The following is a 61,812-nucleotide window of genomic DNA, read 5'->3' as shown; positions in this document are numbered from 1 at the left end:
CCTTTTCATAAGGCAATGGAAAAATTCGCTCTCTCCCTATATCTCACAAGGTTAGTAATTTCTCCCTACAAATATTCACTTACTCTTTTTTAAGATATCCAAATAAGCCGGCCACTTCTCAACTTCAACTGCTATTTCGTAGAGGCCCGGATTGGGGTGCATAGCATGCATGTTGTGTATGATTCGAGCTGTCGGATCGTGCACCCAGCGGCTCGAATCTCATCATAGTAATGGTTGACCGAGAGCCGTTCATTTGCCGAGATGAAATTCGAGCCGTCAGATGCATGATCCGACGGCTCGAATCATGCACAATGCGCATGCTGTGCGCAAGTGCACAACGGGCTCCCCCAATTACCTTTTGATGTGGTCTCAAGAAGCATAATAGTGTAAATTAATTTAGCGTAAATGAAATCATGACATTCTTTTAACTTTTTCCCTCTCACAAACTCTTTTAAACTAAAAAAGTTACTGTGTTTTCATAGTTTGTAGGTATTATTCCTCAATTTCTTGGATGTGTGCACCATAAATATATATGCAGTAAATTTTTGGCCTCTATATGCAGTCAATAATTTTTTTTTTAGCTTCGGAAGGCATATGAAATATTCACATTGTGTCATTCCTTTCTTGGATTTTACTATGGGAGTCGATTTGTCCACTACACTTCTACTTGATAAAATTGGCCAATTACGGGTGTTTTTTTTTTCCGTCACCGATAATAGATCATGATATTATAACTCCAACCAAAGAGTACATCAAGATGAAAACTTGTCATTAGACAAAGGATCAAGTAACCATGGCGGCAGGGATTCATCCCACAGACTATACCCCAAACCAATTAAACCTTTTCCTGTAGAAACAAGAAACAATCCAAAACAACCCAATTGAGAGAAACTCAGTCGGGAGAAAAACTCACGGCAAGAAACCGGAGAGAAAACCCCCCTAAAAGGGAGAAGAGGATCGCAAACCAACAAGAAAATGAAAAAAAAAACCTTGTCATCATCATCCACCAACATAGATCTCCAACTCCGGCGACCCAATCATGCACAATAACTTCGCACCCACAATCGCATATTTGAACCACACCACCAGAGACGAGTCCCTGGCGAGCGGAGAATATGATGAGTCAACGGCCAATTACGGGTGTTTAGCATGTCGTAAAAGTAAAAAATAAATTAAGTTTTTCATTTTACTCAACAACTGAGATAAAAAAGGGTTAGCAACTAGGTATTTTAAGTGAATTTTTAGAGAGCTCAAATGCTGTGTAATTTTTTTTTTTACAATTGGGAACCTCATAATGACAATCTTAGTAGCCAAGTTTCAGGGACGCGGGGGCTCTGCTGCCCGGGGGCGCAGCAGCCCCTACCCACTCTCTTTAAACGGCACCCGTTTTATTAAATAAAAAATCTCAACCACCGATTTGCAATCCTATACAGCAGAAACGTGATTATGAGAGTTTTAGAGACAAAATTTGATTATGTCTTTTTAGAATAATATGATCAGAATAGTAAGATCTTCACACCCGTTCAAACAAATTAAAAATTGGACCACTTAATTTTTTAACCATATTTTTTAATATATAAACGGTCTAAAAAAATTATTGCTCAAATTTTCATTCCGATTGAATCGGTACAAAGATCTTGTTATTCTTATCATATTATTCTAAAGGGTCGTAATTCATTTTTATCTTTAGGGCTCTCATATTAAGTATATATTCTTTATTAGGATCCTATGGAGCATAAGTGTGATTATGAAAGCCTTAGAGATAAAAATAAATTATGATCCTTTACAATAATATGACAAGAATAACAAGATCTTTGTTTCTAATATGACAAGAATAACAAGATCTTTGTACCGATTCAATCGGAGTGAAAATTTGAGCAATAATTTTTTTAGACCGTTTATATATTAAAAAATATGGTTAAAAAATTAAGTGGTCCAATTTTTAATTTGTTTGAACGGGTGTGAAGATCTTACTATTCTGATCATATTATTCTAAAGAGACATAATCAAATTTTGTCTCTAAAGCTCTCATAATCACGTTTCTGCTCCATAGGATTGCAAATTGGTGGTTGAGATTTTTTATTTAATAAAAACGGTGCCGTTTAAAGAAAGTGGGTAGGGGCTGCTGCGCCCCCCGGGCAGCAGAGCCCCTGCGTCCAAGTTTCAGAGACATTTGTCTAATTGAGTGTTATTTGATTTTTGATAAATGTGGTGAATGATCTATGAAATTTGACAATTTAAATTAATAAGCAGAATTATTTTGATAAGAATTTATATTAACCGGGTATACTTGGAATCGCCTCGTGCATAGCACGGGTTTTATGCTAGTTTGACATATGTCAGGAAGTTAGTAAGTTAGTAGACGCAAAAGTCTTGAATTCAAGATCTTGGTGAACTTGGAACAAACACCCAACTAACTGGGCCAGCTTTCAAATTCAACTGCTGATCATTTATTTGACTCGTCAATTTTGTTATGCCTGCAAAAAAAATCATCTTTTTATCGGATAATAGTAGTGATCATTTGATTGGAGCATATTTATATTGAAACTTATAATTCTCAAAATCATAATAGCAGTTAAACTTTTTCAAGGTCACTATAATTTTGTATAAATGCCCAAAGTAGATAAGCCGAACAAAATAGACAATAGACAATTCGAGTCATTTGTTAACCTAAGATGGGACCCATACTTGAAAATAAACAGAGCTTGCCATTGGTGTGCTTTTTGTCTCGGGGCGTACAGCAAGGCCACAGGTCAAGTTGGTGGCAAAGAGGTATGAAGAAACCAGACTCCGCACACAGAGTTGGTGGCATCAAATTTTTTTTTTAAACACGAAAGGGTAAGAGAGTAATTTCACTGAACAACATCAACTTACAGTAATACTAGTCACTCCGCTTGGTTTAATTTTTTGAGAGTAACTTTTAACTCTCGACATAGTTTCTAATAAATTTCTCTCTATCTCTTTTCACTTATTACCACTCAACTCTCAAAAATAACTTTCTAAAATGTAAACTAAACAAAATGAGATATGTTCATTTTTTGGTGAAAGCGTCCAGGTTCTATTAATGGTGAATAGTAATACCAATATACTACTATATAATCATTGTTACCCTTTCTCTCTCATCAACAGGCCTCGTCCTGGGCATAGGGGCCCATTAGGCGAACGCCTTGGGACATCCAATTTGTAGTCCAATAAGACGGCCTCTAAATATAAAATTATAATAAATACAATGTATGCCAAATATTTTTCAAATAGGTCATGATGTAGCATAGCGGTAACATTTGCGGTTTCTTCAAGTTTTGACGTGAACACCTTCGGCTTTGGTAAAAAAAAGGGTAGCGAATTGACGCCCCTAAGATTTGGACTCGCGAGCAACGGTACCAATGAGGTGTAACAAGCAGATTACCATTGAACTACACGGTTATTTTCCTACTCATGTCAAAACACTAGCTTTCGGAATATGCTCTATACTGGCTATCTCAATATTCGCATAGAATAATGGAATAATATCCCTTTGCCGCGGATCAAAAAAAAATATCCCTTTGCCCTTGCTAATTTGGAGGCCCAAGAGTTGGTCCCACGCCCTTTGGATAAACCCCAAATCAAGCTGCATATCAACATCAGTGTATGTCTCTACTCATAATGTGCCCGAGGCTCAAACAAAATAAGAGAGAAATTAATGCCTGGGCCAATGTTTTGTTGTAGGCATCTATGAGCAGCTTAATCCTTTTTTTTTTTAGAGAGGTCGTAGCAGTATATAATGCGTATCCAGTAAAACTGAAAAGGAAATCCGACATAAAGATGGCCATTAAGGTTGCTGTTTCGAAAACTCACTCAGATGCCTTTGTCTTTCACTCGCTATCCATCACTTAACGTCCTTCCTCTTTAAAATCGATCATCGATCCGCACTCATCAGTATCGAAACTTTGCTACTTCCTTCCAAATTGAATTTAATCAAACCAAACCAAGTTTATTAGAAGTGGTTGGATCTTGGACAATTGCATAAAACTCCACGCTATTAATTATTGTGTTGTGTACATGGTCCCCACAAAAGCTTGAGGATAAGTCTTGGTGATTTCCTCTTTCTAGTAATGTTTTTAATGTGCTCGATTGCATCAACTGGGCAATAAAGTAATACTAACCAATAATGAATAGATTAGAATATCCGTGTGCATATCCAAAAAAAAAAAAAAATTGAAATATAATCCTACAGAACTCAAATGGTTGGCCAAGCTGACATGGAATCCAGCTATGCACTTCACCATTAATTTTTAAAAGAAAAAGAAGAAGAAGGAAGGAAGGATCGAGTTTGGAAAAAAGAGCATATTGAAATATGATTTTAAAACTCTAAATTTTTATAAACTCATTTTAAAAATTGCATTTTAGTGCTTCAAATTATACAGAATAACATAAAAGACAACGTTTGGAGTGCACTTATAAAAGGTGGAATGCAAAAATCATTATCTCCTTAGAAAATTTTCATATAATGAGATTCTCAACTCATGTACATCTCGTGAGTTGTAATACATTTTTATCTATTTATAGCCGCTTGTTGCATATGCCAACATATTTTTTACTCCCAACCTTCGTTCCAAATTGCTCGTCCCTTATACTATTTTGGGATGTTCCAAATTGTTAGTCCTCTTTGAAAAGTCAAAACAAAATGTGTTCAATCTTCCAAAATAGTTCATTTTCCGATAACAATGATTTCATTCAAAAATTGAAATATAAGGGCATTGTTGAAAATCAATGTATCTTTTAAAATGCAAACGCATTTATTACACGTTTCCTTAAAAAGTTAGAATCCCCGTAAAGGACTTACATAATTACTAGTCACAATCATGCTTCAAATAAAGGATTAGGTAGGACTAACAACCAATTATATTACTAGTAGTATGCCCGTGGAGCCCCCTTACAAGTATGAAGTCATTGTGCTAAATCTGTGTCACTGGAGTTTTTTAATTTGGAGGACCGATCGACTACCTACTTTCTATTTTCTCCACAAAAGAGAAAACGTGTTAAATATTTCTCTGACACCTCCTGAGATTTTTTTTAATGAAAACGTATCTCCTCCATGTCTGATAAATGACTATAAATTCCCATGTGATTTTAATGATTAATTATTTTATTGACACCCAACCAATAACCGTTTGACAGAAAACGTGATAGAATTAACCAAAAGTGATTTATATTAATTGGCCAATTCAACATTTTTGGTAATGTAATAAATACTAGAAAGCCCTCAGTTCTCAATTTTTTTGACCAAAAAGGAAAATTTGTCATTTCTAAACAAAATGGTTCTTTTACTAGTAAAAAAATAAAGAGCTATTAATTAATTTTATAATTTTTTATCAAAACAATTATCTCAATGGACAAAGAAAATATAATTTTGATCAACACAAGTGAGAGTTCATTGTGTTTTTTTTAAAAATTTATTTTTATGATCAGAAAAGGTGAATTTTTTTGTTGCAATTCACTTTTGGCTCAGCATCCGTCATTAGAGAAAACCTCAAGGGGTGTCCATGAATTTTTTCCAAAAGAAAAACTAGCCGTTTAAAAAAATTTAAGGTGAAAAAAACCCCACGTTTTCTAAACAATAACGTGCCAGGCAGGCTAAAAGAGAGAAATGAACGTGCGCGGCGAGTGGTTCGTCCACCTAGGACATGTGGGTCCCAACCTTCTATCCCAAATCTCACTCTATAAAAGCCTTTAATATCTCCGACTCATACATTACAGCAAAAACAACTTGGCCAAAAAATAAAAATATATAATAGTAAAAGAAACACTCTATGGCCGAAGCAGCCGCCAAAACTCCGATCAGTGGCCGGAACTCGGGCGAGGTCGATAAGTATTCGGGCGAGTCCGAGAGCGTGGCTCTGATGATCTTCGGATTCCTGGAGGAAACCGAATGGTCGCCGGAAAGCTCGTGCAACTCCGGAGATAGCTTTAACGGCGGGGACTTTGTTGAGGAGCTGGAAGAGGAGGAAGTGGATGAGAGTTCTTGCAATGTTGAAGAAAACAAGGCCTTTTGGGAGTCTCAGGAGCAGCTTGTTCAGGTGATTGGACAAGGCTAATTTTGGTATATAGGGTAATTATTATTATTTTCCCTCGACAAACAAAACGTTTTGTAAAACTCGAAAGGGATGCATCGAGGGAAAAATCAGTAAAGCATACAAGTGCTTAGCTGCACAAAATGGAAACAGAACAAACATCCGACCGACCAACAGTTGGATAAAAATACACCTCGATGCTATGTTTGTTTTTTTTGGTAACTACCTCAATGTTATGTTATACTTAATTTCAACTTCCGAATACCATCTGAATAGCCCTTAAAGTCATCCACTATGTAGATCTTAATATCAAACTTCGCTTTCATCCAAACAGGGAAATTGTTACTCAATGCCATTCCATTTTCTTTGGCTTTTTTCGCAGGGAACTTTGCGGAGGAGTAGCTCTGTAGAAACCAAAATTAGGCATGCTGTGAAGGATGCTCTAAAGGAGATAAATTCGGAGGGAATAGGTTGTGATTGCCTGGGACAGGTGGCCGAAGGTTGCCGGAACTGTAGACAGAGAGAGATTTCCGATCGCCTTCGAAATGCGGGTTATAGTTGTAACATCTGCAAGTCCAAGTGGAGGAGCTCAACAGATATTCCATCAGGTAATTAACCAAAATATTTCTTGAAATTGTTTTGTTGACACTTATAGTAGAGTATTTTAAGATGACCAAACTACCCCTTCATTTGTCTTATAGAACTCTGCTTTTGTTGTTCTTTTTTTTTTTTTTTCCTTCCAGGGGAGCACACCTATTTGGAAGCAGTAGACAGTACAAGTTCAAAGAGAGGAGAAACAATCAGGGTCGTAATTGAGCTCAACTTCCGAGCTGAATTCGAGATGGCAAGAGCTGGTGAAGAGTACAACAGCCTGATCCGACGATTACCAGAAGCGTTCGTCGGAAAAGCTGAAAAACTGAGAACCCTGATCAAGATACTGTGCTCGGCAACTAAAAAGTGCATCAAGGACAAGAAGATGCACATGCCTCCATGGAGGAAGCACAAGTATATGCAAGCTAAATGGCTAGGTAAATGCGAGCAAAATTCGTCATCAGTGAATTTTTCGGCGAAGAATTTGGATCAGCAGGCGCCGCGGAAGCACAGGGCTTCCTTGCTTGCCTTCGATTTCCTGGAAAACATGCCGAGTTTGCATTGTAGTACTGCTATTAGAGTTGTTTGATGGTGAAGAAATTTTGAAGTTCTGTCAACTACCTAGTTTTGTGATATGTCCCTCGGATTACGCTAGAGTAATTTTGTGAGTTGTTGCTCGGATTTCCCTGTTGTAATATTTTATATCTCATAATTATAATTATAGTCTAGCTCTTTGTTTGGAGATGTAATGTCCCTAAATACATGTCCACTTTGAATAGTCAAAGGGATTTTTCAATTTTTTTATTTTTATTTTAAAGGAGTGTCCTTCTTAAGTGGGCCGGTATAAGCAGTTTTTTTTCATCAAAGTTTAGAGGAGCTTTCATCCGTACGAAAACCATCTATCGAGAATGGGTAGTCATCGATATAAGAGCATCCCCGTCGTAATAAGTAAACTGGTATGGATAAATAAATTTAACAACAATACTAAAAAAACATCCCACGTTGTAATAAGCAAAGTTACGAGTCTTTTAGCAAATAACCAAATTCCACCAATTTTATAACCAAACTTAACAACTTTTACCCATAACCAAAACTCAATAACCAAACTCAACACCCAAACTCAAAACTCAATAACTCAAAAACACCCCACATTGAAATCGTCTCATCGAGACGAAAAATTTGGTGTGGTCGGGTGTGTGATTAGAACTCGTTTGCGATTGGACATATGTGCATTGTGTATTGTGTATTGTGGGATTTTTTTTGGTTAGGTATGCAAAAATAATCAATGTGAAGGTAGAAATTGTTAAGTTTGATTATAGACTAAAGAGATAATTAAACACTAACGTGTAGGCTTTTGAGTAGGCTTAAAGTGCTCTAAGTAGTTTGAAAGGGTCGAATAGTGATGCAAAATGAATATATTATATATTATTTAAAAAAAAGAATATAAAGTTTCTTATTTTTGTTTTTATTTATTTTGTTAGGAATCTTGCAATTATAGAAATAAGTGTTTACATTATTTAGTTTTTCAAGTTAGTTTATTTAGTTTCCTTTTAAGAATTATTTGATTACGAAGACTCAATTCTAGCTTTGGTAGTTTCCTTTTTCTTTATTTCCTAGTGTGTAGGGTTTCTCCTACTATAAATTAAGTTGTAAGCCTTAGGGCTATTCAGTTTTTGATGATTAATGAAATTATAAAGAGTGTTCTCTTTTATGCCAAATTCTTTGGTATTCTACGGAATCAACAAAGTGTTTGATGCCTTTATTCCTGGGTATTCTTTGACTAAACAGGTTTAGAGAAGGATTTCGATTTTCGGGTATTCGTTACGAATCAACGGATTTCGGACTCGATTTAGTAGTTCCGTTCTTCATTAGCTTCCGCTGCATCAGTTGGTATATTATTTAAAAAAAAGAATATAAAGTTTCTTATTTTTGTTTTTATTTATTTTGTTAGGAATCTTGCAATTATAGAAATAAGTGTTTACATTATTTAGTTTTTCAAGTTAGTTTATTTAGTTTCCTTTTAAGAATTATTTGATTACGAAGACTCAATTCTAGCTTTGGTAGTTTCCTTTTTCTTTATTTCCTAGTGTGTAGGGTTTCTCCTACTATAAATTAAGTTGTAAGCCTTAGGGCTATTCAGTTTTTGATGATTAATGAAATTATAAAGAGTGTTCTCTTTTATGCCAAATTCTTTGGTATTCTACGGAATCAACAAAGTGTTTGATGCCTTTATTCCTGGGTATTCTTTGACTAAACAGGTTTAGAGAAGGATTTCGATTTTCGGGTATTCGTTACGAATCAACGGATTTCGGACTCGATTTAGTAGTTCCGTTCTTCATTAGCTTCCGCTGCATCAAATAGACAGACAATTTCAGAAGTGATTCTAATGAGGTAGCTTTTGAGTAGGCTTAAAGTGCATTAAATGTATATTTCCTTAAAAGCTGGAATTTAAAGAAGAGACTTAAATAATAAAATTATGGGACGCAAAAGGAGTTAGTATCATAGTTATCTAAAAAAACATAAGATTATATAGGATTTGAAAACAATTCCGAACGCGCTAATTTGGACCTAAATTTACTCACAATGACTAATTCAAACAAGGGACTATTTCAGTTGGCAAGGATTCTTATATCTCACTAGGTCAGAAGTTCGAATTCTCCTATCTGCGTGTGGGTGTTCTTTACTTAGTGGGACACATTTTTTCTTTAATTATTTGTTTTTTCCCTGTGATGAGTAAGGGTCATCATTTAACTTGAAGGCCCACGACCCGTCTGAAGCCAGCTCGGCCTGAGCCCGTCCAACAGGCGGGCTAGCCTAGCCCGAAGTTTCTATGAGCCGGCTTGGACCTATGAATTTTTACTCAGTCCGCCCGTCGGCCAGGCACATGAGCCTACCCGCGACACCCACCAGCAAGACCTATCTGATAGCCCAAAAATCAGTGGCCTTGGGTGCATACCCATTCCTTCCTTATGTGTTGAAGACTAAGCATATGCAACTTTACTGCATGTCATTCTCATCCAAATGTTCCAAGGCAAAAAAGAAAAGAAAAGAAGAAGAATGTTTGAATGTTTTTTTATTTATTATTTAATCATTGTCCTTTTCTGCTCGGGGACAACAATTGTGCGGCCCGGCCCGTTGATAAGCCGTGAATAGTGTAAATTGATAGGCTTATCCCCCTCCTTTTTGTCACTCTTGCATGCATGCATATTCGTCCGTTTTTGTTTGAGATTACGCGCAAGGGTGTTTTTGTTGTTCGACAGATAATTGGTGTAATTATGGGTTTTTCCGCGGCTTCCAATAATCCCCGGAGGAGTCCGGATGTGCTAGATGTTCTTGAGGAGCCTCAAGAGGTCATTTCGAGTTCCAAACAAAGTGTCCAAGGCAATGGAGGAAGACTTGGAGCAGCCCGTGGACCAAAAACATGCAGCAGAGCAGTTGCCAAGTCCAGAGAGCACCGGGATCGATCCCCCTCTGACCAGGGATCGATCCCCCAATCCAGCAGCCAAATCCAGTGCCTCAGGGATCGATCCCCCTCTTGTCAGGGATCGATCCCTCACTCCTGCGCGGGCATTTTAATGGCATTTTTGTAAATTTTTTGTAAAGGGGATATATATACCAACCTTAGTCCGAATGCAGGGCACTTTTACTTTTTGCACTTTCTCTCTCTACCTCCATTAATGGAGCTCCAACCTCTCATCTCATTCATGTCTTAAGGAGTGATTTTAAGTACGATTCGTTCAATTTCAAAGCATTTTGCCTTCATTAAAGTTGTAAGGAATCCTCTCCTCTTCAAGGATCTTGTATTTATTTCAAGTTTAATCAATGTTTAGTATTTCCTTTATGTTTACCCTTGTTCATTTCCTTTCTCCTTTGAATATGAGTGAGTAGTGTAGTGGGGCTAGGTTGTGGGATGGTTAACATCCCGTAACTGAGGGTGTGGCTGATTCTTCTCTTATAAAATTTTATTTTCTAGTTTAAACATGACCAAGGACCAATTTTATGTATCAAAACTTAGAGGTGTTAATCTCCTTGATCAAATGTAGGCAAGGGCTAAGCTATTTGCCACATTTGATGCTTTGAGCTATGTCCCTCTTCGTGTTTGTCAAGCTGGACCAAAAGAGTCTTAGCCATGTTTAACTCCTTTGTTCAAAAGAGAAGAATCGAGCTTATCCTTGCGTTATGGGTGTTAGTTATCCCTAAATCTAGCCTTTAGTTTAGCCTCCAGTTAAAAAGTCGTAGTTAGGTTAAGTAGCCAGTTAACTAAATTTCTCAGTTGGCCGTTTCAACGCCGAAATTTGGTTGGCGGTCCTAGCGCTAAAACATCTACGCAAGCTAATCTCTAAAACAAAGTATGGATGCGCTCCCTATGGATTTGATCCCGGAATTCCGGGTATTATCATGCTTTCAACCGACCTGGCCCTACGCTTGGGGCGTTCTTATTCTAACACACATTATGGTTGCAAGCACCCGTGAGCCCGCCCGAACTTTGGCCCTCTAGCCCGGAAATTGGGCTAGCCCGTGGATGGGCTTGGGCTTCAACTTAAGAAACATAGCCCGGCCCGCAAAAAGAAAAAAGCCCGCTTAGCCCAGCCCGCGAGCGGGCTTGGGTGGTGACTTGGCAGGCTGGGCTGGGCTGGCTCGATGATGACCCTTAGTGATGAGCTTGTTTATTGTATTCGTTTAATTTTTGGACTTGATTATCTCATGGACTGTCACAACTAATATAGTGACCCGAGATTTGTACTTTCTAATTCATACATACATGATGTAAATGAATATCTCTCCTATCGATTGACAAAATAAAAAAATAAAAAAAACTTCTAATCAGCTCATGTCATTTTCCAATTTTGATTGTTGCCCAACTCATTCTTCTACCATTATCCATCTTATATAGGAGTACATTAATAACTAGTCCCAAATCCTCCTTGTTTTTGAGATATTAATCCTAGTTCTCATTGCCCCTAACGTTGCAATTCCCATGGCTTAGACGCGGTTATTATATGTACATGTTAGACACACTAGATGTACCTAAGAGATTAGTTGGTCCGAAGCCCTCAAGAATCCTACTACTAAGAAAACTCATAGGAAATTTTCTCACAAAATATTAATTGTCAGTTTTGTAGCAACTACGAAAAAACCGCCACATTGTTCTGGATGAATTTTTGTTGTTACATAGTAAATGATTCGCAAATGCACTTTTGGGGAAGGAGGGAGAAAAAGGTAAAAAGAGGGCGAACTTTGGGGTTTCAGTGGTGAATATTATAAAATCATAATGCATGGAATTGACATAAAGTTGAAATTGTAACCTTTAGTTATCTAAACTTCGCCGCATGGAAATCCAGTGTGTCGTGCATTAACTTTTTCATGGAAAATGCAAAAAATATTTATGGACTATATATAATCATTAGTTTAATTAAATTCACTTACTATAACTATAGGGTCACCGGATCTTTAAGAGATCATCTCCAGCAAATTCCTCAATAATCTATCTAAATTTGTTCTCTGTATCTTGCTAACAATATAGACATATATGATTATCTATAAAAATTTGGACTCTGACTTATGCCAATAACATCAACAAAAAATACTGATCTGTTCAAATCTATTTTTTGTATCTTGCCAACAACATAGACAAATATGGTTAATTATAAAAATTTAGAGTCTATGTTATGCCAATAACATCAACAGATAATGCTATCTGTTGAACTTCATTTATTTATTTTTACTACATAGTCAACATCTTCTTCCCCATCTCCGGTCACCATGGTTGGCACCGGCGACCAACTCCAGCAGTGGCGGCGCCGGCGAATTTTTTCAGCCAACTTTTTGGCAGCGGCAATTTTTTGGCAAACTTTCGGGCATAGACAATTGTTCTGGCATAACTTCCTGTGATAATCTGGTAGGATAATTTTATGTGAGGATATTTTTGTCCTATTACAAATTAATAAGGAGTAGAGTCTAGACCTCACTTTAGAGATTATCAGATAATGGACCCTAACCCTTGCTAAAAAAGTTAGTGGACTAGGCATTGATCTAAACATCTATAGTGAACCTTATTAGACTAATTTTTTTATTTAATCTAACTTTTAGCGCATCCGTTAAATTCAGTTTGACCCCTATAGGTATATCGAACTAAAACAAGCTGTCAAACTTCTTTCATTCTTTAAGGCAACGCCAAGGGTTAGTTCCCAATTTCCTCTTGTTGATTTTTACACTAGAAAACAAGAAATTCAGGAAATGTTAGTATTAATTACCACTTGAATTTAATTGGTGAAAAAAATTCTCCTCAAATTTCGTTCAACGTGACAATGACCTGGAGTCAAACTCGTCATTCCCTTGGAGTTGGGGCTATCCATAGAGCAATATTGCCGCACACACAATTTAAAATACAATTTCAAACGTAACTGTATCCGGACTGTTGGATTCATATGAATCCAACATGCGTAGAACGGTGTCAGATACATTTGTTTTCGAAAATTTATTTAAAAGTGGTGTGAATAGTCTCTCTGCCATCCAAATAAGTATAGCCAAAATTAGTTCAGAAATGTAAGCCAAAATTAGTTCAGAAATGTGACAGCTATGAATCAGGTCCGAGTCATTGTATGGTTGTCATTCAAACTCATACCTAAATTATGTAGCTAGAAAATTTTAAATCAGTCCAATAAGTTGGCAATAGTAAGTGTGTAAATGTGTATTAAATGGTATAAAAAATACATAAGAATACTTGTTTTCCTTATTTTCTAATATGCTTATTGTCAGTCCAGAAAGACAGAATTAAGCTCACAATAGGACCTGATATAAGTCGAGATACGTTTAAAATGACCCGAACACAAAATTATAACAAATACTATATAACAAGGATCATGTGGCAAACAAGGACAACGATGGTCACAAAATCAGCCCGAAATTAGTTCAGAAATGTGATTGCTATGAATTAGGTTCGAGTCATTGTATAGTTGTCATTCAAACTCATCACTAAATTATGTAGCTAGAAAATTTTAAAATCAGTCCAATGGACTGATGATAGTAAGTGTGTAAATATGTATTAAAGGGTATAAAAAATACACAAGAATACGTGTTTTTCTTGTTTTCTAGTATGCTTATTGTCAGCCTAGTGGGCTAACAATAGAAAGACCGAATTAAGCTCACAATAGGACCCGATATAAGTCGAGATACGTTTAAAGTGACCCGAACACAGAATTATAACAAATATATAACAAAATCATGTGGCAAACAAGGACAATGATGGACACACACACACACTCTCTCTAACCGTAAAAAAGTCGATGCCCCCATCTCCCTCCTTCCCCTCCCTCCCAGGGTTTTATGCCCGAATGGGTGACAGGAGGGGAGGGATTTCTCCCCCTCGTGGGGGGTTTCTCTCCTTCCCTCTTCATCCCCATCCTCCTCCTCTCCAAACCACCATCCGCCACCCCTCATCCGCCTTTTCCGCCGTGTAGTTCGATGACTTTTGGAGGTAGTGTCTTGTAGATCGTGGTCGCCGAAGGTGTCCTCCTCTGTTGTAGTGAGAGATCTAGGTTGGTGGATGAAATCTGCTCCGGTACGGCAGACTCCGTCCGGTTCCGTTATTGATTTTTTTTTTCTTTTTTTTCCTGGTTATGTTCTTCGGTGTCCCCTGTGTGGGATTTCTCCTAGTTTGTGGGGCTTCTATCACTCCTGTGTGAGTGTTTTGGTTTTCTGCAGTGCTTCGTCTGTTTAGAACGGTGGGTTTAATTGGAGTTGGGTGTCTTTGGATTGAGTCCCCTCCTATTTGGTTTCTAGGTCCATTGTTTAGGGATGAAGTTTCTTCTTGATATACTGTTTCTTGGATTTATAATATAGTCCTGCTACACACACAACAGATCTGTGCATAGATTTCGTTGTGGGGCCCACCCTGGGTCTCACACAAATCATTTGAGCCGTTCATTAAATGTAAAATATTTTTTTAAGGGTGCCCGTAAAAAATAACCTCAATCCGATTCCTATAGATGCTTCATCCAACCATCTAACTTTTCATTCAGATTTCCAGATAATGAAAAGTTATATGGTTAGATCGAGCACTTATAGATATCGGATTGAGCTTATTTTTTATGGGGACCCTTGAAAAAATATTTTACATTTAATGAACGACTCGGATGATTTGTGTGGGACCCATGGTGGACCCCACAATAAAATCTGTACACAATCTGTGCACAGATTTGCTGTGTGTGTAGACTTTCTGTTTATAATATCACCTGTTATCGTTTTGGAAAAAAATAAAACAAAATCGTGCTCAATGTGTCGCTGTATTGCATTAGCAGAGAAACGATACAGGGATATGATCCTCTCAATTTTAGTCCAGTTTTACTAATTTTGGATTCATTTCGGCCTACTTTAACAATATTGGGAAGTTCATCTACTCAGAGAGAAAATCAATCATGACAAACATCAGAACGATCGGATAAGAATAAATTTGATTTTGGAAAGTATTTTTCTTTGAAAAAGGAATGGAACACTGCATTGGCATCATTTATTTTAAGAATATATGTGGTCCAATTATTTATTGATTGATGTTGAATTAATGAGATTTCTTCTATTGTTCTGCTTCTCGACGAAATCTATAAAATGAACAATTTTTAACCATCAAATTGGATTCGGAATGGACCCAAAACATATTGCTAAAATTGGATCAGTCCATCTTTTTTTTAACTAGAGAGGAGATAAACCCTTTCGATTAATTTGATGACACAAATGCTCCAAGCTGGGTAATTAATTTTTTTTATCCAATTTGATATCAAAGTTAGACAATTGAATCAAAAACTTATCATTGTACGTGTGAGAGTACCGAGGCCGGAATGGATCAACAAATTATTTTAAAATTAATAAACGTCTCATATTATTTTTGCAGAAATTCTAATTGAAAGGAAGATTTGTAAAGAATCATGCAAAAAAAAATTGCGTTTGGGCCCATTCCGGGTTCCACAAAAATCTAAAAAAATATCCATAAATTTTTGAATATTATTTTATGAGGCTCTGTAAAAAATCAGTTCCAACAGATATCTGTGAGCAGTTTCACCCCTACGAATCTAAAAGTACTAATACTTACCGATATCCGTTGGAGCTGATTTTTTTACAAAACCCCATAAAATAATATTCAAAATTTATGAATATTTTTCTAAATTTTTGTGGGATCTAGAATGAGCCAAACACATTTTTTCTTGCGTAATTTTCTTCAAATATTCCTTGTGAATAGCAGGGGCTGTCGGTACACATAACCATAGTCTAGCCACCCACCCTCCAACCTTCAGGATTAGAATAGGGACTAGCTCTTCTACATACACCATATCTCTCCGTATCTTTCCAAACATTCACTGTGCGAGTTCAAAATGAATCCGAAATTATAATCCGGACCGTTCATCTCATAGAACATATAGAGACGAGTATGCTTACAAAAGAATCGAGCTGATGGAATGTTATTACATATATTGAACAACTTGTAATTTATTCTGTAAAATAGACTAATTATATTCTACAGTACTAAACAATCCATTCAACCATATACTGATCCAATTGATTTCCCGTGGCCTTGTTTTCCTTACGTGTTCTACAATTTGAACGATTGATATGACAATCATGGACAAACCAAGAATAGGCCCCACACAATGAGAGCTCGAATGATTATAGAGGATAGATAAATGGCACTAATGCTAACTACACAGATATGGAGTACATACTTCATGCACAGATCGTTTTAGGACACATTTTGGATCTCACAAACATGATCGGAGCCATTTATTTTGTTTAAAATATTTTGTTTAAGGTCTCTGTAAAAAATAGGTTTTACCGGATATCGGTATGGGCCTTTACGAAATATCCAACTTTGTTCGAGAATTTGAGGCCAAAATTTGGGACAAAGTTGGATGGTTTGTAAAGGCACTTACCGGTATCTGGTAGAACTTATTTTTTACAGGGACCTTAAAAAAATATTTTAAACAAAATGAACGGCTCCGATTATGTTTATGGAACCCAAAACGGGTCCCAAAATGATCTGTGCATGGAGTATGTACTCCATTGTCTGTGCAGCTATCACAACTCGAGAAATAGGGTACGTAGATGAGCTAATGAGATTAGGATAAGCCTAACTCTCAATCATTACAGCCCTATTTTATTAATGCAATTAAATTAATTAATTAATTTAAGACCAACAAACATGTTTTTTTTATTAAATCACTTAAATACAACGGATATTCGAGTATATCCATAACTATTTCTTGGGGCAGATTTGATCGGGTATGCTGACTCGGAACCTACCTGTCCGTCCAGCATCTTCCAAACCAAAAAAATTCGATCTCCTTATCCAATAAGCAAGTGCCACGTAAGCAAAAAGCCTTCCATGTGCGCGGCAAATCGTTCGGCCAATCCCTCCTATAAATACCATAATTAAAAAACAACATTAACACATCCAAAAAGGAAAGGGAAAAAAAGAGAGGTGAAAAATCAATAGTTGTGGATCAAGATTAATAAGAAGAGGGTCCAACTAGAATGGCCGGAGCAACGGTGAAGAATCCGATCCAACGCAGGAATTCAAATGAAATCGGGAAATGTTCCGGTGGGCCGGAAAGTATGGCGGTGTTGATTTTCGGGTTTTTGGAAGAATGGGAGGAGTCGTCCGAAAGTTTATGCAATTCGGGGGAGAGTAGCGATTACGGCGGCATAAAGGATATGGACGTGGACGACGATGAATTGGTGGACGAGGGTAATGTCAACAATATTGTTGAGGTAGACAAGGCATTCTGGGAATCAAATGAACAAAATCTCAAGGTAATTTTTTGTGTTTTGAGGAAGGGTATTTTGGGTATGAAACTTACATTTCAATTTCTGTCAATTTTTTAAATGATATTTTTCAGATGGTTGTTCAAGTCAGCATACGCAAATTCGTTGATTAAATTGACCAATGTCGCAAATTGGTTTTTTGCAGGCGACGATGTGTAGGAGCAGTTCAATTGAAACGAAGATTAGGCATGCCACAAAAGAAGCTCTGAGGGAATTAAGATTGGCCGGAAATGAGTGTGGTTGCCGGAGACCGGTGGCTGCCGACGGTTGCCGGAATTGTTTGCAAAGAGGGATTTCAGATCGCCTCCGATTGGCTGGTTACAATTGTGGCATTTGTAAATCCAAGTGGAGGAGCTCACCGGATATCCCCTCAGGTACATATACACATTGATCTCACCTAAATAACCGGTTGTACATCAAAATACATTTATTCTAAGGAAAATAAACCGATACACCGACTCAAAACCCATTAATTTGTCCAATCAATGTGCTTTTTTACTGTAACTGAATGTCTCAACGAGCTCTACAAAACGAACAGCTCCTATCATTAAAAATGGGTCGGAAAAAGTCCGGAAAAGCCTTATGATTTCACTAATTAAGGTTTCTTGTTGTATTTATTTTCAGGGGAGCACAGTTATTTGGAAGTGATGGACAACTCAAACCCCAAGAAAGGGGAAGTGAAAGTGGTTATCGAATTGAATTTCAGGGCGGAATTCGAGATTGCAAGAGCTAATGAAGATTACAACCGATTAATTAGCAAATTGCCCGAATTATTCGTTGGTAAAGCAGAGAGGTTAAAAGCCGTAATTAAGATTCTGTGTTCGGGAACCAAGAAGTGCATGAAAGACCGAAAGATGCACATGGGTCCGTGGAGGAAGCACAAGTACGTGCAGGCCAAGTGGTTCGGGACGTGTGAGAGGTTGACCTTGCCTGCGACCCAACCCGTCGGGATCTCCGGGCAGCAACCCAAGCCAAGGGCTTCCTTGTTGACCTTTGATTTGGGGGAGACTTTGCCTGTTTTGCATTGTACAGCAGTTAATTAAAATTATGTATATATCTTTTTGAATAAATTTCGGAATATGACAAAAACATAAATAAATTTTGGAATGTTTGGACCGCCTTATGCGCACCTCGACTGATCTTTGATGACCAATTCGACTGTGATGAATCCTACTGCCATGCCACTAGCAGAGGTGCCCATTTGTGTGTATATATCACTGTAAATAAAAGAAGTTTAGTACGACTACTTAAATACCCAATATTGTTCAAAGTACTTCTGTGAACAAAAATGTTTTGATCACATAGATCCGAATTTGAGTCCTAACATCTGTGTCAGTAGTATTACTCTGTTTTGAAGATAAATTAGAATTGAATTTATCATGGAGATGTCCAGATGGAATGGAAAATAAAGATTTGGTTTGAAATAAAAAGACCATAAAAGGCCACATTCTTTTGGCTCGACAAAAAAGAACACCTCATTTTCTAAGAAAATTTCACACGCACATATGGATATAAATTTATCTTCGTATCTTGACAAGATATACGAGTGTATGAAGTAGCGGCGTTAAAAAATTGGCAGACCATTTGAAGTGAATATAGTGGCCATTTTGTTGGTGTTTTTATATTAGAAATCTCATACCACCACACCATGCTAATTAATTTTGATGGGTATGGATGGTAATGTTCACCCTCTTTAAAAGAGGGTGAACAAAATCACCACTAGCTAACTCTTTTAAGGTTTTTTTCTTATTTTTTCCTCTCAACAAAGTAATAGTCTTTTTTGGTCCTTTATTTTAGGGAAAAAACCCGAAATGGTCCTGTAGTTAAATGTTTGTGTCGACTTGGTCCCTGTAGTTGTAATTGGCTCGATTTATACTATGTACTTTCCATTTTGTTCCAATTTGGTCCAATTGCTAACTACCGTTAGTCCGCTGTTAGTCCTTTTAAATAAAGACAAAAATAAGTCAATAAAGACAAAACTAAACCAATAAGCCAATTTTTTCGTCTTTATTCAAAAAAATTGGATTTCGATGGTAATTTTTTACTTTTTAAGTTCCTCTCGTCATGACGAAGCAATAATCCCGAAAAAATTGACAAAAAAACTAACAAATGCAAAAAAAATTGAATAAGGGCAAAAAAATAAGCCACTTGGCTTATTTAGCAGAACAACCCCTGAGTTTATGTAATATTCTGACTTTTGGATCTATATCTTGTTATGACTCTTGGACATGGTTCTATATATATTTTCAGTACTATGCAAAAAAATAAGGCATCTCAGTATTTGTCCACAAGTTGAATAGGTAGACAATACCAGTGGTTATGTTGCCTCATGATTGATCATGAAAATGCTAAATTAGAGGGCAACTTTTTGCAGAAAACTATAACCAAATTTCATCTCAGGTGCCTCCTTATCAATGGAGAATGGAAGAATTAATGAGCTGTGTTTTGGTTCAGAGGTATATTAGGTAGGCCTGTGCAAAAAACCCGTCCACCCGCGGACCCGACCCGAAGGGTCTCAGGTGGATCGAACATGTGCTTTGGATGGGTACGGGCTCAATTTTTGTTAAAAATCAGATTTTGGTTCGGGGTCCCGATTGGTGCGTTTCTTACCCGATCCGACCAATTCATAAAGATTAATTCGGTTTTTGGTCAGACCCAACCCAACGTAAAGAATCGGGCTTGCGGACGGTTCTTACCCCTTTTCGGTTCGGTTTACGGGGCCTAAAACATTTGTTACCCGCCATGTCGGGTCGGGGTCAAGTTCGGGGGTCAAACTCGACCGCGTGACCCTTGCACACCCCTAATATTAGGGCAACAGGGAAATGAGAGAATTACTGTTTTAACCCCGAAAAAATGGGCCATTTGATTTTGCTGTTAAAAGGACTAACGGCAGTTAGTAATTGGACCAAGTTGGAACAAAATGGAAAGTACAAAGTGTAAATCGAGCCAATTACAACTACAGGCTAGGGACTAAGTTGACACAAACACTTAACTATAGGGACCATTTAAATTTTTTCCCCTTTATTTTATTTCCAACCAAATGATCCACCATTTTTGAATGCCACGACATATCATTTTGGATGTGTGGAAGGACGCAAAACAGAGCAAAAAGATATGAATATGAAGCAAGTATATAAAAGAATGAAATTAATAAGAAGCAAGTGGAAGTATTCCAATTAAAATGGGTGTTTTGGACAATATGTAAACGAGAGTCGTAAATCGGTATTGTAATTGTACTACTACTATTTTGAAAGTTCAACAATGCAAAAGAAAGCAGGTTAAGCAACACGACTTTACCCACAAACTAAGGTATCAGATTTGAAATATCTCAAGTGTTAGTAAACTCCTTTGTGGCGGTTAGTTCATACAAAACTTTGCTCTGATGTTAATTTTTATTAGTTCATGGGTAAGTCTGAATAGCCCTATATATATACTTGTGAGATCGAGCACTTCTAGTCCTCAATATGTTTCTATATCTCACCTCACCCCATATCATTTGGTGAGATTACTCCAAGTAGTTAACCATGTACACAATGAAAAACCAACCAGGTTGAGATTACTCTAAGTGGTTGGAAGTGGTTAGGAATTAAAACCAACTTCTTAACTACGCATACGCTATCATAAGTTTGTTGGTAGAGATTAATTGATAAAAGATATAGCAGTATAAAGAAAGAAATTCTATCAAATTGTGATCTCATGTAGGCCACAACTAATAATGTCCAACAACTGATTCTTATTGTTCAAACATTTCTCCCAGTTACATACTCTTGTGTAACTTTTTGCGTATAAAAATGCAGTGAGAAACTTATTCTTTTTTGAGAAAATGGGGAGGGGGGGAACGTTAGTCGAAATCAAGGGCGGCCAAAGCACTAGTCTATTAAAGTGAACCCTTAGGGCCTCAATCCTTCCATGACATTGATTAGTGTTTCATATTTCCCATTTATATGTAAAAATATATATATAATTGTAGATGGTAGAGATTAGGTATTCTTCAAGAATAACTTACATCTAAAAAGCAAGGAATATAAGCTAAATTTCCTTTTTGGCGAAAGTTAGTTAATGAGATTTGAACCACTGTAAAAAACGCGAAAATACATAATGCCTACCATCTACTTGTGAGGCCCATTAATAGGTAATCTCTTAAAAGCCTCACACTAAGATTGTGTTAGCCATCCCATGAGGTTGGACCGCCCTTAAAATTGAAGATGATATATTCGTACCTACTTTTTTTTGGGTAAAGAAAATTAGTACCTACTTTGATACTCTACAGAATTACTAAAAGAAAGTGAGATTAAGGTTTGTTACTCAGTTGATTGTTTCTTTCACCGAGTAATTTTGGTAATTAACATGGAAGCAGGTAAATCTCACGCCTGCACTCTCTTACGTACAGTATTTCTTTATTCTCAGTTCGGCCTTTTAAGCTTCGATTACGGGCAGCAAAACAAACCAAGTTATTCGAGCTCAGACTCGTGTTCTCTACTACTCCCAACGAACATGAGTGATCATTGCGTGAAAAAAAAAAAAACCCTATGATACAGAACATTGTGGAACTTGTTAATTTTTAGAAGTAGCTATGCAATGTTACAAAAACCAAGCTACACGAACTCAATTCATTGAGATGGTGTTTTGAAAATTTTTGAGTTTGGTTTTTGGGTAATGAGTGGAGAGAGATAGAAAGAGAAATGAGAATAATGATTGGAGAAAGGAGAAAGGAGAAATAAATGAGAGTAATGATTGAAAATATGGGTAATGAATGGTTTTTGAGTTAAATTTTTTTTTTCCCCTTCAAATTACCATCCAAAGAAGGCATAAGTTTCTTGGACAATAGTACTATGCATTATAGTTCGTAATTATTTTTAAAGATTGTTATTAGTACTAACTTTTAAGTGCACTGCCTCAGTCCCAAATCCCAATTAGTATTAGTCTTTACAAAAAATTTCAACTTAAAAGAGAGACATTATATCATTATACTGTGCATATTCTCACTTTCCCTTATTAGAGCATCCACACTAAGCTCACTACTTGTCTCTTTAAACTAAACTAACGAGTAAAATCAATAAAAACACCACAAAACACCCCTTTATCAGGCTCTCTTCCTCCCTCACTACTTTGATTTTTTTTAAAAAATTGTTACAGTTACTCGTTATCTTTGCCTGATTACTGTTCACTCACTACTACTTATTTAATTAGTATTTCTGATGGAGCGTGATTCGTATATACACGCATATATGTAATTATGTATATAGGCGTCTAATATGAGAGAGAGAGAGAGAGAGAGAGAGAGAGAGAGAGAGAGATTCAATAGCCGCTTGAAATCAAACTGGAAGGGGAAGAGATGGATCCAATAGGTTGGGTGAAGGTCTAGAGAGAGATGAGAGAAGGTCGCTTTTGGAAGGCGTAGCGGAGGAAGTGGTTTTGGTCCAGAAAGTGGTTTTGGTCTAAAACCAGAGAGGGATGAGAGTGAGACTTAAATATTTAATTGGGGGTGGGTTTGAATATTTAATTGAGTAGAAAGTGAGAATAAAGATCTTGATTTTGTGTAATTTTGAAAAAGTGACTAGTTAAAATAGAAAAGTGGTTTTTGAGAATTAATTTGATCCAAAATTTGGTGAGGTTGATGCAGATGCTCTTATCCTTAGAAAATGAATGAGGCATAATCATGAGGTTGTTTGATAAATGTTTTGAGGGGAATTTTTGGGAATTGGAGGGGCTGTAGTGCATCCGCTGCACTATACCGTGTAGTGTGTCCAATCCGACCGTTAATTTCGGAGCGAACGGCTTGGATTTAATCAGAGCTCTTACAAATCTTAGCCGTCCATTGTTCGGATGAAAATCCTAGCCGTTTAATGCCGAAATGGGCGGCCGAATTGACCGCACTACACATTATATGTGTTGTGTAGCGCAGAGGTGTACTACAACACCCCGGATCTGAATTTTTGGGGTTGGGGGATCCTGTAGTGCGTTATTGCACTACAGGCTTTATTGCACTACAGGCTTGTTGTGCAAAACAACTATACGCTGTTTAAGCTCTTGTTCAGGCAGCAAAGAAGCCAACCAAGGGAAAATTATAAGGCTGTACAAAAACTTAGTGCTATTCACACATATTTTGCACATATGACTTTTTGTAGGGTCCGTTTTGGGTTTCACAAAAATTATTTAAACCGCTCATTTTTCTCAAAATATTTTTTGTGGGTCCTTGTAAAAAATCAACTTTATAGGATATCGATAAAAGCTTTTTTATAGTACTCCAATTCGTAGGGCTTTTTTAGTTTCGCCCTAGAAATTCAAAAAAAGCCCTTTTCGATATTCAAAATATAGTGGTGTTGCTTAAAACAAATAAAGTGTAAGCAAGATTCAACTTAACATACTCCCTCTGTGCCATTTTGACAACCCCCTAAGAAAAGACTTTTAATTTTTGTAAAAATAAATGAAGCACATTCGTTCATATTTTTTGATGTGGCCCGCCTCGGATTCCAAAAGATTATCCAAATCACTCAATCTTCATAAAATACTTTCTTATGAAAAAATCAGCTCAATTGAATATCGGTTAAAGCCTTTTCAGAGTTTCTAGGTGAAACTGAGTAGTCCTCCTACGAATTCTAAAAAAGTCCTTATTGGTATCCTATGAAGTTTATTTTACAAAGACCCACGTAAAATATTTTGAGAAAAATGAACTATAAGTACGGATGATTTTTGTGGAAAATGAGACGGGCCCTACAAAAAAAATCATATGTGCAACATATGTGTGAATAGGCCTGTCAATAGACCGGATCTAATCCGGATCCGATCCGAAAAATCCGATCCGGATCCGGATCCGATAAAGTCGATCCGATAATCCGAATCTGGTAATTCAATACGGATCCGGATCGGATTAAATCCGTTATCAATCCGAATCTGAACTTTATTTTTTAAAATTTTTAAAATTTTTTTTAAAAAATAGTAATTTTTTTTTTGAAAAAAAAATGTTTAAGAAGTTGTATTTTTATTTTTATTTTTATTTTTTAATTTTTTTCGGAAAATATTTTTTTTTGAAAAAAAAAATTGTATTTTTTTGAAAATTATATTATTTTTTTTGCTAAAATTTTTGAAGTAAAAAAAGTTTCCGGATCGGATCCGGATTTTTCGGATTCAGATCCGGATTACCACTATCGGATTTGAGTCTTATCGGATCCGGATCTGTTGGATTCGGATCGGATCCGGTCCATTGATAGGCCTATGTGTGAATAGCATTAAGTTTTTCTACAGCCTTATAATTTTCCATTGGTTGGTTTCTTGGCTGCCTGAACAAGAGCTAAAACGGCTTGCACTACAAGCCTGTAGTTGTAGTTAGGCCCCGTTCCAACTAACCTTCTTTTTTGAAAACTTCTTTTTCTTCAATTTTCAAACTCAAATATAATGAAAATGAAAAACAATTTTTTGATTTTTCTTGCACCGTATAAAAGATCTCAATAAAATCTATCAAACAAGATCCATATTGGTAGGAAAATTATTTGCATAAACATATAATTTTTGAGCTTGAAATTACTTTCTTTTTTCCAAAACCTTCTTTTTTTAGAGTTGGAACACCCCCTTAATTCATCGTCATGTTCATATTGTACTAGATGCTTTGCCGTGATGAACGATTCTGATCATTAAAACGAACCCGAAAAATAGACTTCAAAAATTTGTCGACCGTCCAGTCTCTTTCAAGGACCGGGGTTCCTTTGACAAATTTGTCCCTACTCACGGAGACAGATATACATTGGGGCCCCGCGTTGTTTAGGAGTTTTGTTTTTTTAATTTAAGTATTAATATTAATTGTTTTTTTCTTGTTAATAACACTTAGATATTGTATTTTGCATTGAGTGTTATATATTTAGATATTTAAATGCTTTAAAAATGTGTTCGTTTTGGGTATCGAAACCTAATTTCTCCCTTTGCATACGGTCTCCCATTAGTTCTTACTTCAATTATTAATCTCATTTTTCTTTCTATCTCTCTCTCTTCATTACCCAAAAAAACTCATTCAAAATGTAAACCAAACAAATTATTAAAATTTCAAAATCTTGTTGTTCATAATTCGGCCTCTAAGTGTACAAAATCCTAGTTCCATCCCTGTCTATTCACACGTTAGTATAACTTTTTGAGCATGCCAATTAATATTCATATTCCATACCAACCACCGCCCAATAATTTTGAAAGGGTGTGTCTCACTAGTGGTGGTGCATGCACCTTTCTCTTCCAAGTGACCTTTTCCTTTCTGCTGCATTCTCTTGGATTTAACTTAAATTTAACTTAAATTTGAAAGTTTTATTCTTATTTAAATTTTTTTCGCATTTATCAGTTTTACACTAAATTTTTTTGGGCTATTGATTTGTCTCGACGAGAGAAATCGGAAAAGTAATTTTTTTTTACTTTGTCATTTTTGCGCTAAAAAATGGTTGTTTCTTAAAATTCTTGGATAAAAGTGCTAAAATTTTACTTTTTCGATTCATCTCATCGAGACGAATTAATAACTCATAAAATTTGACACAAAATTAATAAACGCAAAAATAATTTAAATAAAGATAAAATTTTCAGACTTAAATTAAATAAAGATAAAATTTTCAGACTTAAATTAAGGCCAAGAGAATGCAGCCTAAAGCTAAACCCATCTCTATTTTCCCCATGAAATAACTGGTTGATCATGTCGGTACGGCCTAGTGCATTGATTGGTTGCTCGGTGGGTTCCGAGTCTACGGTCACGGTCTTCGTCAATAGCCAAGCACCACCCGAGAAGCCACGTCCAGCCGAAATTCGTACAGTGAATCGGCTCGTGCCCGTCAAACACTATAGACCGGACAGACGCCCATTCATTTCTTTAGTGACCCACTAATCCGACACAAAAGGAAAAAGGAAAAGAAAAAGGAGAGAGGATAAGCCGATGGGGGTGGGGGAAACCTGTTTTATTTTTCCTTTTTTTGGGGCAGGTGGGGAAACCTTAATTAGGCCACCTTTGGCTAAATTTACTCGAGGGTTTGGTACGGTCTTTTTTATAATTATTTTTTCTTAATTTTTAATAGATTTGGATCAAATTTTTGTATCATGTCATGGTCTTGTCGTGTATAAAAACATTGAAAAAAGTTGAAAAAAAGTTCATATATGGCTGCAAATAAATCCACAGAGATACTACATGAAAATGACTGACTTTTGAAATCTTTTTCGTGGCCTTATATGAATTTTTTTTTAATTTATATATATTTTCATATTTTTTCAGTTTCTCTTCTGACGCCGAATGATGTGATGTGAAAATTATAGCCCAATTTAATAAAAATTAATAATAAAAACAAGTAAAATTACCGTGTCAAAAGGTTTATGTCATGTTAGGCAAATGGTTGAAATGAAGTGAACTGAAATTGCTAGGAACTAACATCAAGACGTACACTTTTACCCACTGTCTCGTTAATGTGAGAAGTCAAATGATAAATACTACTTTAATCACCGTTACCACCGTCCTTGATATTACACTCTATAAAGCAAAAAACATTTATAAAAAAAAAAAAAAAAGAGTTGCGAACATATTTCATAGAGCATAACATCTTTTTACAAATACTCCATCATGCATTTTTACGTATAGCAATGCTAGGGACACTTGCAAGTCTGTATTTGTTCTTACATCATGCATCTTTCACAAGTGATAATTAATAGAACTCTTACGCCACGGCACTATTTGAAAAATTCTACCATCATTTTTTTTTTCATGGTGATACAGGGGGTCCGGGTGTCATCATTTCTCGTGAAAAGTGAATGCAAATTTGAATGTGAGCCTAGCATATTTTTTTGTTTTGGCATAATATCCACGTACGGTTGGCGGTTAGTATTTATTAATTTCCTACTGGCCATGGTTTTAATCTTTGTAAATTTTACCACCTACGGGACTATACAAAAAGAAACTGGTAATTGGTCAAAAGTAGGGCGGAAAGTAAAAGAAATATCAGAATTCATCGAACTTGGAAATTTTTTTTGGGCGCCTAAAGCAAAAGGTTTACTTCCCTCCTAAGGATTTCCTACGTGTTAAGCTCTCGGGTTCGATTCGCCTAACTAGCAATTCTGGTGGCACCTCAACTTCATGCATAAGCGTATAATAAGGCATACCTTTGATTACAAAAAACAAAAATAAAAATTCATAAGTTTGTCTTTTGGTGAATTTTTGGAATTTAGTCAAACAATAAAAATTGAAAGCACCGGATACTCCAAACAGAGACGATTTGAAGCTAAATTGGAATTAGTCAAACAATAAAATTGAAAGCACCGGATACTCCAAAAAGAGACGATTTGAAGATTTTAGCTCAGCGATGAGAAAAATGTATTAAAAAAAATTCTACACGAGAAAACACAACATAGTATTATAATATTAATTTTGGTTGAAAACTTACCGGGCCTGGTACGGTTAGTTTGTTTTATTGACTTATGTGATCATTCTCTTACAAGCTAAGTTTAAACTAAACTTTCATTCACGCTTGACTTTGACGAATAATCCAGTTCTTCAGAATATATTAAATAATCAAATTATATTCCTAACACGTAAAATTTCAGTTTATTTTTTTGGAAAAAGGGGCGGCCGCCGGTTCCACTTACAAAAAGATAGTGGCCTACCCGTGGACGGTGGATAACAACCAACACTAAAATCAGCACATCCGTCCGAGAAATTTTTGGGCGACGAGCGGGTACCATGTGGTGGTACCTGTCGGCTGTCCAAACCATCTAAATGTGTTTTGAACGACTCAGATTTATTCTCTCTCTCCCTCCTCACCCGACCACTCTCTCTCTCTCTCTCTCCACTTTTTCTCTCTCTACAATCCGGACCGTCTAAAAGACATTTGGACTGTTGGAATCGTCGACAGGTGCTTAGCACCACAACCTCGCCTTCAAATAAGGTTGAGAAACACCCCAGGCGTAGGGCTAGGTCGTCGGTAGCATAATAAACCAGTAAGACCGGGATCGTACCACAGGGAATTCGCAAAATAGCTTAATCGGATTGTAGGTTTTAAATGGTAGAATGCAGCGTTCAAGACGGCCAACTTGGTTTTGCTTTAAACGGTGAAAATTGCCAAGGCAAAAGACTAGAAAAAACGCTTAATTAACTTAAATGAAGCAAGTTTAAGGATCTTCTAACTCTTGACAAAGGATGTTACCGGTTCTCAATATAACTCAGGCGAGAGTCACGACTGCGCGCTCACGCCTGGAGAATTTAGCTTTAATGACTTCGTTTAACGAAAGATGTGATTAATCGGAGCTAAACCAACCTATTTTTGCTAATGTATCTAACACGTAGGAGGCCACGAGCCCTCAATATGTTGCTTGCCAAGACCGCTTGACTAAACGACATACTAAGGAGTTAACACCCCTTGTTTAGACCAAAATGGCTAGGTTAATGAAATTCCGAAAATCATGATTTTAGGCCCAAAGGTTCGAGAACCGAATAACAACCTAAGTCCTCGGGAAAGATTATCCCGAGACTTAGCCAACCGACTACTCACACATACTTAAAGCGTAAATCAAAGCATAAAAATGAGACATAGGTTTTAACCGACAACAACGAAAATAAACTTGATTTTATAAAGGATCTAGTCCGTAGGAACAACTTTAATAAACGAGGAATTAACAAATGAGAATTACTTACTTGAGTTCTAAGAGATTACACTATGAAAAGCTTCAAGAACATTAATGGAGAAAAAACCTAAGTATGTAATGAGCTAGCTCTCCAAGGTGAGAGATGGCACCTCTATTTATACAAAATGAGTTTCTCTCTCATCAAATATATGAAAAGTAGACTACTAAAGGCAACTATTCCATAAGTGAAAAGTCCAAAAAGCAACAAATATCTGGCTGAATGCTCTCAGTATCGATACAAAATAATCAAAGTATCGATACCACACTATTAAGTTGAAAAGGGCCATTTCCACGTAGCTTCCCCGTATCGATACGGATTAAGGCCGTATCGATACGCAACACTCTGCCTTGCCACGAAGCTAATGCGTATCGATACAAAGTAAGACTGTATCGATACGCGTAGCTTATCTCCAATTCTTCAAGCCAGCCTCCCAGTTTGGCACCCGACGTCTCCCTGCCTTGCCCAATGCCTCACGCCTTCACTCTTAGGCCTCTCGGGCAGAAGTTCTACTGGGCGTGGATACATGAACTAACTTGGGGTTGGTCTTACAATCAAAACACGTCCCTTTAAAGACGTTTAACCTGAAACACTGAACAAACTACTTTACGAGTAAAATTGCATAAAAACGACGACATTAATTAAAAACACCACAAGCTAGGAGACTTTTAGCACCACGATCTTACAATCTTAGGTGCTAATCAACAGGATACCACGTATGCGGTACCCGCCCGGCACCCAAAAACTTCTCCATTCGTCAAGATGATCGAATCATTATGACGCCGAGACTTTTTCTTTTCGGAAACACTAATGAGGAGTATGTTCTCTGATTAATTAAATATTCAACCTAATCAGTTATACTATGTATGTTTTCATCGCGCTCATTTTTTGGGCTTATGTTTTTCTCTTTTTAGTATGTAAATTACCTTTCTTACCCTTCTACTATGATAAGAAGTTTTGTTTGGGCGCACGCGCATCTATTGTTTTCCTAATTTAGAGGGATTGAATGTATCCTTAAATTAATCACAATAAATTAAAGGGATTGGATGTATTGTTTTCCTAATTTAGAGAGATTGGTTCTTCTTTTCCAGAACTTCTTATATTTTGTGTTTCTGCTATTACAGTACGAAATCAAGGGTTAGGGTTTCTGTTATTCGTACGGAACGAGAGAGAGATAGAGAGAGAGACACTACAAGAAAAATGAAAATTGGTGACGAAAAAGTGGCGACGAAATTTAATTTTGTCACTAAATGAGTATATTTGGCGACGAAAAAATAAATTCGTCACCGTTTTGACAACTTTCGTGACGAAATAATTTTGTCACCAATTATACCTGTTTAGCGACGAAAATAATATTTTCGTCACCAAAAGTATCCATTTGGCGACGAAATACATTTTTCGTCACCAAAAGCTTAAAAAAGGTGATGAAATTATTTTTTGTCGCCAAAGATAATCATTTGGTGACAAAAAATATATTTCGTCGCTAAATGAGACCAATTTAGTAACGAAATATTTTTTTCGTTACCAAATGCTTAACTTTGGTGACGAAAAATAATTTCGTCACCATTTTAACGCTTTCAGGGACAAAAAATATATTTCGTCATCAAATGGGTACCTTTCGTGACGAAATTTATTAATTGCGCTTTGTCACTAAATGTATTTCGGACATAACTCTTTACTAAAAACTCCGATTGAGATAATTTAAATTGTGTTTGAACAATAACTCAATTGCCTACAACTTTCATGTTTATCAAAATTACTAATTTTAATGTTTAAAGGTTCAAAATTGCATTCAAAATATATTTTAATGTTAAACATATATGTTATATATTAGATATTTCAAATATTTACTGAAAAGTGTGTGTGGTGCAGTTGGTTAGAGCTTGCGCGAAAAACTTAAGAGACTCGGATTCGAAACCTAGCAGGAGCAAGAAAGAAGGATTTTTTTCCCATATGAAAACGTCTTTTGCAACGAAAATTTTCGTCACCGATGAGACTCATCAGTGACGAATTTTTTCGTCGCCAAAAGGAATAATTTATGACAAAAAATTTTGTCATCAAAAAGCACAATAAGCGAGGAAAAAAATTTCGTTACCAATTATTCACTTTTTGATGACGAAGTATTTTGTCATCAAAAGACACTATAGGTGACGAAAAATAGATTTCGTCACCATGTAAGAATCCTCGACAACCTTTAGTCGACAAATTTTTTTTCGTCACTTATATTATTTGTGACAAAAACAAGCAATTTGTGACGATTTTCATTTGTCACCTAATGCAATTTTTCTTTTAGTGAGATCGGACCTTGTTCTTCTTCTCTAGATATTCTTCTTCTCGTTCGACCGTCTTCCCTCTCTCTCTGTTTTCCTCAGGCGTGAAATGAAAGGAAGAAGAGTGATTTGTTTTGTGTGACCCGTAACCCGCATACTTTTTTGCCCGGATCCACCCCCTTTTTTACCCGTGAGATCCCTTTAATTTCCCGGACGGCTTATAAGCAAGTTGCGGATTTTGGGGATAATCCGGAATAAAGGATAGGAAAACTAGTGTGTGTGTGACAGTGGGAGGAGTTCCAAAAGTTAAAAATTTGAAATATTCAAATCCAACTGATTTTGTTTCCATTTTTTACAGATTGAATCTTAAACTCAAACAAAGTCATGGTAAATTGAATCAAACAAGTGGACATGATAAATTAATGTAACATTCATGATAAATTTCAAATTGAGTGGAACCATCAATCATGATAAACTAATCAAAGTGGGCATGATAAATTAACCACAGTCATGATAAATTTCAAATTGAACCATTAATTGTGATACATAATACAATTAATCACATTAATTTTTTTATAGGGCAAAGTTCATTTTGACCTCCTGTGGTTTAGGTCATGTGTGGATACCCCTTTATGGTTCAAAAGTGTGCACATAACCCCCTGTAGTTTGGAAAATGTGCGGATAGACCTCCCTGTTGTCATGTTTTCAATCCAAATTAACGAAGGTGCATGTATCTCACGCGCCTTTAGAATCTAATCTGAGTTGTTCATAATTTATTAAATAAAGAATAGAGCATCTCTGTAAAAAAAATTATATTGATTAGGCATCAATAACCTAGTGATCTAATTCTTGTTAAATCCAAATTTGAAATTTTAATTTCACAATAAATTTGATTCGACCATGAGGTTTTTATTTTTTAATCGACTTGGATTTGGCATAGATGTAGTACTCGTCAAACTCTACAATATCAACGGTTCGGATCCAATTTTTGGTATAGGGGATGAATTGGTTAGATTCAAGGAAGAAGAAGAATCAAGGGAGATGATAAGGACAAATCGGTCTTTTATGATTGTGTCCGTTAATATGGATGGAAAAGATGGCGGCAAGGGGTCTATCCGCACATTTTCAAAATCACAAGAGGTCATGTGCATACTTTTGAATCATAGAGGGTGTATCTGCACATGACTCAAATCACATGGAGTCAAAGTGTACTTTGCCATTTTTTTTAATTCGCAAAAGAAGTTTTATTGGAAACTCGACACAGGTACATGAGGGGAGAAAAAAGAGAAACATCCAAGAAAGAGTTGTCACAAACGCTGACTGCTAGCACCCCACATAGCAACCACAAATCAAACTAAAATCGAAGCCCCCATAGCAAATCCAAAATTGTTGCCGCCGTCATCCCCTAATTAAACGCGAAACGCCAAAGCAAAGCCGGATCGGAAAACCTCCAAATTCAAATTAACGGAAAATCCCCAGAACATTGTTCGTTGGACCACCGCCGCCACCTCCACAAATCAACTCCGACATCGTCGGCCTTCTGGCATTACCTTAATCAAACCCCAACACACCAGAAAAGGGGGGGAAAGCCCCGAATCGAAAAAACCCAATCAACTCATTCGGTTGCATTTCTTTTTGGAAGTCAGAAGGATGTGTTTTGTTTTGTTTTTTTTTTTTTTTGTTTTTAATGGAAATGAATTTTTTTTATTTATAGGCAAACGTAATATTAAGGAGATAGGGGAGGAGAATCCAACAAAAAGTTTGACAAATACAGCCAAATGAGACGAAGCCCAACCTCATAGGGACAAAGCCCAGAACACCCGAGGGCCTATAACACCAGATAAAACAAATACAAGCACAAAACCTCAAATGGGCCAAAAACCCATATCAAAACAATTAAGCCAAAACCAAAGAAAACCCTAAACCTAAATCACTAATCTGAGCACATCCATACACCGCTGCCCACTGCCTTAGACAGCAACCACCAGCCAACAGATCCCTGCCACCATGCTCCACCACACCACCATCGGAAAACCCCATGGAAACAGACAGATCCGTCACCCCCACACACTGCCGCGGAAGCATCACAGTCATTAAGCAAAAACCAAACCACCCAACAGTGATATGGCAGATGACCACGCCATCCATCAACACCACCTCAAGCCGTTAGGCACACCTCGGAGAACCCAGCGGAAAATTGAAGGGGAAAACAAGACAGATAGCTTGACGAACGAGAAATGGGGGAAACAAAGGCTAACCCGCAAACGATGCACACAAACCAGCAATTAGGGGGTTAGAAAAAAGAGAGTGAGAAAGAGAGAGACCTGAAGAAACTAGAGATCCTTACCAGTGCTGCCCTCGTCACCAACCAAAAGCACTCGAAACGATCGCCGAGTAGCCGTCAATTCGGTACCCACAAACGATCAAAAGGAAAGCGGATGTCGAGAACCATAACCCCGGCCAAAACCACCAGCTTCGCCGCCTCACGCCATCTCGTTACAAATGCCCATCGTTTTGTGAATAAAAAAAAAGAGCCAAGATCAGAAATCGAAGGGTAGATGAGGATGAGAAAGTAGAAAGAAAGAGTTCAGGGAGGGAGAGGAGGAGAGGGAATCAGAGGAGGGGAGGGGGGAGGCGCGGCGCCGATGAGGCCCCCCCCCCCCAAAAAAAAAAAAAAAAAGAAAAACCCTAGGAGATGCGGCTGGATAGGTTAGAGAGAAGGCAGAGAGATTTGAGAGAGAGAGAGAGAGAGCCGAAAAGGCTTTTTGGGGACAAGGGTATAATGGAAATGAATTAGGGCACGATCAAAATGAGGAGAGAGAAAGCATATAACAAGGATTCATGCAAGTCGAATGGGGAGTGGTGTTTCCATCCCAGAGCATTTTGAATTTTCCATTTATCTAAAAATACTATTATTGGTTCATTCTTCATTGAATTGTGGTGTAGGATATCCAAGTTTGAATTTTAGTCTCAAAATTCTTTTCCTATATAGGAGGAAAAAATAGGTAATATAGTGCAATAAGGGTAAAGTTGGTTTTTTTTTTTAAATTTAGCGATGAAAACTTAACCCCAAAAAGTGACCAGGATGGCTACTTAAGTGATTAGGTGAGAAATGATCATTATTTAGTACCCCTATGTTCTCAATGGAAAACTCAAGCCTATGGCACATTCCCTAAATAATTTTGGTAAGAAAAACTTTAGAAATTAAAGAAATGCATGATTGACATATAAAAGAATGTGTAACTAACCAAGAAAATGGGTAATTATTTATGGGATTTACCATATACCCATAGCCTTGAACCCCAAACCGCTCTTGCGGAGGTCGACCATGGCTCAATTGAAGGAGGCATACCAACTGAGTAATGATCAATACTAGTATAAAAAGGTTGATGCTATGGTGTCCCCGGTTATTCTGGAGATACTGTAATTTTTAGCATAACTTCAACATTATGAGTATAACTAAAACCCATTATAAACATAACAGAATCCAAACAAAGCATAACCAAGAAATATCCAAAAAATCAACCAAGGCATAACCAAACAAGTTATGCCTTGTTATGATTCTGTTATGCTTGTAATGGATTTTGGTTATACTCATAATAGTTTTGTTATGCCAAAAGTTACAGTGTCCCTAAAATGACCAGGGACACCAAAGTCATTACCGTATAAAAATATTTAGCTAATGAGTAAATAAGTACAAGTACCGTATATAGAAAAAAAAATGCATACTATTCACGCAAGTGGCGGGTTGGCATCAGCTTGGTAAAGGGTGCTTGGCAGCATGCATCCCGATTCCATTTTTAGAATATGTATGAAATTAATAAACCTTTGTATAGACATATTCATAATTTCTGCATAAAAAGTCAGAACATGTTAATATATGCAAAATGTTATGCACACACCCTTAGCTTTATAAATCCAAACTGATATCGTGAGGTTTATAAATCCAACTATTATGAATTCTTATTCAAAAGTTATGAATTGAAGACGTTGTAGATGTTTATGCAAAATGTTATGTACACAGCCATAGCTTTTTGGGCTTTTTGTCCTTATTGAAAAAAAAAGTTTGTGTTTATTAATTTTGCGCTAAATTTTTATAGATTATTGATTCGTCTCGATGGAAAAAATTGGAAAATGAATTATTATTTTTTACTTTTACCTTCATATTTTTTTTGGCTTTATCTTGAATATTTTAAAAATATATTTGGGTAACCGTTATAATTTTTTATTTTTTCGATTCGTCTCGACAAGACGAACCAATAATGAACAAAAGTTTGACACAGGACCAACGAACGCAAATTTTGTTGAAATAAAGACAACTCAAAAAGCCCAAAAAAAACTCCCCAAAAAGCTAAAGAAACAATAAGGACTTTGTGGTCAAGGCTTAGGATTTAGGAGTCTTGACTCTTGATCCTCTCCTACGATTGAGGTTAAAGCTCTCAGACGATATATATTAACTCTTTTGAGACCTGTCCACACCGATTAATTAGACTCGCTGCAAATGGATGGTGAGAATTGGCCGAAGTAATCATTCAAAATGGCGACAAAGAAAACTGTCGGAGTCAGAGATGACATTCTAATACCGTGTGCTGCTGATGCAACGGTAGTAGAAGTCATGGAGTGACGCCCCCCACGCACTATTCAATGTTAATTTCATGGTCAATATGAATCTGGCTTTATCGGTGCGTTATCCTAAAACATACTGTACCACAATTCTAACACATGATCAAATCATCCTTACAAGCATCGATACGGACAAAAGTTTTTGTACCACCAAATTTTGGGTATATAAAGGTGCTCTTGGTTGGTGGGTTTTTTTGCTTTTGTGCCAAATTTGTGAGTTTAAAAAAAAAAAAAAAATGGCATCCGGGAGCTGCCATTCTTCTTCAACTCCTAAGGTAGAGAGAAGGGTTATCGAGAAGAACAGGAGGAATCACATGAAATCTCTCTACGCTAACCTCTACTCTCTCCTCCCCAGCCATGCCTCCAAGGTCTCACTCTCTCTCTCTCTCTATATATATATATCTTTCTAATCCTAATCTATTTATCAATCTTTAGGTAGTATATATATACAGACACACCCACAAACGGGGAGCTCTTGCAAATTGGGTCTTTGGGGTCATGGGTTGAAAGCCTCTAATTGTTTCTGCTAAGACCGACGCAAGACGATAAAAGTTGTCAGCTGTGTCCACATATGTATGTATATAAGTATTTGTGTATGTAGGTAGGTAGCTGAGGGTGCGGTATGTAAGAATATGAAGCTCGCGATATGGTAGCCGGCGATGGATATGATGGGAGTGTAATTTGCTAGGGGAGCTCCTCTTAGTTTTTCTCTTTGTTCATCTGTTGTGCCAGAAAGAAGGATCACAGATTTTTTATTTTTATTTTTTTGACAACTCAAGATGTGAAGGTTAGCTACGCCCATCTCGACTAAAATTATTTAAGAGACCAATTACACCGTTCACTAGCCTCACAAGGGGATAATATATCTCTAAGTTCCACACCTTCAGTACTGCGTCGTCAACCCCTTGGAGCTTAAGATGGGAACTCATTTAGACTATCTAATTACTAACAAATATGTTATATATCTACACGCAAAAGTTTGAATTTTGAAATGATGCGGTAGCTGCATTCTTTGAAATTATGAGCTAGTGTTTTGGTCTGAAGCTGAATGAACACTCAAGGCCACATCATTATGTGAAAAACACAAAAAAAATTCCAAAAATTATGCTAGTATAGGATTGCGCTATAATGACAAAACATTGTTGTTTGGTTGCAGGAGGCAGTTCCACTACCTGATCAAATAGATGAAGCTGTGAAGTACATAGAAAGTTTGGAAATGAAACTGAAAAAATCCAAGGAGAAGAAGGAAACTTTATCAAGTAGGAAAAGATCACATTCCTGCACGAGCGAATTCAAATCGCCTCAGCTCGAGATCCACGAAATGGGTTCTACACTGGATGTAGTTCTCATAACTGGGGAAGATGATAAGTTCATATTTCATGAGATTATTCGACTAATTCATGAAGAAGGTGCTGAGGTTTTGAATGCCAATTTCTCTGTGTTTGGGAACTCAATTTTCCATGCAATACATGCAAAGGTCAGAACTCAACGAGAATATATATATTGTATGAAAGTGGTACGTTTGTATACCATTACTTTTAGAAGTTACATAATAATTTGATTTCCTTCTTCCTTTTTCTTGCGTAGGCGGGGGAATTTGAGAAGAATGTTGTTGCACCGCGGGTCTCCAGCAGGCTGAAAGAGTTTGTTCATGGATCCATGAGCGACGTGGAATCAGTACTGCCAGCAGAATCATGGGAATTCGACATAGAACCTGATGCGTGGGAGTTAAAAGTTCCACAAGTATTGCCTATGCGATTATATTAACCCCAGCTATATTAGACTTAGCAATCGTACGTAGTAATTTCCAAAGGTAATGGAGGTGCCTTATCTTGTGTCGATGTTCTTGATTCAATAACGTAAGCACCAGCACCACCCTTTCAAATGTTTCTTTTCTGATGTTGTCGTCTCGTGTAGGTAGCCGTTGAAATGCAAGAGTTATGTGAAAAATCAAATGATCTTGACCTTGCTTGTATATTGTCAAGAGCAGTGATATAAACAGAAATGGCCTTAAGAGGGTTCTGCATTGTGTTTGGCATTTACATTTGGTAACATGTTTCTGAATGATGATAGTATAGTTAGGAAGAATCAGTTAACATGACAATAAAGATTCCACCACTTCAGTTCCATCCTAACTTTACCACAGTCCACAACTGACGTGATCTAGAAAGTATGAGGAGATTTGGGGATTTTTTTTTGATAACTCAAGTGTCTGGGCCAGTTTACACGCACCTCAACTAATCTAAGATTTGGGCAAATTTTGCTGTTGTGGTTCCAAATACTAATGGAATCTAACGTACTGTTATTTCACTTCGTAAAGAAGTACCGCAATATTATTTGTTCTGGCAAATTGAAACAAACAGGTACCAACTTTCCAATATTGATTAATTCCACCAAGGTACCAACAAATATATGGCAACAAAAGGGCTATCATATAGCATAGAAACCTAAATTACTTAAACAGTGACTGACTGCATTCATTTAAGCTAAATTTTTCCTTTTAAAATGTCAGCAGAGGTGCAAAGCAAATCTTCCCTCCTTAAGCTAAGCTTGCGGAGATGTTCTTTCTTATCTATTCTAGCCTTTCTAACCAAAAAACGGCATGTAATCTACTCGCGATATATGTATGTCCTATATTTTCTGTGTTTTTAATTAACCATAAATCAGCTGTTTTTAACATGCGATATCAGACTTCCATTTATTCACTTCAGTTCGTTTATATAATGCTGTCATTCCTCATCTTAATATGTGGTAAATGCTTCATAAGATTTGGGTTTCACCCGCATATATGTGAATTTTTGTTTTAGGTTCTTTTGGTTTTCACTATTTTCATGGTCATTTTGATCAGGACCAAAACATGGCTTTAGGTATTTTACACAAATTGTTTTGACCTCTTCTTAGTATAACCTTTCTGGAAAATCTTTCACATCGTTGTTTTTTTGTTTGTTTGATGTCCTAATTCCTAAATTTCCGAATAGACTTATGTAATAGGGTCGAGCCACGAAGGTAGCGAGCAACAGTGTAGGATCAAATCCCAACGATAGTCAGTCTTTCTTTCTTAATTATGAAGGGAATTCTTTTTCAAAAACTCTATATAAATATCTATATAGAACCGAGATAGTTACCTTTCAGAAAATTCTAACAATATACTTTGATACATATTCTACATCAAGTCCTCGTAGTTGCAGAAGAAATGCATGAAATGCAAAGGAAATACTACCTATAAAGAAGATGAAAGCATTAGGCACCAAGGGCACTAAACAAAGTTATTGCTTCTCTTTGTGAAATCTTTCATCAGAATAGACTACTAGCTTATTCAAATTCAACATTACAGAAGGAAACATTAAGAATTGAAATTATTATCAGAAGGAAGGAGCAGATTAATTTTCCTTCTTGTCACCCTAAACCAGTTTTAACCATTCATAAAATGGATAACATGAACTCATGGACGCGGATTTGAGCTGTCAGATATGGACTGCAAAACAAAGGCCGGCTGCATTTGGCCATCTCCATATCCTCGAATGAACCGCGGAACCGGAGGGATTTCTACTTCTGAAACTCCCTCTAGAATTTGGACAACCTGCCCCATACTTGGCCTAACCTTCTCATCATCTTGAATGCACCAACAAGCAACTTTGCAAGCCCTTTTCAGCTCTTCAACATCGCAATTTCCCTCCAACCTGTTATCCAACAATGTCATTAGTACCCCATTACCTTCATTTATTTTACTTGCCACTCGAAAAGGGAAGTACTCATGCCATTCTTCGCCAATTATTTCGCTGTTTCTCCTCCCTGATACGATCTCAAATAAAAGCATTCCGTAGCTGAAAACATCGGCTTTTGTTGTGATTGATTCACCTGATAACCATTCGGGTGCGAGGTAGCCTCTGGTTCCTCTCATTGTTGTCAGAACGCGGCTGAATTCTCTCCCCATGAGTTTTGCAAGCCCGAAATCAGCAACTTTTGGGGTGTTTTCTGAATCCAATAGAATGTTTTCGGGCTTGATGTCACAGTGGATGATACAATCTCTGCACTTCTCGTGGAGGTAAGTCAGTCCCCTGGCAGTCCCAATTGCTATGTTGAATCTTGTTTCCCAGTGTAAGACACTGGAACTTTTGTTGAACAAGTGGGATTCAAGAGAACCATTCGGCATGCAATCATAGACTAAAAATCTCTTTGTACCTGTTGGGGAGGTTGGTGATTGTATCAACTACAAATTATCTACTCAATGCATGAAAATCACTAAGAAATTAAAATTCAAAAAAACTTTAACAATCAAAACAGGATTTTTTAAATTTTATTTTCGTGTGCGCGTGTTTCGGGATGAATTCCATTCAGAAAAAAGAGAAGGGTTGAATCTTAAATTTCCAACAGTACCTTGTATGCAGAACCCTCTGAGGTGAACAAGATTGATGTGTTGGATCATCCCAAGGGTACTCACTTCCGCGCGGAACTGCTTCTCTCCTTCCTGCTTCAAGCTCTTCAATGATTTCACAGCCACCACATATGAATTAGGCAATGTCCCTTTGAAAACAGATCCAAACCCGCCTTCCCCAAGCTTTTCCGTAAAATTCTTTGTTGCATTTCTTATGTCGCGAAACTTGAACACCACCAAAGAATCCTCAACTGCCCCAACACCACTTCCCTTACCTCTCTTACTCCGCTTCCACATAATCGCCAATGTAATGCCAGAAAGTGTCAAAAACACCCCAGTTGCCCCCAAAACAATCCATTTAGTCTTTTTCTTTGTCTTGGGCTTATTAGTCCCAGTTACCACCACATTGGATCCTGCTACTCTAACATGAATATCTCTTCCACTCCCATCACTTGATTGAAATCGTTGTAGATTGAAAAGAGCATTTTTCCAAATCAAACACCCGTTGTCATAAGCATAAGCAGTGCAAGAACAGTTTCTCAGGCAAGCTACTTGGCACTCCTCTACGTTCCCTGCAGATACAATTTCTTCCGAATTGCCTGGAAATTTGGTATTTTCCACCACAACAAATGTGTCATTTGAGTCATTTCCTCTGTTTGGATCACATTGCAAAGGAGTTTCCCTCACACACCCATCTGAGTGATCTCCTAATTGCCAAGCAGCCGGACGGTTCGGTCTGAACCCTTCAATGCAAGCGCAAATCGGTACATTCTGGTTGCAACAACTAAATGATCCACAGAAGTTGTAAACTTCACATTGCAAGAATGGCCGAGTCCAGAACAGACTCCACTGGGGAAAATCCTTTCCCCAAACATACTGCTTGAGCTGCCCGGTGACATCAAGCACGAACCGGGTGAAAAAGGTAGGGAAACCGGCTTCATAGGTGAAATAACTTTCATTCTCATTGGAAACGTATGTCAAATTTTTGATGTAATAGTTCAATGCTATCTCAGTAACAAGGCTAAAGACTTTCCCATTCCACACTCCACTAGTCCAGTACGATTTAGTCCCATTCCACAACAATATGTGACTTGAATTTGGTTCTACTTCAACAGAAAAAAGACTTCCTTCTGGATTTTCTGAACTTTTCCAAGAAGTTAGACTCTGTTTCTCATTACTAAGTCTATTGAATCCAACTTTTCCACCCGGCAGCCATGTATCTGTCGGGTAGTCGAAACTCTGCCATATTACATTAGAGAAATCCAATCTTTCTCTAAGGACAAAGTTCCCATTGTCAAGAAGGATACCAATGGTTGAATTAGAAGTATATGATGTCGAATTCGTCGACCAAATTCGGGTTTTGGACTGGTCTAGTAGGACTAAGTTTCCATTTCCAAACAGTTTCAGCTCTGAGGAAAATGGATTAGAAATGGGTTGGTTTCTGTTTGCTACCCAAACAACTGTTTTATTGGGTGCACTCTTGTACCATATGCCTATGTAATAGTTTTGAGAGTTACCTGGAGTGAAAAATCCCAGCTCAAAGACTCCATCTCGTGAAGTTATTGTCTGGTTCCCAACAAGGGATTGGCCCGAATAGATGGTATCTAATCCTTTGGAGAGATGGGTATTGAGGGAGATAATGAATAGGGGTACAAGAAGATGAAAGAGCCATTGAATGTTGTATTTGGGACTCATTTTCTGCATAGAGCTGCACAAAAGAAGTAGAAGTGCATGCCATATATATGTAGGGCAAAGTCCACTTTCACCCCTATGGTTATCGCCATGTGCGGATACCCTCCTTCATGGTTCAAAACTGATCACATTAACCTACTTGTGGTTTTGAAAATGTGCAGATACACCCCTTGCTATCATGTGTTCTATCTATATTAACGGAGGTATATCTCACACGCCTCTAGAATATAAACTGAGTCGTTCATAATGTATTAAATAAAGAATATAGTATCTCTGTAAAAAATCATCTCGATTAAGCATCAATAACCCAGTGATCTAATTTTTAGTAAATTCAAATTTGAAATTTTAATTTCATAAGAAAATCGATTCGACTATGAGCTTTTCATTTTTTGATTGACTTGAATTTTGGCATAGATGTAGTACTCATCAAAATATACAATTTCAACGGTTTGGATTCAATTTCTAGTATAAGGGATGATGTGGTTAGATTTAAAAAAAAAGACGAATCAAGGGACATGACGAGGGTATATTGGTCTTTTAATGTTGTGTCCGTTGATATGGATGGGAAACATGACGGGAGGGAGTCTATCCGCACATTTTCAAAATCACAGGTAGGTTATGTGGTCAGTTTTGAACCATGAGAGGGATATCCGCACATGACGATAACTGTTGGGAGTCTGATCTGCCTGAGGTCTTCTATGTGCGCGCAGGCCCAATCCGTTGGGGAGTATCCACAAAGTCCACACCACATCGCCTGAACCCAATATACATTGAATGACCCATATCCACTTAAGAGGCTAAGCCTTGTAAGTGGTGAGCCATCCAATTACGTATATATTAAGGTCCAACTCTTTTTCTATTTATCCGATGTGGGACTCAATCTTTCACACATGTTCCCAAAAATCTCCCCCTCATGTGTGAACCATCCGTTGGGCCTAACTCCCCCTCGATTTGATCCTCTTGACTCCCCCTTGATCCATGATCTTTATTCTCTAACACCGATTTAACCCCGGACTTCACCGCACCTACTCCATCGATCGAGAGCCAACCCCTTAACTCCATCGAGAGCCTCTATGCAGTGCCTCCGCCTACATCCTTGCTCCATCGAGAGCCACCTTGGATTTTTCTCGCTCCACCGAGAGTCCCCGTGCAAGTCTACCAAATCGATTTGAGTCCGCCCAAAGATCGTCAGCCATCGGCTCTGATACCACTTGTTGGGAGTCTGATCCGCCTGAGGTCTTCTGTGTGCGCGCTGGCCCAATCCGTTGGGGAGTATCTACAAAGTCCACACCACATCGCCTGAACCCAATATATATTGAATGACCAATATCCATTTAAAAGGCTAAGCCTTGTAAGTGGTGAGCCATCCAATTATATATTAAGATCCAACTCTTTTTCTATTTATCCGATGTGGGACTCAATCTTTCACACATGTTCTCAACAATAACCACAGGAGGTCAAAGTGAACTTTGCCTATATATTTATGCATAGAAAACTAACGAGGGCAGGGATAGTCAACTGACAAAGAAAGAAAGGAAAACTCATCTCAGGGAAGAATACCCACACGCAGGTGGAGAGATTCGAACTCTTGACCTTAATAGGAGATGAAAGAGTTCTGGCCAATGAGCTAGCCCCAATTGGTTGTAGTTGTCCTTATTCTTGTTCGCCAAGCGTGTTTTGCCAACTAAGAAGTTACTGTTGCGAACCCCAAAGGAGTGAATCAATGGTCAATTATCGAATTTCTCACTTTCTGTTGAGGCCACCTCCATATCCTAGAAGACCACTCAAGTGTTAAATGACTTAAATACTTGGTGTATGTGAGATGAACGAAGCTCTAGACACCCTAGTCAGAGAAAAAATACGTACTTCCACCATTCCTGAATGGTGGTCTATTACGAAAAGATACGTAAGTATTTAATTCCGTGGAGTCAAGAAATTTTAAAAATTATGCACGAAAAAACTTTAGTTTTTGGTCTAAAAATCACACGTCTTTTCGTAATGGACTATCACGGGGACGAAGGGAGCATATGCCACTATCCTCTTAGTCAATAGTTGACTAATTAGAAGTCAAGTTCGCTGTGAAACGAAGACGAGATGTCTGCCATTCTTGTGCAATTTGACTGATGACAAATCGGATGTCTGCTTTTCAAACATTTGACAATGCTGGCATTCTGTCTTCACGGATTTGCTTTATTCTAGTAGATGCAACAAAGGATTCAGTATTTGCGGCTAGTTTTGGATTCAACTTTGTATAGTATATATATAAAAGTCAAGAGAATCGTTATAAGAGATTTTAATAAACAAATGGGCTACTTGTTGCAGCAATTAATTTATCTATAGGAAAATACATCTAGATAAGTAATTAATTATTTAATCACGTATATTTATATAATCTCAAGATCTGAACATAAAATCCTATATATTTTCATAAGAACACAAACCGAATGTATTGATAAATAACATGTAAGCCGATTTGAATACTTGTATCATTAAAAAAAATTGACAAGTGTTTGTGCTTGATTCCTAGCCTCTGGTTTCTGGTAGGGAGATAGAGTGGATGAGACTCCCAATGCAAATCCAAAAGTGGTTGCTTTCTTCTTCTTGCAACCAACTTCGTTCAAGACAAAAGAAAATATGACGGGAGGGAGTCTATCCGCACATTTTCAAAATCACAGGTAGGTTATGTGGTCAGTTTTGAACCATGAGAGGGATATCCGCACATGACGATAACTGTTGGGAGTCTGATCTGCCTGAGGTCTTCTATGTGCGCGCAGGCCCAATCCGTTGGGGAGTATCCACAAAGTCCACACCACATCGCCTGAACCCAATATACATTGAATGACCCATATCCACTTAAAAGGCTAAGCCTTGTAAGTGGTGAGCCATCCAACTACGTATATATTAAGGTCCAACTCTTTTTCTATTTATCCGATGTGGGACTCAATCTTTCACACATGTTCCCAACAATCTCCCCCTCATGTGTGAACCATCCATTGGGCCTAGCTCCCCCTCGATTTGATCCTCTTGACTCCCCCTTGATCCATGATCTTTATTCTCTAACACCGATTTAACCCCGGACTTCACCGCACCTACTCCATCGATCGAGAGCCAACCCCTTAACTCCATCGAGAGCCTCTATGCAGTGCCTCCGCCTACATCCTTGCTCCATCGAGAGCAACCTTGGATTTTTCTCGCTCCACCGAGAGTCCCCGTGCAAGTCTACCAAATCGATTTGAGTCCGCCCAAAGATCGTCAGCCATCAGCTCTGATACCACTTGTTGGGAGTCTGATCCGCCTGAGGTCTTCTGTGTGCGCGCTGGCCCAATCCGTTGGGGAGTATCCACAAAGTCCACACCACATCGCCTGAACCCAATATATATTGAATGACCAATATCCACTTAAAAGGCTAAGCCTTGTAAGTGGTGAGCCATCCAATTATATATTAAGATCCAACTCTTTTTCTATTTATCCGATGTGGGACTCAATCTTTCACACATGTTCCCAACAATAACCACAGGAGGTCAAAGTGAACTTTGCCTATATATTTATGCATAGAAAACTAACGAGGGCAGGGATAGTCAACTGACAAAGAAAGAAAGGAAAACTCATCTCAGGGAAGAATACCCACACGCAGGTGGAGAGATTCGAACTCTTGACCTTAATAGGAGATGAAAGAGTTCTGGCCAATGAGCTAGCCCCAATTGGTTGTAGTTGTCCTTATTCTTGTTCGCCAAGCGTGTTTTGCCAACTAAGAAGTTACTGTTGCGAACCTCAAAGGAGTGAATCAATGGTCAATTATCGAATTTCTCACTTTCTGTTGAGGCCACCTCCATATCCTAGAAGACCACTCAAGTGTTAAATGACTTAAATACTTGGTGTATGTGAGATGAACGAAGCTCTAGACAACCTACTCAGAGAAAAAATACGTACTTCCACCATTCTTGAATGGTGGTCTATTACGAAAAGATACGTAAGTATTTAATTCCGTGGAGTCAAGAAATTTTAAAAATTATGCACGAAAAAACTTTAGTTTTTGGTCTAAAAATCACACGTCTTTTCGTAATGGACTATCACGGGGACGAAGGGAGCATATGCCACTATCCTCTTAGTCAATAGTTGACTAATTAGAAGTCAAGTTCGCTGTGAAACGAAGACGAGATGTCTGCCATTCTTGTGCAATTTGACTGATGACAAATCGGATGTCTGCTTTTCAAACATTTGACAATGCTGGCATTCTGTCTTCACGGATTTGCTTTATTCTAGTAGATGCAACAAAGGATTCAGTATTTGCGGCTAGTTTTGGATTCAACTTTGTATAGTATATATATAAAAGTCAAGAGAATCGTTATAAGAGATTTTAATAAACAAATGGGCTACTTGTTGCAGCAATTAATTTATCTATAGGAAAATACATCTAGATAAGTAATTAATTATTTAATCACGTATATTTATATAATCTCAAGATCTGAACATAAAATCCTATATATTTTCATAAGAACACAAACCGAATGTATTGATAAATAACACGTAAGCCGATTTGAATACTTGTATCATTAAAAAAAATTGACAAGTGTTTGTGCTTGATTCCTAGCCTCTGGTTTCTGGTAGGGAGATAGAGTGGATGAGACTCCCAATGCAAATCCAAAAGTGGTTGCTTTCTTCTTCTTGCAACCAACTTCGTTCAAGACAAAAGAAAATATGACGGGAGGGAGTCTATCCGCACATTTTCAAAATCACAGGTAAGTTATGTGGTCAGTTTTGAACCATGAGAGGGATATCCGCACATGACGATAACTGTTGGGAGTCTGATTTGCCTGAGGTCTTCTATGTGCGCGCAGGCCCAATCCGTTGGGGAGTATCCACAAAGTCCACACCACATCGCCTGAACCCAATATACATTGAATGACCCATATCCACTTAAAAGGCTAAGCCTTGTAAGTGGTGAGCCATCCAATTACGTATATATTAAGGTCCAACTCTTTTTCTATTTATCCGATGTGGGACTCAATCTTTCACACATGTTCCCAACAATCTCCCCCTCATGTGTGAACCATCCATTGGGCCTAGCTCCCCCTCGATTTGATCCTCTTGACTCCCCCTTGATCCATGATCTTTATTCTCTAACACCGATTTAACCCCGGACTTCACCGCACCTACTCCATCGATCGAGAGCCAACCCCTTAACTCCATCGAGAGCCTCTATGCAGTGCCTCCGCCTACATCCTTGCTCCATCGAGAGCCACCTTGGATTTTTCTCGCTCCACCGAGAGTCCCCGTGCAAGTCTACCAAATCGATTTGAGTCCGCCCAAAGATCGTCAGCCATCAGCTCTGATACCACTTGTTGGGAGTCTGATCCGCCTGAGGTCTTCTGTGTGCGCGCTGGCCCAATCCGTTGGGGAGTATCCAATAAGTCCACACCACATCGCCTGAACCCAATATATATTGAATGACCAATATCCACTTAAAAGGCTAAGCCTTGTAAGTGGTGAGCCATCCAATTATATATTAAGATCCAACTCTTTTTCTATTTATCCGATGTGGGACTCAATCTTTCACACATGTTCCCAACAATAACCACAGGAGGTCAAAGTGAACTTTGCCTATATATTTATGCATAGAAAACTAACGAGGGCAGGGATAGTCAACTGACAAAGAAAGAAAGGAAAACTCATCTCAGGGAAGAATACCCACACGCAGGTGGAGAGATTCGAACTCTTGACCTTAATAGGAGATGAAAGAGTTCTGGCCAATGAGCTAGCCCCAATTGGTTGTAGTTGTCCTTATTCTTGTTCGCCAAGCGTGTTTTGCCAACTAAGAAGTTACTGTTGCGAACCTCAAAGGAGTGAATCAATGGTCAATTATCGAATTTCTCACTTTCTGTTGAGGCCACCTCCATATCCTAGAAGACCACTCAAGTGTTAAATGACTTAAATACTTGGTGTATGTGAGATGAACGAAGCTCTAGACAACCTACTCAGAGAAAAAATACGTACTTCCACCATTCTTGAATGGTGGTCTATTACGAAAAGATACGTAAGTATTTAATTCCGTGGAGTCAAGAAATTTTAAAAATTATGCACGAAAAAACTTTAGTTTTTGGTCTAAAAATCACACGTCTTTTCGTAATGGACTATCACGGGGACGAAGGGAGCATATGCCACTATCCTCTTAGTCAATAGTTGACTAATTAGAAGTCAAGTTCGCTGTGAAACGAAGACGAGATGTCTGCCATTCTTGTGCAATTTGACTGATGACAAATCGGATGTCTGCTTTTCAAACATTTGACAATGCTGGCATTCTGTCTTCACGGATTTGCTTTATTCTAGTAGATGCAACAAAGGATTCAGTATTTGCGGCTAGTTTTGGATTCAACTTTGTATAGTATATATATAAAAGTCAAGAGAATCGTTATAAGAGATTTTAATAAACAAATGGGCTACTTGTTGCAGCAATTAATTTATCTATAGGAAAATACATCTAGATAAGTAATTAATTATTTAATCACGTATATTTATATAATCTCAAGATCTGAACATAAAATCCTATATATTTTCATAAGAACACAAACCGAATGTATTGATAAATAACATGTAAGCCGATTTGAATACTTGTATCATTAAAAAAAATTGACAAGTGTTTGTGTTTGTGCTTGATTCCTAGCCTCTGGTTTCTGGTGGGGAGATAGAGTGGATGAGACTCCCAATGCAAATCCAAAAGTGGTTGCTTTCTTCTTCTTGCAACCAACTTCGTTCAAGACAAAAGAAAATATATTATCAACTCAGTAATAATTATTTTTTAATTATCAATATTTGACTTTTGGTGATTCTCCCACAACCACGAAAGTATGTTGATTGACCTTTGTGTCAATTTATTGCTTGGCTCGTATACAGCTCATTTAATTCTCATAAGCGAGAGGAAAGCATTGTCAGGCCAATCTGATCTAGCTTGAGCTTCAGCTCGGCTTAGTCCCTCAGCTTAGTCAATGATACATAGTGACACAAAGAACGTAGCTATACTGATACATAGTGACACAAAGAATGTAGCTATACTGGCTTGGCCAACTCAATTTCTAAAAACGGAGTACGTAGCTAATCCAATTGATTGCATGAAAGTTAAGAAGAGCGGAAAGATGAATTGCCTTTGTGAATGAAAGAAGAAGATTCCATTGTCCCAAAGTCATTCCCAGTGATGTGAGTTCATTTGATGAAAGGGGTTGAATGGAGGTGCAAGACGAATGAATAGATATGTAATATTGTACCCAGTACCTTGGGACCTTTTTACATCCTTGGACTCAGATCATTATGGAATCGGATCGAATTCGGTCCATCGTGACTGGCAGGGCCGGCTCTGAGATTTTGAAGGCTTAAGACAGTTTTCGAAAGTGAGGCCCTTAATAATTGCAAATGAAAATCAAATAAAAAGTCAATTACACTGAATAATTTTGATTCGGATATAGTATTTGTTCGTAATGAGAAGTACTGAAGTAGTAGCGTTTAAGGGAGCAAAAAAATGCATCCATACACCCACCACACTGAATAATTTTGAAGGGCCCCAGAGATTTTTGGCGATCCCGTGACCTTCTACTCCTCCTTTTTGTTTTTTCTAGCAGTCCGTGTTCTATTTTTCTGGGCTATTGGGACTTAAGTATAAAATGTCTTATTGGGTTTAAAATTGGTCTCCAAAATAACACATATATATTAGATTCTAAAAATAAGTGGGAGCCCTATTTTTTTGACATTTTTAGGGGGCTTAAGGCCCACGCCTCTTGGGCCTTAGCCCAAAGCCGGCAGTGGTGACTGGCCTAGTTGGGGCAAGTTTTGAAGGGAAACGGATCCATTTAAAGGGTTACTTTATTTAGCTATAACATGGGAGGAATCTGGTGGTCAATTAGGAACAAATTGGTCTTTGAACATGAAAATAGTAACGCTTCGCTTGAAGGGTGGTGAAGCAAACCCTCTAAACTAGAAGCATTGAGAGATCAATAAAACAAGCAATGAGGCCTCTCGCTCAAGCATTTACTTTTCTAGTTACAGACCAACGCCTTGGGGCTAACTTGGGATCCCCTCAAGGGGCGACTTGTTTAGGTAGATATCTCGTGCATTCCCCGATTGGAGAGGTCATTTTTGGAGAAGAAACCACACGCGCGTTTTTCGAAAAAGGTCAGAAGAAATGCAGCTAAGTTCTGGCTCCCCTGTGATTTTGGGATGGCTAATTCTGACTCCACTTTCAGTAATTCAACCAAATTGTTTTGTTTTCAATTGCTGTGAGAGTGAGAGTGAAAGAGACATGGTGTGTATTTTTCTACTTTTAGAATCAAACAAGGGAGTTTGCAAAGGAAATGGTTGTTTTGTTTGCCATGCGAGGGATAAGATGTTGGATGTGTGCAGGGTATATACTTCTCAAGTGATACCCACTTGAAAGGGAAAGGGTGTTTAATTTCTCTGAGTTGGTGTTTTTCCTGGGGTGCCACATGCGAGGGATAAGATGTTGGATGTGTGCAGGGTATATACTTCTCAAGTGATGCCCACTTGAAAGGGAAAGGGTGTTTAATTTCTCTGAGTTGGTGTTTTTCCTGAGGTGCCACCAGCTCGCTAACCTGTGAGTCAACCCAATGTAGTTCACCGATAATGTTCATTGATGTGCCGCGAAACGTGTACTGCGATAAAATAATTCATGGTGACAACAAGAGCGTAAAGGCACAAGCCTTGAAGGCATGATTGACGGATAAAATAAAAAGGTAAAGCAAGGATTAGCTTGGTGCTATAACTTGTTACCTGAAATGAATTATTGACTCTCTTTTATCATCACCGTCCGATTTTAAATTTCCTTACGAAAAGTCGAGCGATTTTGGCTTTGTGGGCGCAAAGCTCCTCTATTTTCCAAGTGTAAAGTGAAAACTAGAAGTTACCAAAAAAAAAAAAAAGGGTGAAAACTTGGGAAAGGTCCCGCTTGATGCCAGCTGGGAACGAAATGGCACCAAAATTTACATTTCATTTTACGAAAATGCTAATAACAACCGAATGGGCTGTTATTAAGACAGAAAAAAGACAAACAAATACAGTTTTCTTTATGTTATTTAAATGCCTTAAAAAATATTAAAAAGAACAATAATGTTAGGGACACATTAATATGTCACACTTCAACCTCACTCTTTTCACCTACATGTGTGAAAATTCCACAATAAATGTGTGGAACCCATGTGTATGTGAGAGGGGTGTGATTAATGTGTGACAAATTGACACTACAAGAAAAATGAAATTTGGTGACAAAAAAGTGGCGACGAAAATTTCGTCACTAAATTAATATATATACTTGGTGACGGAAAAATAAATTTGTCATTATTTTAACAACTTCTGTGACGAAATAATTATCACCAATTATACCTGTTTAGCGATGAAAAAAATATTTCTGTCACCAAAGGTACCCATTTGGCGACGAAATACATTTTTCGTCACCGAAAGCTTAAAAAAGGTGACAATTATTTTTCGTCACCAAAAATAATCATTTAGTGACAAAAAAATATATTTCGTTGCTAAATGGGACCAATTTAGTAACGAAATATTTTTTTCATCACCAAATGCTTACTTTGGTGACGAAAAATAATTTCGCCACCATTTTAATGCTTTCGGCGACAAAAAACATATTTTGTCATCAAATGAGTACCTTTGGTGACGAAATTTATGAATTGCGCTTTGTCACTAAATGTATTTCGGACATAACTCTTTACTAAGTACTCCAATTGAGATAATTCAAATTGGGTTTGAATAATAACTCAAATGCCTACAACTTTTATGTTTATCAAAATTGCTAATTTTAATGTTTAAATGTTCAAAACTGTGTTCGAAATATATTTTCATGTTAAACATATATGTTATACATTAGATATTTCAAATATGTATTGAAAAGTGTGGTGCAAATTTTTTTTTTTGATAGGCAACAAAATATTACTCCCTCCGTCCCAAAATGTTTGTCCGGTCCGCAAAACAAGAACCAAAAAATAATATATTTCTTTCAATAAAAAAATTTAAACTTTTTTCATAAATCATAAGAACTCATCGATATCTAATGAATTGTTGAAAAAAATTTAAATTTTTCTTGCAAAAATTGTAGTATTTTTACGTTCTTGTTTTTGGACAAACATTTTGGGACGAAGGGAGTATTAGAAACTCGACAAACGAGACATCGATGCGAGATCAAGTATGGACCACATAAATTGAGGTACCATAAGAGGCCTGCGAGGAAAAAAGGAAAAAAAAAATTTACATTCAATGAAGATTGAATGAGCCCAAGATTACAATGGCCCAAAGTACCTAACCAGAAAACTCATCCTGAAAATCCCAAGATATTCTTGATCACCACTTCAACAAGTCCTAACCCAGAGCAAGTCGACTTATAGTTGATAATTAAGTCACCACTTGAAGCAAAAGTGGTATAATCACCAATATCAGTCTCCATTATTCAACAGCATCAGTATTCCAGCAGAATTCTAGATCATCTTAGCCCTCCTAATCTTAGGAGTTGACAAGAAATATGAAGCTGAATAACCCATGCTTTTGAAACAATAATAAGATAAGAAGCCTCCAAACATCCCCTTAATAACCACATCTGAGTCTCAATACTAGCAGCAAAGGCACAAACTACGATCATCAGTCCGAAAACCTCTCTTAGCCCTCCAAATATTGGAGTTGAAAAGAGCATTCAATATTTACCATCTACCACATCTAATTAAGAAGGAACACCAAAGCGGACTCGCATCATAATTCTTGACTGGGATTTCAAGGAACTCATATCAAAGAATTATCAAGAGGGCCTCAAGCCTATTCAATACAGCACATTATATACTCCTAGCTAGTGGCGGACCTAGAAATTTCATATACTGGGGGCACCTATTATTCACAATTTTAAAAAATATTTCTCTGTATGTATACCACTAAATTATTGCTCAACCATTGAATATTGATCACTCATTCTATTCCGCAACCGATTTTTGACAATCTTCATGGCTGAAAATACTTTTTCAACTGTCGCGGTGGCAACTGTAAGATTGCCAATTAGTCAAGAGTAAGTAAACTAAAGAATATAGTAATTTAGTAAATTTGATTTTCATAATATTTTGGATTGGGAGGAAAACACAAAGAGGTAGGACAAAAATGGAAAAATAAAAGAAAGAGGTAGAACAAAAATGAAAAAATAAAGAAAAGAGGTAGGACAAAAATGAAAAAAAAATAAACAAAAAAGGGAAAGGAATGGGAAGCCTAGGATTTGAACCTAAGCACTGGCAATCATCTCAGCGCCTAGAGCCACACCACCACAGTAATGCTTTGTAAGAATGTAGGAAACTTTTATGTATTTATACTGAAAAAAAAAAAACGTAGGGACACGTGACCTCACGTGCCCCAACGTGGGTCCGCCCCTGCTCCTAGCCCTCCAACAAGTAAATTTGAAAGATCATACCGTTCAATAGGCACAACTAGAGTATCAGAAAATGTAGCCCAAGGATAACCAAAAGTTGGAGTTGCAAGAGCAGAGTGCACGTCATTCAGCAGCCACATCAGGAGCAACATCAAGGATAGCCAGCATATATCCAAAAGAAACTCTTTTAGAGCATTCACAGTGGAATAACCAAAAGTCAATAATCAAAAGTTGTCACATCATCTTTTGGTTATGCATTTAAGGAGTTGTTAAAATTAGCAATGTAGAGGTCCACGATGGTACAATCAAATTTGAATCAAAACTTGCCATATCACATTTTCAATTTATAAAAATTTAAAAATTGTGAACATAGAAAATAATTTTTTAAAAATAGGTTTCAAACTAATAAAAACAGGTTATAAGAAAAAGAGAAAATAGTTTTTTGAAAACTTTGATTTAAAAAAAAAAACAGTTTTTGCAAAAAAAGTAAAAAAAAAAAAAACAGTTTTTGAATTAAAAAATAGCTTTTGAAAAAAAGTTTTTTTTAAAAAAAAAACAGTTTTTGAATTAAAAAAATAGCTTTTGAAAAAAAGTTTTTTTAAAAAAAAAAAAAACAGTTTTTGCAAATAATAATAATAATAAATAGTTTTTGCAAAAAAAATGAAAACTTTTTTTAAAAGTAATTTTTTTAGAAATATGTTGCAAATGGAAGAGAGAGAATGTTTTTGTATAATGATGGATTACTTGATTGAGGAATTCTGGAGACAACTAAATTTGATTATTGGCAAAAAATTGCTAATTTTGATTATCCAATGGCCAAAATTTGATGAGTTGTTAAGAAGTTGCTAAATCTGATTATTCTACTGTGAGCTCTTTTTTGAGCAAATATTACTAATCTTAACAACATTTTAGTTTTGATTATACCACCGTGGATGCTCTTAGCTCTCCAAAAACTGGATACACTTGTAATCCCACTCAGGTTTCTCTTGAAATCCTCAAAAGACTTTACTTGAATGTTGCACCACGCTTTAACCCAAAAAGCCACTTTTGTTTTCACCGGGTCATAAGTAGGGAGCATTCCGCTTTTTAAAAAAGGAACATTTAGAAAATGAAGGTAATTTCAAGCTCAAAAATTATGTGTTTACGCAAATAATTTTTCTATCAATATGGATCTTGTTTGATAGATATCATTGAGATCTTTTAAACGGTGCAAAAAAATTTGAAAAATTATTCCTCATTGTCATTATATTTGAGCTTGAAATTATCTTCTTCTTTTTTGAAAAATACAAATTTAGAGAGAAAGCAGAACGGAGCCGTATTCCACTTAGTAACCGTACCAGATTCTGTAGTTGTTCTCTTCCGTATTCCACTTAGTAACCGTACAAGATTCTGTAGTTGTTCTCTTTCCCAATCATACGAAACTCTCCTGAATTGGAACTTTCAGAAATATTGATTTTGATCATCCACCATGTCAACTACCATTGCTTCTTTTTGGGTATACTAGTGTCGCGCGACGTGCTCCGCACGAATCGCGTGCTCACTAAAAATGTTCGAAGTGATGTTTTGAGGATTGGAATATGGCGACGCTTGTTGCGAAATGTAGGTTGATTATTTTTTATACAGGCGTTCATTAGATAGAAGTTCACAATCCTTACATATTATGTAATCGCAAAAGACATGCGCAATGATATCAATACCAAGAGTAGATGCCATGGTATGTAATTCTACATGTACATTAGGATTGAGTACTAATGTGATGGTTTGTGTGCATGAACAAATGATTTACATCCAATGAAGAATTCGTTAGCGTATTGGACGGTCCATCTCCTTGATTTTGAAATTAGTATAAATTCTTCACGGTTATGTTGATCACATAATGTCTCGAAGTGTTGAGGTAGCTTCTGAAAATGGCAAATGACCAAGTTAGGAGTCGAAGATTAATGGGCGTAGAAATGTATGTTATAGAAAGTATTTTACCAATTTCTGCAAATCTGCATATGCCAGCAGTGTAGCGCACCTCACAGAATGGCTTGGAGCTCGAAACAAGTGCGGTGAGCTGGTTATGTTATAGCTGCATTGACAGATATAAAATATAAGCAGTGATTCGGTGAAATTATAAACTGCAAAATGAACTTTGACTATAATTGGTTTGATTGAGTAAGTCTTACAGTCGTTGGCGTTATGCATTTCTATTTCGGCATCCCATCCAATGGGAGCATTGAGTTGTTGAATCGGTAAAGTAGAAGACCATTGATACTTGAGCTCACATCCTTTAGTGTAGAATATAAAAAGATCGAATTGCAAGTGTCCAACATAGCCAAAGAGAATATGAGAAACTAAAATTCAAAGGAGCATTTGATCCAATCTATTTTTATGGTCTAAAAGCAAGCCATCCCATGACTTCCCCAAGAATTTCTAGCATAAACCATCAGTTTTTTTCAATGCCTACTTTCTCCTGTATTAAAAAAGACTCACTATTTATAAACTTGTGCCTACATACATATTATAACTTATACATTACTTTGACTATGGAAAACCACTACATACTTGTTATACATACATGCTGCAGTTGTGAGTGCTCCATAATGATTGTTTCCATTATGTAACAGCTACATACATGTTATAAATGATATGAGAGTGGAACAAATGGTTAATATCCATCAAGAAAAGCAGTACCATACCTCAAGGTGGCTAGCAACATTTTCTCTAATGAGTCCAGGAACGTTCATCAAGTCCAAAATTTTCTTAGGAACAGTCTCTGGATAATTAGATATTAAAACACAAGTAAAATCTGGAAATATGAATTAATAACAGCTTGATGTACAAGCTAATTACATAATCAGCTCCATCAATAAGTATATTGGATCCACTTATAGAAAAGAAAATTTGTCATAAGTTTATATCAAAACATAAGATCTTATTGCTATGGCACTTCACACAGAAGTCCAATCTAAACTGCTTGTGGTTTTCCAGGAGGCCAGGAACAGACCAAACATCCGTCTTTTTTTGCTCAAAATAGCTTTTGTGAGACCGTATTGTATCACTATTCCCACACAATATTTTATTTCGTATTTTGTAATGGTACCCTGCTGCCACAATAACAAACGATAGTGCACTTAACATCGAGTGACTCAAACTACAAAAGAATGGACTTCCTCTGGAACTTGATACTTCCATAGTGATCATTGCATTTTAGGTTACACTTCCATATTTGTGAGTGGATTTTAAAGTTGTTCCAAGGTCTAACAACCAGTGCAAGTCTCCAAGAATTCAGAATCCTCTGGCCTCACAGAAATTCCGATGGAAAGTTGAGGGTACTCTCATTTTCTTACACCCAATCTCTCCTCCATAGGAATCGTCAGGATTACTTCAGAACACAATTATGAAGTACCCCGATTGACTGTACCTAAACCTGCGGACTAAGATTTAAAGAAACCCGCTCGGTTCCAGTTTGAGTAAGCTTTCCAGTACTTCAAGATGAAGCTTTAGCCTCTGTTGAATTCCTTACATATAGTGAAACCCTAGCTTATAAAGGACAGCTTCACGTGGTACTGCACTGATTCCACTGAAAGCTTCTCTGGTTGTGCTGTTAGTAAAACCACACATTTGAAGTGGTAGAATCAAGAGAGGCTCGGGTTAGGTCGTAAGTTGTTTTCCTGACTTTGTAAGTGCACTCTTGATCATTAGTGGTTGTTTACACACCACGATAGGGTGCACATTTTTCCTCAAAAAATCTTTGTCCTTCAAGGTTTTTACATTACATATCTTGCATGATCTGTTTCTTTACTCATTATAAGGTCAAGTAGACTGCACTTGACCTAGACTCCTAGTCCTAGTCTATCATCTTGTGTAATTGAATTTTTCTAGAGGAAACATGCAGAAATGCATAAGGTACAGCCACTTTTACATGAAACTATCAGACCCCATACGTTGTGAAATACCATGAATTGTTATTTTTCAACCCAAAAGGTACAATTAGCACAACAAACGCATTGGAATTTTTTTTAAGGATAAGATAATAAAAATGAAATAAATGGGGTAAGACTCATACTATCAATGCCAAGTTGATTTAACGCTGCCTCAAACTGTTGATGAAGGTCAACTGACCAAACCACCCGTGGCTTCTTTAGTGTAAACGTATCATCCCTATCCTCTTCATCTTCATCCTCTTCCTCCTTCTGCCTCTTTGAGTTCTACAATTTCCTTCATTTGAAGACGATGAGAAATCTGTATCTTCTTATGGCTTTTTTTTTCATTCACCATCTTCTATGATATCTGATTGCTCAAAATCCTTCCACACATCTTTCCTCTTCCAAACTACATGCTGCCATATGTTCCTCAGTGTCTCAATGCGAACTGGTTTGACAAAATAATCACAACCACCATGAGTGACACCTTTCATCACAACGTTCTTACTATCCTGACATCACTGTACAAGCAACAAAATAGATCTCAGAATACTCAAACATAAAAGGCACGTTTCATTGACTGGATTAGACATGGGATTGGATTACAAATCCAGTGGGAGCGTATTTCTAGCATTTCATTGCAAAGATTGGTGGAGAGAATTAGAATTTGTATTCCTTGGATTACCAATACCACAAGAAATGGGATACACAGTACCTTGGGTGTGGTATTGCTAATCCCTTCACTAATAGTCAGTGTTTGGTACATTGCAGTGAAGCTGGAATGATGTTCTCTTGTAGTGCTTATTCTTTTCTCATTCTCTAAAAGAATGACGGGACGGACAGTGGTATCCTTCGCACATTTAGGTGCATGGGTGCATGGCCGTTCCATTGGGAGGCTAAGGAATCTGGTGGAATACCTCATCTTTGGGATAAGATATCCCCTCACTGCTAGTCCAGCAAATAAAACATGGCGAAGTAAAACTATTACGACTTTAAATGTCAACAAAGACAGCCCGAACTAACTGAAACAAGAGGCTTACTGACAATAGGAAGGTCCATCTCCAGCCCAACGTCCTCAAGGAGTTTGAATCCATCCATGTCAGGCATGTGGACATCGCCTAAAACAATATTGAAACCATCTTTCCTCTCGCAGAGTAGCGATAGTACAATCTCTGCTCGATTACATTTGGTTACTGAAATCCCCAAGAAAGTGAATCAATTATCACATGTCACATAACTAAAATGCAAATCCCTAGTTCCATGACAGCAAAAATAGCAAGAGGCTGATTGTCTATCCACAAGTGCACAAAGCAAGAAAGCAAGACTAAACTTTTCTACATAAAAGCCCCCAGAACCGTGAAACTAACCCTTATATCAAGTTAAATAACTTCGAATGCATAAACAATATGTGCTGTCGGAGCAATTTGCCATTATGAACATGACCAATTTCCAAACCTGAACAAAATAAAAGCTCAAAGAAAACCTTTAAAAACCTCAAATTGACCTCTAAATCAGGTTAAATAACATTGCTTGAATACAATTTGCCAAAAAACATAGATGTGCTGTCACGCCAATTTGCTGTTTTCAACATGACCCATTTCTAGAAATGAACTAAGTTTAAACTCGAGCAAAACCTCAAAATTGACCCTTAAAGTTGAATATAACACACACACACACACACACACACACACACACACACACACAAATGGTGTCACACCAATTAGTAATTTTCAACACAACCCCATTTTCAAAACTGACCATAATCAGAGCTCAATAAACTGACTCCACACCCCAAAAGAACAACAATTGGCCGCTAAATCAAGTTAAACAAAATCAATTGCAGAAGAATTTCCAAAATGAAGATGTGTTGTCAATCAAGATGCAATTTTTGACAGAAGTACAGAACCCATTTCGAAAACTGAACTAAATCAAAGGTTTTGCTACAATCCAAATTTTTAAAATTTTTTTTTCTGAAATTGACCACTAAATCAGGTTAAATAACTTCAAATGCATAAGGATATGCAAAACGGAAGATTCGTACATGGAATTGGAGCCGAAGAGACCCCTTCTCGGCTTTCCTCTCGCAATCTAATCGGCCATTGTTTGGATTGGGACGTCTGCTTGTTGGTTCGTTTGTTGCAGAGGTGATGGTGGGGCGGGGATGAATACCAAAAGGGGAAGAACACTCACTGATTGAATTAGAGGGTTCAGTTCCCATCCAATGTGGGCTACGGTCCAATCCAGTCCTGTCCAGTTCAGCATTTGCGGGCCTTTTCCGGACTCACAACAATGATCGGAATCGTTCAACTTTTAGAGCTTGTCGAGAACATCAGTCACTGAAAAAATCATATTGATTGAATACCGTTTGCTGTGATTTTTAAATGCATTAAGCATAAGGTAAATGTGCTAAATGAGTTGTAATTTAGTGTTGTGCACCTTTTTTTTCAAGTTTAATTCATTTCAAAATTACAGGAAATGGTATCCGATCAATATGATTTTTTGTTGGGCCGATGTCCTTGATGAGCTCTAAAAGATGAACGGTTTCGATCATTATTGTGAGCCCGAAAAAAGCCTACAAATGCCCAACCGGACCAGACTGGACCGTAGCCCACACTGGACGTAACTGAACCTGGAGACACACCGGCTGAATTCCAGCCGCAATTCCCGCATTTACAGTATAATACGATGTGATTTTACCAAAAAGCCCTCAAACCCAACACCACTAAAAGAGAAAATAGTATATAAAAACCAGGACACAGTAGGAAAACATCAAAAGTCCAAAAATCTGTTAAAATAATCTGTAAATAACCCAAATAATAGCCATGGCCCACCACTTTTAAGCACAAAATTACCTAGATAACCAAAACCAAAAAGAATCAGATTCAACTCCCAAGTGTACGAAGTCAGGGGCATTTTCGTGCTAAAGTGGCAAAGTGTAAGCCACATTTTTGAAACTTCCTTCTTTTATAGGCGGCTTGTGGATAATATAAAATTGAAAGCTCTGGGAAAACAGCTTGAAAAGTCTCATCCCCCAACCATTTATGCTTCCAAAATTTTATCTTTGTTCCTTAATTGACCTTGAACTTAAACCCTTGATGACACAATCTCCCATAACGGCACACATAGTCTCTAACTCTCTATAGCACATATATCCTTCCAAACATTTGAATTTTTTTCCTCTACTTGCAACGGACTGGGGGAAGCTGTTGTGCAGCTTCGAGCTGCACAGCGTGCTGCGCACCCTTCGGGGAGCCTTGCCGGCATCGGTCTGGCGATTGGAGACATTCACCGCGTAGAGCTTGTCGAGTTCTACGCGTGTGCTAAAAATCAGCTCGATCAAATATCGATAAGTGTCTCATCCGAACACATATAACTTGAAAAAAATGGATTCAGTGGTTGATACGCACCTAAGATTGCTTGATCGTGGTGCTTAAGTTCGTTAGTTAGAAGTGCTTTTAGCTATTATTGTCGTTTTTAGTCAATATTGCTCGTAAGGTAGTTTGTTCAGTGTTTCAGGCAAAACGTCCTTAAAAGGCGTATTTTGAGTGCAAAGTCAACCCCCAAGTTAATTCAAGAATCATCGCTCGGTGGAACTTGTGCCAAAGTGACCAAAGAACGAAGGCGAGGAGCATCGGGCAAGCCAACGGTCGTCGGGTGTCAAGATTGGGAGGCTGGCTTGAAGAACCAGAGATAAGCATTCCGTATCGATACGGATTTAAGGCGTATCGATACGCGTTTGTTACCTTTCCAAGCAGAGCTTCCCGTATCGATACGGCCATAATCTGTATCGATACGGGATTGTTACGGGAGATTGGCCTTTTCAGCTTAACGATGTGGTATCGATACTTTGCTTATTCTGTATCGATACGGAGAGCCTTCGGCCAGGTATTTTGCTACTTTTTGGGCTTTCCATTTATGGAATACTTGCCTTTTATAGTATGTTTTTAGATATTTGAGGAGAGAGGAACCCATTGTGTATAAATAGGGGTCTCCTCTCTCCCTTTTGTAGAAAGGTCTTTAATAGCTTTTATTTTTCCCCCCATTAATGGTCTTTTAAGCTTTTCAAGTTATTTCCTTAAGAATTCAAGTAAGTAATTCTCGTTCGTTAATTTCTCGTTTATTAAAGTTGTTCCTACGGACTAGATCTTTTATAATATCAAATTTGTTTTCATTTTTATCGGTTAAAAGTCATGTCTCGTTTTTATGCTTTCTTCCATGCTTTAGCTATGTGTGAGTAGTTGATAGGCCAAGTCTCGGGGTAATCTTTCCTGAGGGCTTAGGTGGTTATTTGGTTCTCAAACCTTCGGGCTTAAAATCTTGGTTTTCGGAATTTCATTAACCTAGCCTTTTTGGTCTAAGCGAGGCGTGTTAACTCCTTGGTATGAAGTTTAGTCAAGCGGTCTTGGCAAGCGACATATTGAGGTCTCATGGCCCCCTACGTGTTAGATA

At 37.4% G+C, this 61,812-nt stretch overlaps 5 protein-coding genes across 5 annotated transcripts; 3 read left to right on the top strand and 2 right to left on the bottom strand.

Moving 5' to 3' along the window:
- The first annotated feature begins 5,727 nt into the window (after positions 1–5,727).
- Positions 5,728–7,419, top strand: LOC131329166 (uncharacterized). The gene is made up of 3 exons (XM_058362247.1): positions 5,728–6,056; positions 6,433–6,658; positions 6,794–7,419. The coding sequence occupies exons 1-3, from the start codon at positions 5,790–5,792 to the stop codon at positions 7,228–7,230; spliced, it is 930 nt and encodes a 309-aa protein (XP_058218230.1). The 5' UTR covers positions 5,728–5,789; the 3' UTR covers positions 7,231–7,419.
- Positions 7,420–17,068: 9,649 nt separating this feature from the next.
- Positions 17,069–18,542, top strand: LOC131330246 (uncharacterized). The gene is made up of 3 exons (XM_058363754.1): positions 17,069–17,441; positions 17,599–17,827; positions 18,078–18,542. Exons 1-3 carry the CDS (start codon positions 17,163–17,165, stop codon positions 18,494–18,496), a joined length of 927 nt encoding a protein of 308 aa, XP_058219737.1. The 5' UTR covers positions 17,069–17,162; the 3' UTR covers positions 18,497–18,542.
- A 17,606-nt stretch (positions 18,543–36,148) lies between these two features.
- LOC131329499 (transcription factor bHLH162-like) lies at positions 36,149–38,017 on the top strand. The gene is made up of 3 exons (XM_058362642.1): positions 36,149–36,343; positions 37,132–37,452; positions 37,563–38,017. The coding sequence occupies exons 1-3, from the start codon at positions 36,212–36,214 to the stop codon at positions 37,740–37,742; spliced, it is 633 nt and encodes a 210-aa protein (XP_058218625.1). The 5' UTR covers positions 36,149–36,211; the 3' UTR covers positions 37,743–38,017.
- A 1,215-nt stretch (positions 38,018–39,232) lies between these two features.
- LOC131329165 (G-type lectin S-receptor-like serine/threonine-protein kinase At2g19130) lies at positions 39,233–42,078 on the bottom strand. The gene is made up of 2 exons (XM_058362246.1): positions 40,353–42,078; positions 39,233–40,157 (listed from the first exon to the last, which is right to left on the bottom strand). The coding sequence occupies exons 1-2, from the start codon at positions 42,052–42,054 to the stop codon at positions 39,418–39,420; spliced, it is 2,442 nt and encodes an 813-aa protein (XP_058218229.1). The 5' UTR covers positions 42,055–42,078; the 3' UTR covers positions 39,233–39,417.
- A 12,964-nt stretch (positions 42,079–55,042) lies between these two features.
- On the bottom strand, positions 55,043–59,549 carry LOC131329878 (two-component response regulator-like APRR9). Its single transcript, XM_058363293.1, has 5 exons — positions 59,405–59,549; positions 58,404–58,556; positions 58,079–58,308; positions 55,433–57,875; positions 55,043–55,356 (listed from the first exon to the last, which is right to left on the bottom strand). Exons 2-4 carry the CDS (start codon positions 58,468–58,470, stop codon positions 57,708–57,710), a joined length of 465 nt encoding a protein of 154 aa, XP_058219276.1. The 5' UTR covers positions 58,471–58,556; positions 59,405–59,549; the 3' UTR covers positions 55,043–55,356; positions 55,433–57,707.
- Positions 59,550–61,812: the final 2,263 nt, after the last annotated feature.

This window comes from Rhododendron vialii, chromosome 6a, assembly GCF_030253575.1.
Source record: "Rhododendron vialii isolate Sample 1 chromosome 6a, ASM3025357v1".
Taxonomy (NCBI): domain Eukaryota; kingdom Viridiplantae; phylum Streptophyta; class Magnoliopsida; order Ericales; family Ericaceae; genus Rhododendron; species Rhododendron vialii.
This window is presented reverse-complemented; position numbering and strand designations above follow the sequence as displayed.

Bases quoted from the DNA above. Each gene is read 5' to 3' on its own strand.
- LOC131329878 (XM_058363293.1), bottom strand. From the start codon at position 58,470: ATGCCTGACATGGATGGATTCAAACTCCTTGAGGACGTTGGGCTGGAG. The intron at 58,309-58,403 runs GTAAGCCTCTTG...CTGGACTAGCAG, and splicing joins GATGGACCTTCCTATTGTCA to TGAGGGGATATCTTATCCCA. The intron at 57,876-58,078 runs GTACTGTGTATC...CAGTGATGTCAG, and splicing joins TTAGCAATACCACACCCAAG to GATAGTAAGAACGTTGTGAT.
- LOC131330246 (XM_058363754.1), top strand. From the start codon at position 17,163: ATGGCCGGAGCAACGGTGAAGAATCCGATCCAACGCAGGAATTCAAAT. The intron at 17,442-17,598 runs GTAATTTTTTGT...GGTTTTTTGCAG, and splicing joins CAAATGAACAAAATCTCAAG to GCGACGATGTGTAGGAGCAG. The intron at 17,828-18,077 runs GTACATATACAC...ATTTATTTTCAG, and splicing joins CTCACCGGATATCCCCTCAG to GGGAGCACAGTTATTTGGAA.
- LOC131329499 (XM_058362642.1), top strand. From the start codon at position 36,212: ATGGCATCCGGGAGCTGCCATTCTTCTTCAACTCCTAAGGTAGAGAGA. The intron at 36,344-37,131 runs GTCTCACTCTCT...GTTTGGTTGCAG, and splicing joins TCCCCAGCCATGCCTCCAAG to GAGGCAGTTCCACTACCTGA. The intron at 37,453-37,562 runs GTCAGAACTCAA...TTTCTTGCGTAG, and splicing joins TCCATGCAATACATGCAAAG to GCGGGGGAATTTGAGAAGAA.
- LOC131329165 (XM_058362246.1), bottom strand. From the start codon at position 42,054: ATGCAGAAAATGAGTCCCAAATACAACATTCAATGGCTCTTTCATCTT. The intron at 40,158-40,352 runs GTACTGTTGGAA...CCTCCCCAACAG, and splicing joins CAGAGGGTTCTGCATACAAG to GTACAAAGAGATTTTTAGTC.
- LOC131329166 (XM_058362247.1), top strand. From the start codon at position 5,790: ATGGCCGAAGCAGCCGCCAAAACTCCGATCAGTGGCCGGAACTCGGGC. The intron at 6,057-6,432 runs GTGATTGGACAA...CTTTTTTCGCAG, and splicing joins CTCAGGAGCAGCTTGTTCAG to GGAACTTTGCGGAGGAGTAG. The intron at 6,659-6,793 runs GTAATTAACCAA...TTTTCCTTCCAG, and splicing joins CTCAACAGATATTCCATCAG to GGGAGCACACCTATTTGGAA.